The 70,869-nt window shown below is 49.7% G+C and overlaps 2 long non-coding RNA genes across 2 annotated transcripts; both read left to right on the top strand.

The window, feature by feature from the left end:
- Positions 1–12,104: 12,104 nt before the first annotated feature.
- LOC107399739 (uncharacterized) lies at positions 12,105–42,652 on the top strand. Its single transcript, XR_013047948.1, has 17 exons — positions 12,105–12,447; positions 15,247–15,305; positions 15,617–15,893; positions 18,712–18,770; positions 19,082–19,358; positions 22,179–22,237; positions 22,549–22,825; positions 25,625–25,683; positions 25,995–26,271; positions 29,077–29,135; positions 29,447–29,723; positions 32,548–32,606; positions 32,918–33,194; positions 36,027–36,085; positions 36,397–36,673; positions 39,496–39,554; positions 40,722–42,652. It is a non-coding gene; the product is annotated as an uncharacterized LOC107399739 (long non-coding RNA).
- Positions 42,653–50,907: 8,255 nt separating this feature from the next.
- Positions 50,908–59,461, top strand: LOC143270711 (uncharacterized). Its single transcript, XR_013047949.1, has 2 exons — positions 50,908–51,024; positions 59,314–59,461. It is a non-coding gene; the product is annotated as an uncharacterized LOC143270711 (long non-coding RNA).
- Positions 59,462–70,869: the final 11,408 nt, after the last annotated feature.

Genomic DNA, 70,869 nt, shown 5'->3' with positions numbered 1-70,869 from the left:
GCCCCCACCCATCATCATCCTCTGCAAGCTGGTTGTGTGTGTACCCAGTAAGGCAGTGTGTTGGCTCAAAGTGAATCCAAGTAGAAGCAGGTCGAGAAGGGTTTGGACTCAGGGGTGCTCACAAACAGGCCGTGTAGGACTTAGGTACCATGGAGGCCAGATTTCATGGCCCCTGCCTCCCCTGACAAGCCTCCCCTCTGGGATGCAGGACACACCTGCAGGCTGCATACTCCTGTCTTACCTGCCAAGCTCACCTTGCCTTAAACCAGGTTAGAGCCCCTAGGATCAAAGGTCCAAAAGCCCCTTGTCCTCCACTACCCTGTCCAGGCATCATCTCAGATGGAAGAATACTTAGAGAAGGCTCTGAAATTAACAGAAGCCTCCATCTAGAGATCTAGAACTGCTGAGCACACAGGAGTCCGTGTGTGTGTGTGTGTGTGTGTGTGTGTGTGTGTGTGTGTGTGTTGTGGTGTTGTGTGTGTGTGTACTCCGGGTATTACTGTGCCCCTGTACTGTGAGAAGACATAAACAGTGACTCAGAGGCACAGTATGTAAGAGTTATGGTAGTCAGCTCTGGGATGTAGGGGAAGCACGGGTTGGCATGTAGGGGAAGCCTTACAGGGCTCCATCGTTCAGCTCCAGCTCAGGTGAGCACAAGGTTTGGAGTGTTGCAACCTGTGTGTGTTTTGGGGCTCAGGGCCGAGCCGGGCCATGGTGGATGAGAGCATTGTGTAGGAACCATCGGGAAGGTGGCAGGACTGTCCTTTGAAGTGGCCTGCCAGGCAGGTCTAGGAGGTCAGGGCCTCCACCCCCAACCCAAGCACTAGGAAGCTCCCTTGTTAGCCTCAGCAAATGTCTCCAGGAAGCTTTGTAGAGAGGAAGATTTGGAAGAGCATAGACAGGCTTGTCTCCAGGTGGCAGGGAGAGTGATTTTCTTCTAGGCTCCATCATGGAAGATGTCAGGAGTGTGGAGGTGGGCCTCTGTAGGCTTTCAGTGCTCATTGAAGCAAGGCTTCCTGTTGGGGAGTGCAAAGCATTTCCCGACTGAACATGGCCTAGCTACCCTGGAGACCAGGATTAGAGTGTACATAGGAAGGAGGGATAGAGAAAGACAGAGATAGAGGTGGAATTGGAGGTAGAGGAGGATAGACAGATGGTTGGGGGGACAGGGAGTCAGAGGGTAGCAGAGAAATTGAGAATCTGCATGTGGGATGTGGGGTGTTTTCGAGTTTGTTAGTGTTTTTCTATGCAGGCTGGTGGGCAGACCCATTCTGTCTGTGGACACTTGTTTCTCTTCCATGGATCTGGGCCCCTGGAGGGAATTTACTGTGAGGACGCCTGGAATAGGGGTGGTTGTGTGCTGCAGGAATCCTGGTGTTTGTGTTAAGAGTCCCTCAGCTTCTATGTTGCCTGTCCTAGGTCCACTTGAATCTCTTGAAGAGCTGAGTGAGTCCTGTGTGTGCCTAGCCCTGCCACAGGTAGGTGGGTGTCCACAGAGCATACAGAGAGTTCCATGCCTTACAGGGTCTTGGGGATGTTAGAGAATGGAAAGAGACGTTTTCCGTGGTGCCTGGTAATTGGTATAGGGTAGGGTCGGGTAGGAGGAGATGAGGGGTGGGAGATGGAGGACTTTGCAGAGGAGAGGGATTGTGACAGAGCTGGAGGTAGGTCAGAATGGTTGCCTGGTGTTGCCTAGGAGACGGGTAAGGTGGGGTCTGCGGCCAGGTATTGGTAGACTAGAGGGCAGGAGGGTGCAATGATTCTTCTTTTGATGTGTGCTTGTCTCTAGCTCAGGGACCTGGACGGCCTGCCTGTTGAGGGGAAGTTGTGGATGTCCCCGGCCCCTAGTGATCCCTGCTTCGTGTGATGTGGGGCAGCATCCACCTGAATGCACTTCACCAAGGAGGCCAAGGTTTTGGAAGGAAGCCCTTCTCCTCTCCCATCTCAATATCAGACCATGGGACCATGGAACATGGGACTCAGGCCCCCGACCCTGCAGTCCTGACCAGTGCACACAGCTGCCTGCCCTTTTCCCTTGTGTCCATCCCAGAGCGGCCTTCTGCCAGGTGAGAAGCCCATGCTGGGCCTAGGGTGCCATTGAGTTGGGTGGAGTCTTGTAGACAGCTGCTGGATCTCTGAAAGCTGCAGTGTGTGTGTGTGTGTGTGTGTGTGTGTGTGTGTGTGTGTGTGTGTGTGTGTGTGTGTGTCAGGGGTGAGGGCCATTCTAGGGCAGGGATGTAGCTGTGAGAATACCCTGGGTTGGCTGCTAGGGGGCGACGCTCAGCCCCTGGTCCCCAAATCCTTGAGTATATTTCTGAGGCTCCTCCCCTAGAGTCCAGATTGGCATGTGGTTTGTGTAGGATTCCCTTAGGGTCTGGTGTGGTCTGTCCAGTGCTTCTGCGCCCACATGCACACACTCCGCACTTGGGCACCTCCATCACACCCTCCACCACCCGCCTTCATGGGCTGGCTTGCGCCCAAAGCCGAGTGTCTCAGGGCAGTGCAGGGCATGGAGGAACCTGTTAAGTTCGCTAACCAACATCTGTCCACCGCACCCCCACACGCCGCACACCCTGGGGTCCCTAGCAGCAGCCCTAGAGCCTCAGGTCTGTACAGTCCAGGGCTACATGGTTGGCCTCCATCTTGGAACTAGACAGGAGAATTCCGGCCTTTTTTTGAAAATTTTTTTTTGCTTTGCGAAGGGCGGAGGCAGAGCACCCTTCGCCATTGGCGGCTGACATTCGTGGTGAACTGCTGCCATCACGCGGAAGCAGTTTGCAGATTCCGCCAGCAAGTCACTGTGCTTCATCCGAAATGGAGGCGGGCCGGCTAGGAAGGACTTCCTCGTGAGTCCCCCAGGACCAAAGTGGTTCCATTGCCCGCTCTATGACCCAGGGGAGCTGGAGATGGAAGCAGGGTCCAGGTGACCAGCTCCGGGCAGGCGCCACGAGGCTTGGCTTGCGGGTCACGGAAGCACAGCCTCTGGGGTCCTCTGGGCGCCATGTCTGACAGGAGCAGAGGACTTCTCAGCAGAGGATTTTGCAGCCTGGTTTGCATCATGGTCGGTGTGGGGAGCTTTTCCTGCCAGGGTGCCAGCCTGCCTGCCCGTACCATGGTGCACAAGGCCACCCTGCCACCCCCTAGCTCTTGTCTGAGCATCCCCAGCAGTACCCACAGCTCACTTCCGGAGACCACACAAACTCTGCCCTGAATCTCTGGGAGGGTCTCAGGGTCTCAGGCCTGGTGGCTAGCCACTGTGGCCAAATGTCTGTCATCCATTTAACTCCTCCTGCCATCCCCTCTCTTCTCTGGCTGCCAGATATTCTCTCTGGCTTGCATTTTGTTCCTTTTACCGGGTTTTCCCTGGATCTGTGCTTCAAGTGGAATTCAGGGCCTGGGACCTGTCAGAAAAGGTTCCTGCTCCAGAAACACATATCTAGATCCCTACAAGGGGTCTGAAAGCCCCCACCCATCATCATCCTCTGCAAGCTGGTTGTGTGTGTACCCAGTAAGGCAGTGTGTTGGCTCAAAGTGAATCCAAGTAGAAGCAGGTCGAGAAGGGTTTGGACTCAGGGGTGCTCACAAACAGGCCGTGTAGGACTTAGGTACCATGGAGGCCAGATTTCATGGCCCCTGCCTCCCCTGACAAGCCTCCCCTCTGGGATGCAGGACACACCTGCAGGCTGCATACTCCTGTCTTACCTGCCAAGCTCACCTTGCCTTAAACCAGGTTAGAGCCCCTAGGATCAAAGGTCCAAAAGCCCCTTGTCCTCCACTACCCTGTCCAGGCATCATCTCAGATGGAAGAATACTTAGAGAAGGCTCTGAAATTAACAGAAGCCTCCATCTAGAGATCTAGAACTGCTGAGCACACAGGAGTCCGTGTGTGTGTGTGTGTGTGTGTGTGTGTGTGTGTGTGTGTGTGTGTGTGTTGTGGTGTTGTGTGTGTGTGTACTCCGGGTATTACTGTGCCCCTGTACTGTGAGAAGACATAAACAGTGACTCAGAGGCACAGTATGTAAGAGTTATGGTAGTCAGCTCTGGGATGTAGGGGAAGCACGGGTTGGCATGTAGGGGAAGCCTTACAGGGCTCCATCGTTCAGCTCCAGCTCAGGTGAGCACAAGGTTTGGAGTGTTGCAACCTGTGTGTGTTTTGGGGCTCAGGGCCGAGCCGGGCCATGGTGGATGAGAGCATTGTGTAGGAACCATCGGGAAGGTGGCAGGACTGTCCTTTGAAGTGGCCTGCCAGGCAGGTCTAGGAGGTCAGGGCCTCCCCCCCCAACCCAAGCACTAGGAAGCTCCCTTGTTAGCCTCAGCAAATGTCTCCAGGAAGCTTTGTAGAGAGGAAGATTTGGAAGAGCATAGACAGGCTTGTCTCCAGGTGGCAGGGAGAGTGATTTTCTTCTAGGCTCCATCATGGAAGATGTCAGGAGTGTGGAGGTGGGCCTCTGTAGGCTTTCAGTGCTCATTGAAGCAAGGCTTCCTGTTGGGGAGTGCAAAGCATTTCCCGACTGAACATGGCCTAGCTACCCTGGAGACCAGGATTAGAGTGTACATAGGAAGGAGGGATAGAGAAAGACAGAGATAGAGGTGGAATTGGAGGTAGAGGAGGATAGACAGATGGTTGGGGGGACAGGGAGTCAGAGGGTAGCAGAGAAATTGAGAATCTGCATGTGGGATGTGGGGTGTTTTCGAGTTTGTTAGTGTTTTTCTATGCAGGCTGGTGGGCAGACCCATTCTGTCTGTGGACACTTGTTTCTCTTCCATGGATCTGGGCCCCTGGAGGGAATTTACTGTGAGGACGCCTGGAATAGGGGTGGTTGTGTGCTGCAGGAATCCTGGTGTTTGTGTTAAGAGTCCCTCAGCTTCTATGTTGCCTGTCCTAGGTCCACTTGAATCTCTTGAAGAGCTGAGTGAGTCCTGTGTGTGCCTAGCCCTGCCACAGGTAGGTGGGTGTCCACAGAGCATACAGAGAGTTCCATGCCTTACAGGGTCTTGGGGATGTTAGAGAATGGAAAGAGACGTTTTCCGTGGTGCCTGGTAATTGGTATAGGGTAGGGTCGGGTAGGAGGAGATGAGGGGTGGGAGATGGAGGACTTTGCAGAGGAGAGGGATTGTGACAGAGCTGGAGGTAGGTCAGAATGGTTGCCTGGTGTTGCCTAGGAGACGGGTAAGGTGGGGTCTGCGGCCAGGTATTGGTAGACTAGAGGGCAGGAGGGTGCAATGATTCTTCTTTTGATGTGTGCTTGTCTCTAGCTCAGGGACCTGGACGGCCTGCCTGTTGAGGGGAAGTTGTGGATGTCCCCGGCCCCTAGTGATCCCTGCTTCGTGTGATGTGGGGCAGCATCCACCTGAATGCACTTCACCAAGGAGGCCAAGGTTTTGGAAGGAAGCCCTTCTCCTCTCCCATCTCAATATCAGACCATGGGACCATGGAACATGGGACTCAGGCCCCCGACCCTGCAGTCCTGACCAGTGCACACAGCTGCCTGCCCTTTTCCCTTGTGTCCATCCCAGAGCGGCCTTCTGCCAGGTGAGAAGCCCATGCTGGGCCTAGGGTGCCATTGAGTTGGGTGGAGTCTTGTAGACAGCTGCTGGATCTCTGAAAGCTGCAGTGTGTGTGTGTGTGTGTGTGTGTGTGTGTGTGTGTGTGTGTGTGTGTGTGTGTCAGGGGTGAGGGCCATTCTAGGGCAGGGATGTAGCTGTGAGAATACCCTGGGTTGGCTGCTAGGGGGCGACGCTCAGCCCCTGGTCCCCAAATCCTTGAGTATATTTCTGAGGCTCCTCCCCTAGAGTCCAGATTGGCATGTGGTTTGTGTAGGATTCCCTTAGGGTCTGGTGTGGTCTGTCCAGTGCTTCTGCGCCCACATGCACACACTCCGCACTTGGGCACCTCCATCACACCCTCCACCACCCGCCTTCATGGGCTGGCTTGCGCCCAAAGCCGAGTGTCTCAGGGCAGTGCAGGGCATGGAGGAACCTGTTAAGTTCGCTAACCAACATCTGTCCACCGCACCCCCACCCGCCGCACACCCTGGGGTCCCTAGCAGCAGCCCTAGAGCCTCAGGTCTGTACAGTCCAGGGCTACATGGTTGGCCTCCATCTTGGAACTAGACAGGAGAATTCCGGCCTTTTTTTGAAAATTTTTTTTTGCTTTGCGAAGGGCGGAGGCAGAGCACCCTTCGCCATTGGCGGCTGACATTCGTGGTGAACTGCTGCCATCACGCGGAAGCAGTTTGCAGATTCCGCCAGCAAGTCACTGTGCTTCATCCGAAATGGAGGCGGGCCGGCTAGGAAGGACTTCCTCGTGAGTCCCCCAGGACCAAAGTGGTTCCATTGCCCGCTCTATGACCCAGGGGAGCTGGAGATGGAAGCAGGGTCCAGGTGACCAGCTCCGGGCAGGCGCCACGAGGCTTGGCTTGCGGGTCACGGAAGCACAGCCTCTGGGGTCCTCTGGGCGCCATGTCTGACAGGAGCAGAGGACTTCTCAGCAGAGGATTTTGCAGCCTGGTTTGCATCATGGTCGGTGTGGGGAGCTTTTCCTGCCAGGGTGCCAGCCTGCCTGCCCGTACCATGGTGCACAAGGCCACCCTGCCACCCCCTAGCTCTTGTCTGAGCATCCCCAGCAGTACCCACAGCTCACTTCCGGAGACCACACAAACTCTGCCCTGAATCTCTGGGAGGGTCTCAGGGTCTCAGGCCTGGTGGCTAGCCACTGTGGCCAAATGTCTGTCATCCATTTAACTCCTCCTGCCATCCCCTCTCTTCTCTGGCTGCCAGATATTCTCTCTGGCTTGCATTTTGTTCCTTTTACCGGGTTTTCCCTGGATCTGTGCTTCAAGTGGAATTCAGGGCCTGGGACCTGTCAGAAAAGGTTCCTGCTCCAGAAACACATATCTAGATCCCTACAAGGGGTCTGAAAGCCCCCACCCATCATCATCCTCTGCAAGCTGGTTGTGTGTGTACCCAGTAAGGCAGTGTGTTGGCTCAAAGTGAATCCAAGTAGAAGCAGGTCGAGAAGGGTTTGGACTCAGGGGTGCTCACAAACAGGCCGTGTAGGACTTAGGTACCATGGAGGCCAGATTTCATGGCCCCTGCCTCCCCTGACAAGCCTCCCCTCTGGGATGCAGGACACACCTGCAGGCTGCATACTCCTGTCTTACCTGCCAAGCTCACCTTGCCTTAAACCAGGTTAGAGCCCCTAGGATCAAAGGTCCAAAAGCCCCTTGTCCTCCACTACCCTGTCCAGGCATCATCTCAGATGGAAGAATACTTAGAGAAGGCTCTGAAATTAACAGAAGCCTCCATCTAGAGATCTAGAACTGCTGAGCACACAGGAGTCCGTGTGTGTGTGTGTGTGTGTGTGTGTGTGTGTGTGTGTGTGTGTTGTGGTGTTGTGTGTGTGTGTACTCCGGGTATTACTGTGCCCCTGTACTGTGAGAAGACATAAACAGTGACTCAGAGGCACAGTATGTAAGAGTTATGGTAGTCAGCTCTGGGATGTAGGGGAAGCACGGGTTGGCATGTAGGGGAAGCCTTACAGGGCTCCATCGTTCAGCTCCAGCTCAGGTGAGCACAAGGTTTGGAGTGTTGCAACCTGTGTGTGTTTTGGGGCTCAGGGCCGAGCCGGGCCATGGTGGATGAGAGCATTGTGTAGGAACCATCGGGAAGGTGGCAGGACTGTCCTTTGAAGTGGCCTGCCAGGCAGGTCTAGGAGGTCAGGGCCTCCACCCCCAACCCAAGCACTAGGAAGCTCCCTTGTTAGCCTCAGCAAATGTCTCCAGGAAGCTTTGTAGAGAGGAAGATTTGGAAGAGCATAGACAGGCTTGTCTCCAGGTGGCAGGGAGAGTGATTTTCTTCTAGGCTCCATCATGGAAGATGTCAGGAGTGTGGAGGTGGGCCTCTGTAGGCTTTCAGTGCTCATTGAAGCAAGGCTTCCTGTTGGGGAGTGCAAAGCATTTCCCGACTGAACATGGCCTAGCTACCCTGGAGACCAGGATTAGAGTGTACATAGGAAGGAGGGATAGAGAAAGACAGAGATAGAGGTGGAATTGGAGGTAGAGGAGGATAGACAGATGGTTGGGGGGACAGGGAGTCAGAGGGTAGCAGAGAAATTGAGAATCTGCATGTGGGATGTGGGGTGTTTTCGAGTTTGTTAGTGTTTTTCTATGCAGGCTGGTGGGCAGACCCATTCTGTCTGTGGACACTTGTTTCTCTTCCATGGATCTGGGCCCCTGGAGGGAATTTACTGTGAGGACGCCTGGAATAGGGGTGGTTGTGTGCTGCAGGAATCCTGGTGTTTGTGTTAAGAGTCCCTCAGCTTCTATGTTGCCTGTCCTAGGTCCACTTGAATCTCTTGAAGAGCTGAGTGAGTCCTGTGTGTGCCTAGCCCTGCCACAGGTAGGTGGGTGTCCACAGAGCATACAGAGAGTTCCATGCCTTACAGGGTCTTGGGGATGTTAGAGAATGGAAAGAGACGTTTTCCGTGGTGCCTGGTAATTGGTATAGGGTAGGGTCGGGTAGGAGGAGATGAGGGGTGGGAGATGGAGGACTTTGCAGAGGAGAGGGATTGTGACAGAGCTGGAGGTAGGTCAGAATGGTTGCCTGGTGTTGCCTAGGAGACGGGTAAGGTGGGGTCTGCGGCCAGGTATTGGTAGACTAGAGGGCAGGAGGGTGCAATGATTCTTCTTTTGATGTGTGCTTGTCTCTAGCTCAGGGACCTGGACGGCCTGCCTGTTGAGGGGAAGTTGTGGATGTCCCCGGCCCCTAGTGATCCCTGCTTCGTGTGATGTGGGGCAGCATCCACCTGAATGCACTTCACCAAGGAGGCCAAGGTTTTGGAAGGAAGCCCTTCTCCTCTCCCATCTCAATATCAGACCATGGGACCATGGAACATGGGACTCAGGCCCCCGACCCTGCAGTCCTGACCAGTGCACACAGCTGCCTGCCCTTTTCCCTTGTGTCCATCCCAGAGCGGCCTTCTGCCAGGTGAGAAGCCCATGCTGGGCCTAGGGTGCCATTGAGTTGGGTGGAGTCTTGTAGACAGCTGCTGGATCTCTGAAAGCTGCAGTGTGTGTGTGTGTGTGTGTGTGTGTGTGTGTGTGTGTGTGTGTGTGTGTGTCAGGGGTGAGGGCCATTCTAGGGCAGGGATGTAGCTGTGAGAATACCCTGGGTTGGCTGCTAGGGGGCGACGCTCAGCCCCTGGTCCCCAAATCCTTGAGTATATTTCTGAGGCTCCTCCCCTAGAGTCCAGATTGGCATGTGGTTTGTGTAGGATTCCCTTAGGGTCTGGTGTGGTCTGTCCAGTGCTTCTGCGCCCACATGCACACACTCCGCACTTGGGCACCTCCATCACACCCTCCACCACCCGCCTTCATGGGCTGGCTTGCGCCCAAAGCCGAGTGTCTCAGGGCAGTGCAGGGCATGGAGGAACCTGTTAAGTTCGCTAACCAACATCTGTCCACCGCACCCCCACCCGCCGCACACCCTGGGGTCCCTAGCAGCAGCCCTAGAGCCTCAGGTCTGTACAGTCCAGGGCTACATGGTTGGCCTCCATCTTGGAACTAGACAGGAGAATTCCGGCCTTTTTTTGAAAATTTTTTTTTGCTTTGCGAAGGGCGGAGGCAGAGCACCCTTCGCCATTGGCGGCTGACATTCGTGGTGAACTGCTGCCATCACGCGGAAGCAGTTTGCAGATTCCGCCAGCAAGTCACTGTGCTTCATCCGAAATGGAGGCGGGCCGGCTAGGAAGGACTTCCTCGTGAGTCCCCCAGGACCAAAGTGGTTCCATTGCCCGCTCTATGACCCAGGGGAGCTTGAGATGGAAGCAGGGTCCAGGTGACCAGCTCCGGGCAGGCGCCACGAGGCTTGGCTTGCGGGTCACGGAAGCACAGCCTCTGGGGTCCTCTGGGCGCCATGTCTGACAGGAGCAGAGGACTTCTCAGCAGAGGATTTTGCAGCCTGGTTTGCATCATGGTCGGTGTGGGGAGCTTTTCCTGCCAGGGTGCCAGCCTGCCTGCCCGTACCATGGTGCACAAGGCCACCCTGCCACCCCCTAGCTCTTGTCTGAGCATCCCCAGCAGTACCCACAGCTCACTTCCGGAGACCACACAAACTCTGCCCTGAATCTCTGGGAGGGTCTCAGGGTCTCAGGCCTGGTGGCTAGCCACTGTGGCCAAATGTCTGTCATCCATTTAACTCCTCCTGCCATCCCCTCTCTTCTCTGGCTGCCAGATATTCTCTCTGGCTTGCATTTTGTTCCTTTTACCGGGTTTTCCCTGGATCTGTGCTTCAAGTGGAATTCAGGGCCTGGGACCTGTCAGAAAAGGTTCCTGCTCCAGAAACACATATCTAGATCCCTACAAGGGGTCTGAAAGCCCCCACCCATCATCATCCTCTGCAAGCTGGTTGTGTGTGTACCCAGTAAGGCAGTGTGTTGGCTCAAAGTGAATCCAAGTAGAAGCAGGTCGAGAAGGGTTTGGACTCAGGGGTGCTCACAAACAGGCCGTGTAGGACTTAGGTACCATGGAGGCCAGATTTCATGGCCCCTGCCTCCCCTGACAAGCCTCCCCTCTGGGATGCAGGACACACCTGCAGGCTGCATACTCCTGTCTTACCTGCCAAGCTCACCTTGCCTTAAACCAGGTTAGAGCCCCTAGGATCAAAGGTCCAAAAGCCCCTTGTCCTCCACTACCCTGTCCAGGCATCATCTCAGATGGAAGAATACTTAGAGAAGGCTCTGAAATTAACAGAAGCCTCCATCTAGAGATCTAGAACTGCTGAGCACACAGGAGTCCGTGTGTGTGTGTGTGTGTGTGTGTGTGTGTGTGTGTGTGTGTGTGTGTGTTGTGGTGTTGTGTGTGTGTGTACTCCGGGTATTACTGTGCCCCTGTACTGTGAGAAGACATAAACAGTGACTCAGAGGCACAGTATGTAAGAGTTATGGTAGTCAGCTCTGGGATGTAGGGGAAGCACGGGTTGGCATGTAGGGGAAGCCTTACAGGGCTCCATCGTTCAGCTCCAGCTCAGGTGAGCACAAGGTTTGGAGTGTTGCAACCTGTGTGTGTTTTGGGGCTCAGGGCCGAGCCGGGCCATGGTGGATGAGAGCATTGTGTAGGAACCATCGGGAAGGTGGCAGGACTGTCCTTTGAAGTGGCCTGCCAGGCAGGTCTAGGAGGTCAGGGCCTCCCCCCCCAACCCAAGCACTAGGAAGCTCCCTTGTTAGCCTCAGCAAATGTCTCCAGGAAGCTTTGTAGAGAGGAAGATTTGGAAGAGCATAGACAGGCTTGTCTCCAGGTGGCAGGGAGAGTGATTTTCTTCTAGGCTCCATCATGGAAGATGTCAGGAGTGTGGAGGTGGGCCTCTGTAGGCTTTCAGTGCTCATTGAAGCAAGGCTTCCTGTTGGGGAGTGCAAAGCATTTCCCGACTGAACATGGCCTAGCTACCCTGGAGACCAGGATTAGAGTGTACATAGGAAGGAGGGATAGAGAAAGACAGAGATAGAGGTGGAATTGGAGGTAGAGGAGGATAGACAGATGGTTGGGGGGACAGGGAGTCAGAGGGTAGCAGAGAAATTGAGAATCTGCATGTGGGATGTGGGGTGTTTTCGAGTTTGTTAGTGTTTTTCTATGCAGGCTGGTGGGCAGACCCATTCTGTCTGTGGACACTTGTTTCTCTTCCATGGATCTGGGCCCCTGGAGGGAATTTACTGTGAGGACGCCTGGAATAGGGGTGGTTGTGTGCTGCAGGAATCCTGGTGTTTGTGTTAAGAGTCCCTCAGCTTCTATGTTGCCTGTCCTAGGTCCACTTGAATCTCTTGAAGAGCTGAGTGAGTCCTGTGTGTGCCTAGCCCTGCCACAGGTAGGTGGGTGTCCACAGAGCATACAGAGAGTTCCATGCCTTACAGGGTCTTGGGGATGTTAGAGAATGGAAAGAGACGTTTTCCGTGGTGCCTGGTAATTGGTATAGGGTAGGGTCGGGTAGGAGGAGATGAGGGGTGGGAGATGGAGGACTTTGCAGAGGAGAGGGATTGTGACAGAGCTGGAGGTAGGTCAGAATGGTTGCCTGGTGTTGCCTAGGAGACGGGTAAGGTGGGGTCTGCGGCCAGGTATTGGTAGACTAGAGGGCAGGAGGGTGCAATGATTCTTCTTTTGATGTGTGCTTGTCTCTAGCTCAGGGACCTGGACGGCCTGCCTGTTGAGGGGAAGTTGTGGATGTCCCCGGCCCCTAGTGATCCCTGCTTCGTGTGATGTGGGGCAGCATCCACCTGAATGCACTTCACCAAGGAGGCCAAGGTTTTGGAAGGAAGCCCTTCTCCTCTCCCATCTCAATATCAGACCATGGGACCATGGAACATGGGACTCAGGCCCCCGACCCTGCAGTCCTGACCAGTGCACACAGCTGCCTGCCCTTTTCCCTTGTGTCCATCCCAGAGCGGCCTTCTGCCAGGTGAGAAGCCCATGCTGGGCCTAGGGTGCCATTGAGTTGGGTGGAGTCTTGTAGACAGCTGCTGGATCTCTGAAAGCTGCAGTGTGTGTGTGTGTGTGTGTGTGTGTGTGTGTGTGTGTGTGTGTGTGTGTCAGGGGTGAGGGCCATTCTAGGGCAGGGATGTAGCTGTGAGAATACCCTGGGTTGGCTGCTAGGGGGCGACGCTCAGCCCCTGGTCCCCAAATCCTTGAGTATATTTCTGAGGCTCCTCCCCTAGAGTCCAGATTGGCATGTGGTTTGTGTAGGATTCCCTTAGGGTCTGGTGTGGTCTGTCCAGTGCTTCTGCGCCCACATGCACACACTCCGCACTTGGGCACCTCCATCACACCCTCCACCACCCGCCTTCATGGGCTGGCTTGCGCCCAAAGCCGAGTGTCTCAGGGCAGTGCAGGGCATGGAGGAACCTGTTAAGTTCGCTAACCAACATCTGTCCACCGCACCCCCACCCGCCGCACACCCTGGGGTCCCTAGCAGCAGCCCTAGAGCCTCAGGTCTGTACAGTCCAGGGCTACATGGTTGGCCTCCATCTTGGAACTAGACAGGAGAATTCCGGCCTTTTTTTGAAAATTTTTTTTTGCTTTGCGAAGGGCGGAGGCAGAGCACCCTTCGCCATTGGCGGCTGACATTCGTGGTGAACTGCTGCCATCACGCGGAAGCAGTTTGCAGATTCCGCCAGCAAGTCACTGTGCTTCATCCGAAATGGAGGCGGGCCGGCTAGGAAGGACTTCCTCGTGAGTCCCCCAGGACCAAAGTGGTTCCATTGCCCGCTCTATGACCCAGGGGAGCTGGAGATGGAAGCAGGGTCCAGGTGACCAGCTCCGGGCAGGCGCCACGAGGCTTGGCTTGCGGGTCACGGAAGCACAGCCTCTGGGGTCCTCTGGGCGCCATGTCTGACAGGAGCAGAGGACTTCTCAGCAGAGGATTTTGCAGCCTGGTTTGCATCATGGTCGGTGTGGGGAGCTTTTCCTGCCAGGGTGCCAGCCTGCCTGCCCGTACCATGGTGCACAAGGCCACCCTGCCACCCCCTAGCTCTTGTCTGAGCATCCCCAGCAGTACCCACAGCTCACTTCCGGAGACCACACAAACTCTGCCCTGAATCTCTGGGAGGGTCTCAGGGTCTCAGGCCTGGTGGCTAGCCACTGTGGCCAAATGTCTGTCATCCATTTAACTCCTCCTGCCATCCCCTCTCTTCTCTGGCTGCCAGATATTCTCTCTGGCTTGCATTTTGTTCCTTTTACCGGGTTTTCCCTGGATCTGTGCTTCAAGTGGAATTCAGGGCCTGGGACCTGTCAGAAAAGGTTCCTGCTCCAGAAACACATATCTAGATCCCTACAAGGGGTCTGAAAGCCCCCACCCATCATCATCCTCTGCAAGCTGGTTGTGTGTGTACCCAGTAAGGCAGTGTGTTGGCTCAAAGTGAATCCAAGTAGAAGCAGGTCGAGAAGGGTTTGGACTCAGGGGTGCTCACAAACAGGCCGTGTAGGACTTAGGTACCATGGAGGCCAGATTTCATGGCCCCTGCCTCCCCTGACAAGCCTCCCCTCTGGGATGCAGGACACACCTGCAGGCTGCATACTCCTGTCTTACCTGCCAAGCTCACCTTGCCTTAAACCAGGTTAGAGCCCCTAGGATCAAAGGTCCAAAAGCCCCTTGTCCTCCACTACCCTGTCCAGGCATCATCTCAGATGGAAGAATACTTAGAGAAGGCTCTGAAATTAACAGAAGCCTCCATCTAGAGATCTAGAACTGCTGAGCACACAGGAGTCCGTGTGTGTGTGTGTGTGTGTGTGTGTGTGTGTGTGTGTGTGTGTTGTGTGTGTGTGTACTCCGGGTATTACTGTGCCCCTGTACTGTGAGAAGACATAAACAGTGACTCAGAGGCACAGTATGTAAGAGTTATGGTAGTCAGCTCTGGGATGTAGGGGAAGCACGGGTTGGCATGTAGGGGAAGCCTTACAGGGCTCCATCGTTCAGCTCCAGCTCAGGTGAGCACAAGGTTTGGAGTGTTGCAACCTGTGTGTGTTTTGGGGCTCAGGGCCGAGCCGGGCCATGGTGGATGAGAGCATTGTGTAGGAACCATCGGGAAGGTGGCAGGACTGTCCTTTGAAGTGGCCTGCCAGGCAGGTCTAGGAGGTCAGGGCCTCCACCCCCCACAACCGAAGCACTAGGAAGCTCCCTTGTTAGCCTCAGCAAATGTCTCCAGGAAGCTTTGTAGAGAGGAAGATTTGGAAGAGCATAGACAGGCTTGTCTCCAGGTGGCAGGGAGAGTGATTTTCTTCTAGGCTCCATCATGGAAGATGTCAGGAGTGTGGAGGTGGGCCTCTGTAGGCTTTCAGTGCTCATTGAAGCAAGGCTTCCTGTTGGGGAGTGCAAAGCATTTCCCGACTGAACATGGCCTAGCTACCCTGGAGACCAGGATTAGAGTGTACATAGGAAGGAGGGATAGAGAAAGACAGAGATAGAGGTGGAATTGGAGGTAGAGGAGGATAGACAGATGGTTGGGGGGACAGGGAGTCAGAGGGTAGCAGCGAAATTGAGAATCTGCATGTGGGATGTGGGGTGTTTTCGAGTTTGTTAGTGTTTTTCTATGCAGGCTGGTGGGCAGACCCATTCTGTCTGTGGACACTTGTTTCTCTTCCATGGATCTGGGCCCCTGGAGGGAATTTACTGTGAGGACGCCTGGAATAGGGGTGGTTGTGTGCTGCAGGAATCCTGGTGTTTGTGTTAAGAGTCCCTCAGCTTCTATGTTGCCTGTCCTAGGTCCACTTGAATCTCTTGAAGAGCTGAGTGAGTCCTGTGTGTGCCTAGCCCTGCCACAGGTAGGTGGGTGTCCACAGAGCATACAGAGAGTTCCATGCCTTACAGGGTCTTGGGGATGTTAGAGAATGGAAAGAGACGTTTTCCGTGGTGCCTGGTAATTGGTATAGGGTAGGGTCGGGTAGGAGGAGATGAGGGGTGGGAGATGGAGGACTTTGCAGAGGAGAGGGATTGTGACAGAGCTGGAGGTAGGTCAGAATGGTTGCCTGGTGTTGCCTAGGAGACGGGTAAGGTGGGGTCTGCGGCCAGGTATTGGTAGACTAGTGGGCAGGAGGGTGCAATGATTCTTCTTTTGATGTGTGCTTGTCTCTAGCTCAGGGACCTGGACGGCCTGCCTGTTGAGGGGAAGTTGTGGATGTCCCCGGCCCCTAGTGATCCCTGCTTCGTGTGATGTGGGGCAGCATCCACCTGAATGCACTTCACCAAGGAGGCCAAGGTTTTGGAAGGAAGCCCTTCTCCTCTCCCATCTCAATATCAGACCATGGGACCATGGAACATGGGACTCAGGCCCCCGACCCTGCAGTCCTGACCAGTGCACACAGCTGCCTGCCCTTTTCCCTTGTGTCCATCCCAGAGCGGCCTTCTGCCAGGTGAGAAGCCCATGCTGGGCCTAGGGTGCCATTGAGTTGGGTGGAGTCTTGTAGACAGCTGCTGGATCTCTGAAAGCTGCAGTGTGTGTGTGTGTGTGTGTGTGTGTGTGTGTGTGTGTGTGTGTGTGTGTGTGTGTCAGGGGTGAGGGCCATTCTAGGGCAGGGATGTAGCTGTGAGAATACCCTGGGTTGGCTGCTAGGGGGCGACGCTCAGCCCCTGGTCCCCAAATCCTTGAGTATATTTCTGAGGCTCCTCCCCTAGAGTCCAGATTGGCATGTGGTTTGTGTAGGATTCCCTTAGGGTCTGGTGTGGTCTGTCCAGTGCTTCTGCGCCCACATGCACACACTCCGCACTTGGGCACCTCCATCACACCCTCCACCACCCGCCTTCATGGGCTGGCTTGCGCCCAAAGCCGAGTGTCTCAGGGCAGTGCAGGGCATGGAGGAACCTGTTAAGTTCGCTAACCAACATCTGTCCACCGCACCCCCACACGCCGCACACCCTGGGGTCCCTAGCAGCAGCCCTAGAGCCTCAGGTCTGTACAGTCCAGGGCTACATGGTTGGCCTCCATCTTGGAACTAGACAGGAGAATTCCGGCCTTTTTTTGAAAATTTTTTTTTGCTTTGCGAAGGGCGGAGGCAGAGCACCCTTCGCCATTGGCGGCTGACATTCGTGGTGAACTGCTGCCATCACGCGGAAGCAGTTTGCAGATTCCGCCAGCAAGTCACTGTGCTTCATCCGAAATGGAGGCGGGCCGGCTAGGAAGGACTTCCTCGTGAGTCCCCCAGGACCAAAGTGGTTCCATTGCCCGCTCTATGACCCAGGGGAGCTGGAGATGGAAGCAGGGTCCAGGTGACCAGCTCCGGGCAGGCGCCACGAGGCTTGGCTTGCGGGTCACGGAAGCACAGCCTCTGGGGTCCTCTGGGCGCCATGTCTGACAGGAGCAGAGGACTTCTCAGCAGAGGATTTTGCAGCCTGGTTTGCATCATGGTCGGTGTGGGGAGCTTTTCCTGCCAGGGTGCCAGCCTGCCTGCCCGTACCATGGTGCACAAGGCCACCCTGCCACCCCCTAGCTCTTGTCTGAGCATCCCCAGCAGTACCCACAGCTCACTTCCGGAGACCACACAAACTCTGCCCTGAATCTCTGGGAGGGTCTCAGGGTCTCAGGCCTGGTGGCTAGCCACTGTGGCCAAATGTCTGTCATCCATTTAACTCCTCCTGCCATCCCCTCTCTTCTCTGGCTGCCAGATATTCTCTCTGGCTTGCATTTTGTTCCTTTTACCGGGTTTTCCCTGGATCTGTGCTTCAAGTGGAATTCAGGGCCTGGGACCTGTCAGAAAAGGTTCCTGCTCCAGAAACACATATCTAGATCCCTACAAGGGGTCTGAAAGCCCCCACCCATCATCATCCTCTGCAAGCTGGTTGTGTGTGTACCCAGTAAGGCAGTGTGTTGGCTCAAAGTGAATCCAAGTAGAAGCAGGTCGAGAAGGGTTTGGACTCAGGGGTGCTCACAAACAGGCCGTGTAGGACTTAGGTACCATGGAGGCCAGATTTCATGGCCCCTGCCTCCCCTGACAAGCCTCCCCTCTGGGATGCAGGACACACCTGCAGGCTGCATACTCCTGTCTTACCTGCCAAGCTCACCTTGCCTTAACCCAGGTTAGAGCCCTTAGGATCAAAGGTCCAAAAGCCCCTTGTCCTCCACTACCCTGTCCAGGCATCATCTCAGATGGAAGAATACTTAGAGAAGGCTCTGAAATTAACAGAAGCCTCCATCTAGAGATCTAGAACTGCTGAGCACACAGGAGTCCGTGTGTGTGTGTGTGTGTGTGTGTGTGTGTGTGTGTGTGTGTGTGTGTGTGTTGTGGTGTTGTGTGTGTGTGTACTCCGGGTATTACTGTGCCCCTGTACTGTGAGAAGACATAAACAGTGACTCAGAGGCACAGTATGTAAGAGTTATGGTAGTCAGCTCTGGGATGTAGGGGAAGCACGGGTTGGCATGTAGGGGAAGCCTTACAGGGCTCCATCGTTCAGCTCCAGCTCAGGTGAGCACAAGGTTTGGAGTGTTGCAACCTGTGTGTGTTTTGGGGCTCAGGGCCGAGCCGGGCCATGGTGGATGAGAGCATTGTGTAGGAACCATCGGGAAGGTGGCAGGACTGTCCTTTGAAGTGGCCTGCCAGGCAGGTCTAGGAGGTCAGGGCCTCCACCCCCAACCCAAGCACTAGGAAGCTCCCTTGTTAGCCTCAGCAAATGTCTCCAGGAAGCTTTGTAGAGAGGAAGATTTGGAAGAGCATAGACAGGCTTGTCTCCAGGTGGCAGGGAGAGTGATTTTCTTCTAGGCTCCATCATGGAAGATGTCAGGAGTGTGGAGGTGGGCCTCTGTAGGCTTTCAGTGCTCATTGAAGCAAGGCTTCCTGTTGGGGAGTGCAAAGCATTTCCCGACTGAACATGGCCTAGCTACCCTGGAGACCAGGATTAGAGTGTACATAGGAAGGAGGGATAGAGAAAGACAGAGATAGAGGTGGAATTGGAGGTAGAGGAGGATAGACAGATGGTTGGGGGGACAGGGAGTCAGAGGGTAGCAGAGAAATTGAGAATCTGCATGTGGGATGTGGGGTGTTTTCGAGTTTGTTAGTGTTTTTCTATGCAGGCTGGTGGGCAGACCCATTCTGTCTGTGGACACTTGTTTCTCTTCCATGGATCTGGGCCCCTGGAGGGAATTTACTGTGAGGACGCCTGGAATAGGGGTGGTTGTGTGCTGCAGGAATCCTGGTGTTTGTGTTAAGAGTCCCTCAGCTTCTATGTTGCCTGTCCTAGGTCCACTTGAATCTCTTGAAGAGCTGAGTGAGTCCTGTGTGTGCCTAGCCCTGCCACAGGTAGGTGGGTGTCCACAGAGCATACAGAGAGTTCCATGCCTTACAGGGTCTTGGGGATGTTAGAGAATGGAAAGAGACGTTTTCCGTGGTGCCTGGTAATTGGTATAGGGTAGGGTCGGGTAGGAGGAGATGAGGGGTGGGAGATGGAGGACTTTGCAGAGGAGAGGGATTGTGACAGAGCTGGAGGTAGGTCAGAATGGTTGCCTGGTGTTGCCTAGGAGACGGGTAAGGTGGGGTCTGCGGCCAGGTATTGGTAGACTAGTGGGCAGGAGGGTGCAATGATTCTTCTTTTGATGTGTGCTTGTCTCTAGCTCAGGGACCTGGACGGCCTGCCTGTTGAGGGGAAGTTGTGGATGTCCCCGGCCCCTAGTGATCCCTGCTTCGTGTGATGTGGGGCAGCATCCACCTGAATGCACTTCACCAAGGAGGCCAAGGTTTTGGAAGGAAGCCCTTCTCCTCTCCCATCTCAATATCAGACCATGGGACCATGGAACATGGGACTCAGGCCCCCGACCCTGCAGTCCTGACCAGTGCACACAGCTGCCTGCCCTTTTCCCTTGTGTCCATCCCAGAGCGGCCTTCTGCCAGGTGAGAAGCCCATGCTGGGCCTAGGGTGCCATTGAGTTGGGTGGAGTCTTGTAGACAGCTGCTGGATCTCTGAAAGCTGCAGTGTGTGTGTGTGTGTGTGTGTGTGTGTGTGTGTGTGTGTGTGTGTGTGTGTGTGTGTCAGGGGTGAGGGCCATTCTAGGGCAGGGATGTAGCTGTGAGAATACCCTGGGTTGGCTGCTAGGGGGCGACGCTCAGCCCCTGGTCCCCAAATCCTTGAGTATATTTCTGAGGCTCCTCCCCTAGAGTCCAGATTGGCATGTGGTTTGTGTAGGATTCCCTTAGGGTCTGGTGTGGTCTGTCCAGTGCTTCTGCGCCCACATGCACACACTCCGCACTTGGGCACCTCCATCACACCCTCCACCACCCGCCTTCATGGGCTGGCTTGCGCCCAAAGCCGAGTGTCTCAGGGCAGTGCAGGGCATGGAGGAACCTGTTAAGTTCGCTAACCAACATCTGTCCACCGCACCCCCACACGCCGCACACCCTGGGGTCCCTAGCAGCAGCCCTAGAGCCTCAGGTCTGTACAGTCCAGGGCTACATGGTTGGCCTCCATCTTGGAACTAGACAGGAGAATTCCGGCCTTTTTTTGAAAATTTTTTTTTGCTTTGCGAAGGGCGGAGGCAGAGCACCCTTCGCCATTGGCGGCTGACATTCGTGGTGAACTGCTGCCATCACGCGGAAGCAGTTTGCAGATTCCGCCAGCAAGTCACTGTGCTTCATCCGAAATGGAGGCGGGCCGGCTAGGAAGGACTTCCTCGTGAGTCCCCCAGGACCAAAGTGGTTCCATTGCCCGCTCTATGACCCAGGGGAGCTGGAGATGGAAGCAGGGTCCAGGTGACCAGCTCCGGGCAGGCGCCACGAGGCTTGGCTTGCGGGTCACGGAAGCACAGCCTCTGGGGTCCTCTGGGCGCCATGTCTGACAGGAGCAGAGGACTTCTCAGCAGAGGATTTTGCAGCCTGGTTTGCATCATGGTCGGTGTGGGGAGCTTTTCCTGCCAGGGTGCCAGCCTGCCTGCCCGTACCATGGTGCACAAGGCCACCCTGCCACCCCCTAGCTCTTGTCTGAGCATCCCCAGCAGTACCCACAGCTCACTTCCGGAGACCACACAAACTCTGCCCTGAATCTCTGGGAGGGTCTCAGGGTCTCAGGCCTGGTGGCTAGCCACTGTGGCCAAATGTCTGTCATCCATTTAACTCCTCCTGCCATCCCCTCTCTTCTCTGGCTGCCAGATATTCTCTCTGGCTTGCATTTTGTTCCTTTTACCGGGTTTTCCCTGGATCTGTGCTTCAAGTGGAATTCAGGGCCTGGGACCTGTCAGAAAAGGTTCCTGCTCCAGAAACACATATCTAGATCCCTACAAGGGGTCTGAAAGCCCCCACCCATCATCATCCTCTGCAAGCTGGTTGTGTGTGTACCCAGTAAGGCAGTGTGTTGGCTCAAAGTGAATCCAAGTAGAAGCAGGTCGAGAAGGGTTTGGACTCAGGGGTGCTCACAAACAGGCCGTGTAGGACTTAGGTACCATGGAGGCCAGATTTCATGGCCCCTGCCTCCCCTGACAAGCCTCCCCTCTGGGATGCAGGACACACCTGCAGGCTGCATACTCCTGTCTTACCTGCCAAGCTCACCTTGCCTTAACCCAGGTTAGAGCCCTTAGGATCAAAGGTCCAAAAGCCCCTTGTCCTCCACTACCCTGTCCAGGCATCATCTCAGATGGAAGAATACTTAGAGAAGGCTCTGAAATTAACAGAAGCCTCCATCTAGAGATCTAGAACTGCTGAGCACACAGGAGTCCGTGTGTGTGTGTGTGTGTGTGTGTGTGTGTGTGTGTGTGTGTGTGTGTGTGTTGTGGTGTTGTGTGTGTGTGTACTCCGGGTATTACTGTGCCCCTGTACTGTGAGAAGACATAAACAGTGACTCAGAGGCACAGTATGTAAGAGTTATGGTAGTCAGCTCTGGGATGTAGGGGAAGCACGGGTTGGCATGTAGGGGAAGCCTTACAGGGCTCCATCGTTCAGCTCCAGCTCAGGTGAGCACAAGGTTTGGAGTGTTGCAACCTGTGTGTGTTTTGGGGCTCAGGGCCGAGCCGGGCCATGGTGGATGAGAGCATTGTGTAGGAACCATCGGGAAGGTGGCAGGACTGTCCTTTGAAGTGGCCTGCCAGGCAGGTCTAGGAGGTCAGGGCCTCCACCCCCAACCCAAGCACTAGGAAGCTCCCTTGTTAGCCTCAGCAAATGTCTCCAGGAAGCTTTGTAGAGAGGAAGATTTGGAAGAGCATAGACAGGCTTGTCTCCAGGTGGCAGGGAGAGTGATTTTCTTCTAGGCTCCATCATGGAAGATGTCAGGAGTGTGGAGGTGGGCCTCTGTAGGCTTTCAGTGCTCATTGAAGCAAGGCTTCCTGTTGGGGAGTGCAAAGCATTTCCCGACTGAACATGGCCTAGCTACCCTGGAGACCAGGATTAGAGTGTACATAGGAAGGAGGGATAGAGAAAGACAGAGATAGAGGTGGAATTGGAGGTAGAGGAGGATAGACAGATGGTTGGGGGGACAGGGAGTCAGAGGGTAGCAGAGAAATTGAGAATCTGCATGTGGGATGTGGGGTGTTTTCGAGTTTGTTAGTGTTTTTCTATGCAGGCTGGTGGGCAGACCCATTCTGTCTGTGGACACTTGTTTCTCTTCCATGGATCTGGGCCCCTGGAGGGAATTTACTGTGAGGACGCCTGGAATAGGGGTGGTTGTGTGCTGCAGGAATCCTGGTGTTTGTGTTAAGAGTCCCTCAGCTTCTATGTTGCCTGTCCTAGGTCCACTTGAATCTCTTGAAGAGCTGAGTGAGTCCTGTGTGTGCCTAGCCCTGCCACAGGTAGGTGGGTGTCCACAGAGCATACAGAGAGTTCCATGCCTTACAGGGTCTTGGGGATGTTAGAGAATGGAAAGAGACGTTTTCCGTGGTGCCTGGTAATTGGTATAGGGTAGGGTCGGGTAGGAGGAGATGAGGGGTGGGAGATGGAGGACTTTGCAGAGGAGAGGGATTGTGACAGAGCTGGAGGTAGGTCAGAATGGTTGCCTGGTGTTGCCTAGGAGACGGGTAAGGTGGGGTCTGCGGCCAGGTATTGGTAGACTAGAGGGCAGGAGGGTGCAATGATTCTTCTTTTGATGTGTGCTTGTCTCTAGCTCAGGGACCTGGACGGCCTGCCTGTTGAGGGGAAGTTGTGGATGTCCCCGGCCCCTAGTGATCCCTGCTTCGTGTGATGTGGGGCAGCATCCACCTGAATGCACTTCACCAAGGAGGCCAAGGTTTTGGAAGGAAGCCCTTCTCCTCTCCCATCTCAATATCAGACCATGGGACCATGGAACATGGGACTCAGGCCCCCGACCCTGCAGTCCTGACCAGTGCACACAGCTGCCTGCCCTTTTCCCTTGTGTCCATCCCAGAGCGGCCTTCTGCCAGGTGAGAAGCCCATGCTGGGCCTAGGGTGCCATTGAGTTGGGTGGAGTCTTGTAGACAGCTGCTGGATCTCTGAAAGCTGCAGTGTGTGTGTGTGTGTGTGTGTGTGTGTGTGTGTGTGTGTGTGTGTGTGTCAGGGGTGAGGGCCATTCTAGGGCAGGGATGTAGCTGTGAGAATACCCTGGGTTGGCTGCTAGGGGGCGACGCTCAGCCCCTGGTCCCCAAATCCTTGAGTATATTTCTGAGGCTCCTCCCCTAGAGTCCAGATTGGCATGTGGTTTGTGTAGGATTCCCTTAGGGTCTGGTGTGGTCTGTCCAGTGCTTCTGCGCCCACATGCACACACTCCGCACTTGGGCACCTCCATCACACCCTCCACCACCCGCCTTCATGGGCTGGCTTGCGCCCAAAGCCGAGTGTCTCAGGGCAGTGCAGGGCATGGAGGAACCTGTTAAGTTCGCTAACCAACATCTGTCCACCGCACCCCCACCCGCCGCACACCCTGGGGTCCCTAGCAGCAGCCCTAGAGCCTCAGGTCTGTACAGTCCAGGGCTACATGGTTGGCCTCCATCTTGGAACTAGACAGGAGAATTCCGGCCTTTTTTTGAAAATTTTTTTTTGCTTTGCGAAGGGCGGAGGCAGAGCACCCTTCGCCATTGGCGGCTGACATTCGTGGTGAACTGCTGCCATCACGCGGAAGCAGTTTGCAGATTCCGCCAGCAAGTCACTGTGCTTCATCCGAAATGGAGGCGGGCCGGCTAGGAAGGACTTCCTCGTGAGTCCCCCAGGACCAAAGTGGTTCCATTGCCCGCTCTATGACCCAGGGGAGCTTGAGATGGAAGCAGGGTCCAGGTGACCAGCTCCGGGCAGGCGCCACGAGGCTTGGCTTGCGGGTCACGGAAGCACAGCCTCTGGGGTCCTCTGGGCGCCATGTCTGACAGGAGCAGAGGACTTCTCAGCAGAGGATTTTGCAGCCTGGTTTGCATCATGGTCGGTGTGGGGAGCTTTTCCTGCCAGGGTGCCAGCCTGCCTGCCCGTACCATGGTGCACAAGGCCACCCTGCCACCCCCTAGCTCTTGTCTGAGCATCCCCAGCAGTACCCACAGCTCACTTCCGGAGACCACACAAACTCTGCCCTGAATCTCTGGGAGGGTCTCAGGGTCTCAGGCCTGGTGGCTAGCCACTGTGGCCAAATGTCTGTCATCCATTTAACTCCTCCTGCCATCCCCTCTCTTCTCTGGCTGCCAGATATTCTCTCTGGCTTGCATTTTGTTCCTTTTACCGGGTTTTCCCTGGATCTGTGCTTCAAGTGGAATTCAGGGCCTGGGACCTGTCAGAAAAGGTTCCTGCTCCAGAAACACATATCTAGATCCCTACAAGGGGTCTGAAAGCCCCCACCCATCATCATCCTCTGCAAGCTGGTTGTGTGTGTACCCAGTAAGGCAGTGTGTTGGCTCAAAGTGAATCCAAGTAGAAGCAGGTCGAGAAGGGTTTGGACTCAGGGGTGCTCACAAACAGGCCGTGTAGGACTTAGGTACCATGGAGGCCAGATTTCATGGCCCCTGCCTCCCCTGACAAGCCTCCCCTCTGGGATGCAGGACACACCTGCAGGCTGCATACTCCTGTCTTACCTGCCAAGCTCACCTTGCCTTAAACCAGGTTAGAGCCCCTAGGATCAAAGGTCCAAAAGCCCCTTGTCCTCCACTACCCTGTCCAGGCATCATCTCAGATGGAAGAATACTTAGAGAAGGCTCTGAAATTAACAGAAGCCTCCATCTAGAGATCTAGAACTGCTGAGCACACAGGAGTCCGTGTGTGTGTGTGTGTGTGTGTGTGTGTGTGTGTGTGTGTGTGTTGTGTGTGTGTGTACTCCGGGTATTACTGTGCCCCTGTACTGTGAGAAGACATAAACAGTGACTCAGAGGCACAGTATGTAAGAGTTATGGTAGTCAGCTCTGGGATGTAGGGGAAGCACGGGTTGGCATGTAGGGGAAGCCTTACAGGGCTCCATCGTTCAGCTCCAGCTCAGGTGAGCACAAGGTTTGGAGTGTTGCAACCTGTGTGTGTTTTGGGGCTCAGGGCCGAGCCGGGCCATGGTGGATGAGAGCATTGTGTAGGAACCATCGGGAAGGTGGCAGGACTGTCCTTTGAAGTGGCCTGCCAGGCAGGTCTAGGAGGTCAGGGCCTCCACCCCCCACAACCGAAGCACTAGGAAGCTCCCTTGTTAGCCTCAGCAAATGTCTCCAGGAAGCTTTGTAGAGAGGAAGATTTGGAAGAGCATAGACAGGCTTGTCTCCAGGTGGCAGGGAGAGTGATTTTCTTCTAGGCTCCATCATGGAAGATGTCAGGAGTGTGGAGGTGGGCCTCTGTAGGCTTTCAGTGCTCATTGAAGCAAGGCTTCCTGTTGGGGAGTGCAAAGCATTTCCCGACTGAACATGGCCTAGCTACCCTGGAGACCAGGATTAGAGTGTACATAGGAAGGAGGGATAGAGAAAGACAGAGATAGAGGTGGAATTGGAGGTAGAGGAGGATAGACAGATGGTTGGGGGGACAGGGAGTCAGAGGGTAGCAGAGAAATTGAGAATCTGCATGTGGGATGTGGGGTGTTTTCGAGTTTGTTAGTGTTTTTCTATGCAGGCTGGTGGGCAGACCCATTCTGTCTGTGGACACTTGTTTCTCTTCCATGGATCTGGGCCCCTGGAGGGAATTTACTGTGAGGACGCCTGGAATAGGGGTGGTTGTGTGCTGCAGGAATCCTGGTGTTTGTGTTAAGAGTCCCTCAGCTTCTATGTTGCCTGTCCTAGGTCCACTTGAATCTCTTGAAGAGCTGAGTGAGTCCTGTGTGTGCCTAGCCCTGCCACAGGTAGGTGGGTGTCCACAGAGCATACAGAGAGTTCCATGCCTTACAGGGTCTTGGGGATGTTAGAGAATGGAAAGAGACGTTTTCCGTGGTGCCTGGTAATTGGTATAGGGTAGGGTCGGGTAGGAGGAGATGAGGGGTGGGAGATGGAGGACTTTGCAGAGGAGAGGGATTGTGACAGAGCTGGAGGTAGGTCAGAATGGTTGCCTGGTGTTGCCTAGGAGACGGGTAAGGTGGGGTCTGCGGCCAGGTATTGGTAGACTAGTGGGCAGGAGGGTGCAATGATTCTTCTTTTGATGTGTGCTTGTCTCTAGCTCAGGGACCTGGACGGCCTGCCTGTTGAGGGGAAGTTGTGGATGTCCCCGGCCCCTAGTGATCCCTGCTTCGTGTGATGTGGGGCAGCATCCACCTGAATGCACTTCACCAAGGAGGCCAAGGTTTTGGAAGGAAGCCCTTCTCCTCTCCCATCTCAATATCAGACCATGGGACCATGGAACATGGGACTCAGGCCCCCGACCCTGCAGTCCTGACCAGTGCACACAGCTGCCTGCCCTTTTCCCTTGTGTCCATCCCAGAGCGGCCTTCTGCCAGGTGAGAAGCCCATGCTGGGCCTAGGGTGCCATTGAGTTGGGTGGAGTCTTGTAGACAGCTGCTGGATCTCTGAAAGCTGCAGTGTGTGTGTGTGTGTGTGTGTGTGTGTGTGTGTGTGTGTGTGTGTGTGTGTGTGTGTGTGTCAGGGGTGAGGGCCATTCTAGGGCAGGGATGTAGCTGTGAGAATACCCTGGGTTGGCTGCTAGGGGGCGACGCTCAGCCCCTGGTCCCCAAATCCTTGAGTATATTTCTGAGGCTCCTCCCCTAGAGTCCAGATTGGCATGTGGTTTGTGTAGGATTCCCTTAGGGTCTGGTGTGGTCTGTCCAGTGCTTCTGCGCCCACATGCACACACTCCGCACTTGGGCACCTCCATCACACCCTCCACCACCCGCCTTCATGGGCTGGCTTGCGCCCAAAGCCGAGTGTCTCAGGGCAGTGCAGGGCATGGAGGAACCTGTTAAGTTCGCTAACCAACATCTGTCCACCGCACCCCCACACGCCGCACACCCTGGGGTCCCTAGCAGCAGCCCTAGAGCCTCAGGTCTGTACAGTCCAGGGCTACATGGTTGGCCTCCATCTTGGAACTAGACAGGAGAATTCCGGCCTTTTTTTGAAAATTTTTTTTTGCTTTGCGAAGGGCGGAGGCAGAGCACCCTTCGCCATTGGCGGCTGACATTCGTGGTGAACTGCTGCCATCACGCGGAAGCAGTTTGCAGATTCCGCCAGCAAGTCACTGTGCTTCATCCGAAATGGAGGCGGGCCGGCTAGGAAGGACTTCCTCGTGAGTCCCCCAGGACCAAAGTGGTTCCATTGCCCGCTCTATGACCCAGGGGAGCTTGAGATGGAAGCAGGGTCCAGGTGACCAGCTCCGGGCAGGCGCCACGAGGCTTGGCTTGCGGGTCACGGAAGCACAGCCTCTGGGGTCCTCTGGGCGCCATGTCTGACAGGAGCAGAGGACTTCTCAGCAGAGGATTTTGCAGCCTGGTTTGCATCATGGTCGGTGTGGGGAGCTTTTCCTGCCAGGGTGCCAGCCTGCCTGCCCGTACCATGGTGCACAAGGCCACCCTGCCACCCCCTAGCTCTTGTCTGAGCATCCCCAGCAGTACCCACAGCTCACTTCCGGAGACCACACAAACTCTGCCCTGAATCTCTGGGAGGGTCTCAGGGTCTCAGGCCTGGTGGCTAGCCACTGTGGCCAAATGTCTGTCATCCATTTAACTCCTCCTGCCATCCCCTCTCTTCTCTGGCTGCCAGATATTCTCTCTGGCTTGCATTTTGTTCCTTTTACCGGGTTTTCCCTGGATCTGTGCTTCAAGTGGAATTCAGGGCCTGGGACCTGTCAGAAAAGGTTCCTGCTCCAGAAACACATATCTAGATCCCTACAAGGGGTCTGAAAGCCCCCACCCATCATCATCCTCTGCAAGCTGGTTGTGTGTGTACCCAGTAAGGCAGTGTGTTGGCTCAAAGTGAATCCAAGTAGAAGCAGGTCGAGAAGGGTTTGGACTCAGGGGTGCTCACAAACAGGCCGTGTAGGACTTAGGTACCATGGAGGCCAGATTTCATGGCCCCTGCCTCCCCTGACAAGCCTCCCCTCTGGGATGCAGGACACACCTGCAGGCTGCATACTCCTGTCTTACCTGCCAAGCTCACCTTGCCTTAAACCAGGTTAGAGCCCCTAGGATCAAAGGTCCAAAAGCCCCTTGTCCTCCACTACCCTGTCCAGGCATCATCTCAGATGGAAGAATACTTAGAGAAGGCTCTGAAATTAACAGAAGCCTCCATCTAGAGATCTAGAACTGCTGAGCACACAGGAGTCCGTGTGTGTGTGTGTGTGTGTGTGTGTGTGTGTGTGTGTTGTGTGTGTGTGTACTCCGGGTATTACTGTGCCCCTGTACTGTGAGAAGACATAAACAGTGACTCAGAGGCACAGTATGTAAGAGTTATGGTAGTCAGCTCTGGGATGTAGGGGAAGCACGGGTTGGCATGTAGGGGAAGCCTTACAGGGCTCCATCGTTCAGCTCCAGCTCAGGTGAGCACAAGGTTTGGAGTGTTGCAACCTGTGTGTGTTTTGGGGCTCAGGGCCGAGCCGGGCCATGGTGGATGAGAGCATTGTGTAGGAACCATCGGGAAGGTGGCAGGACTGTCCTTTGAAGTGGCCTGCCAGGCAGGTCTAGGAGGTCAGGGCCTCCACCCCCCACAACCGAAGCACTAGGAAGCTCCCTTGTTAGCCTCAGCAAATGTCTCCAGGAAGCTTTGTAGAGAGGAAGATTTGGAAGAGCATAGACAGGCTTGTCTCCAGGTGGCAGGGAGAGTGATTTTCTTCTAGGCTCCATCATGGAAGATGTCAGGAGTGTGGAGGTGGGCCTCTGTAGGCTTTCAGTGCTCATTGAAGCAAGGCTTCCTGTTGGGGAGTGCAAAGCATTTCCCGACTGAACATGGCCTAGCTACCCTGGAGACCAGGATTAGAGTGTACATAGGAAGGAGGGATAGAGAAAGACAGAGATAGAGGTGGAATTGGAGGTAGAGGAGGATAGACAGATGGTTGGGGGGACAGGGAGTCAGAGGGTAGCAGAGAAATTGAGAATCTGCATGTGGGATGTGGGGTGTTTTCGAGTTTGTTAGTGTTTTTCTATGCAGGCTGGTGGGCAGACCCATTCTGTCTGTGGACACTTGTTTCTCTTCCATGGATCTGGGCCCCTGGAGGGAATTTACTGTGAGGACGCCTGGAATAGGGGTGGTTGTGTGCTGCAGGAATCCTGGTGTTTGTGTTAAGAGTCCCTCAGCTTCTATGTTGCCTGTCCTAGGTCCACTTGAATCTCTTGAAGAGCTGAGTGAGTCCTGTGTGTGCCTAGCCCTGCCACAGGTAGGTGGGTGTCCACAGAGCATACAGAGAGTTCCATGCCTTACAGGGTCTTGGGGATGTTAGAGAATGGAAAGAGACGTTTTCCGTGGTGCCTGGTAATTGGTATAGGGTAGGGTCGGGTAGGAGGAGATGAGGGGTGGGAGATGGAGGACTTTGCAGAGGAGAGGGATTGTGACAGAGCTGGAGGTAGGTCAGAATGGTTGCCTGGTGTTGCCTAGGAGACGGGTAAGGTGGGGTCTGCGGCCAGGTATTGGTAGACTAGTGGGCAGGAGGGTGCAATGATTCTTCTTTTGATGTGTGCTTGTCTCTAGCTCAGGGACCTGGACGGCCTGCCTGTTGAGGGGAAGTTGTGGATGTCCCCGGCCCCTAGTGATCCCTGCTTCGTGTGATGTGGGGCAGCATCCACCTGAATGCACTTCACCAAGGAGGCCAAGGTTTTGGAAGGAAGCCCTTCTCCTCTCCCATCTCAATATCAGACCATGGGACCATGGAACATGGGACTCAGGCCCCCGACCCTGCAGTCCTGACCAGTGCACACAGCTGCCTGCCCTTTTCCCTTGTGTCCATCCCAGAGCGGCCTTCTGCCAGGTGAGAAGCCCATGCTGGGCCTAGGGTGCCATTGAGTTGGGTGGAGTCTTGTAGACAGCTGCTGGATCTCTGAAAGCTGCAGTGTGTGTGTGTGTGTGTGTGTGTGTGTGTGTGTGTGTGTGTGTGTGTGTGTGTGTGTGTGTCAGGGGTGAGGGCCATTCTAGGGCAGGGATGTAGCTGTGAGAATACCCTGGGTTGGCTGCTAGGGGGCGACGCTCAGCCCCTGGTCCCCAAATCCTTGAGTATATTTCTGAGGCTCCTCCCCTAGAGTCCAGATTGGCATGTGGTTTGTGTAGGATTCCCTTAGGGTCTGGTGTGGTCTGTCCAGTGCTTCTGCGCCCACATGCACACACTCCGCACTTGGGCACCTCCATCACACCCTCCACCACCCGCCTTCATGGGCTGGCTTGCGCCCAAAGCCGAGTGTCTCAGGGCAGTGCAGGGCATGGAGGAACCTGTTAAGTTCGCTAACCAACATCTGTCCACCGCACCCCCACACGCCGCACACCCTGGGGTCCCTAGCAGCAGCCCTAGAGCCTCAGGTCTGTACAGTCCAGGGCTACATGGTTGGCCTCCATCTTGGAACTAGACAGGAGAATTCCGGCCTTTTTTTGAAAATTTTTTTTTGCTTTGCGAAGGGCGGAGGCAGAGCACCCTTCGCCATTGGCGGCTGACATTCGTGGTGAACTGCTGCCATCACGCGGAAGCAGTTTGCAGATTCCGCCAGCAAGTCACTGTGCTTCATCCGAAATGGAGGCGGGCCGGCTAGGAAGGACTTCCTCGTGAGTCCCCCAGGACCAAAGTGGTTCCATTGCCCGCTCTATGACCCAGGGGAGCTGGAGATGGAAGCAGGGTCCAGGTGACCAGCTCCGGGCAGGCGCCACGAGGCTTGGCTTGCGGGTCACGGAAGCACAGCCTCTGGGGTCCTCTGGGCGCCATGTCTGACAGGAGCAGAGGACTTCTCAGCAGAGGATTTTGCAGCCTGGTTTGCATCATGGTCGGTGTGGGGAGCTTTTCCTGCCAGGGTGCCAGCCTGCCTGCCCGTACCATGGTGCACAAGGCCACCCTGCCACCCCCTAGCTCTTGTCTGAGCATCCCCAGCAGTACCCACAGCTCACTTCCGGAGACCACACAAACTCTGCCCTGAATCTCTGGGAGGGTCTCAGGGTCTCAGGCCTGGTGGCTAGCCACTGTGGCCAAATGTCTGTCATCCATTTAACTCCTCCTGCCATCCCCTCTCTTCTCTGGCTGCCAGATATTCTCTCTGGCTTGCATTTTGTTCCTTTTACCGGGTTTTCCCTGGATCTGTGCTTCAAGTGGAATTCAGGGCCTGGGACCTGTCAGAAAAGGTTCCTGCTCCAGAAACACATATCTAGATCCCTACAAGGGGTCTGAAAGCCCCCACCCATCATCATCCTCTGCAAGCTGGTTGTGTGTGTACCCAGTAAGGCAGTGTGTTGGCTCAAAGTGAATCCAAGTAGAAGCAGGTCGAGAAGGGTTTGGACTCAGGGGTGCTCACAAACAGGCCGTGTAGGACTTAGGTACCATGGAGGCCAGATTTCATGGCCCCTGCCTCCCCTGACAAGCCTCCCCTCTGGGATGCAGGACACACCTGCAGGCTGCATACTCCTGTCTTACCTGCCAAGCTCACCTTGCCTTAACCCAGGTTAGAGCCCTTAGGATCAAAGGTCCAAAAGCCCCTTGTCCTCCACTACCCTGTCCAGGCATCATCTCAGATGGAAGAATACTTAGAGAAGGCTCTGAAATTAACAGAAGCCTCCATCTAGAGATCTAGAACTGCTGAGCACACAGGAGTCCGTGTGTGTGTGTGTGTGTGTGTGTGTGTGTGTGTGTGTGTGTGTGTGTGTGTTGTGGTGTTGTGTGTGTGTGTACTCCGGGTATTACTGTGCCCCTGTACTGTGAGAAGACATAAACAGTGACTCAGAGGCACAGTATGTAAGAGTTATGGTAGTCAGCTCTGGGATGTAGGGGAAGCACGGGTTGGCATGTAGGGGAAGCCTTACAGGGCTCCATCGTTCAGCTCCAGCTCAGGTGAGCACAAGGTTTGGAGTGTTGCAACCTGTGTGTGTTTTGGGGCTCAGGGCCGAGCCGGGCCATGGTGGATGAGAGCATTGTGTAGGAACCATCGGGAAGGTGGCAGGACTGTCCTTTGAAGTGGCCTGCCAGGCAGGTCTAGGAGGTCAGGGCCTCCACCCCCAACCCAAGCACTAGGAAGCTCCCTTGTTAGCCTCAGCAAATGTCTCCAGGAAGCTTTGTAGAGAGGAAGATTTGGAAGAGCATAGACAGGCTTGTCTCCAGGTGGCAGGGAGAGTGATTTTCTTCTAGGCTCCATCATGGAAGATGTCAGGAGTGTGGAGGTGGGCCTCTGTAGGCTTTCAGTGCTCATTGAAGCAAGGCTTCCTGTTGGGGAGTGCAAAGCATTTCCCGACTGAACATGGCCTAGCTACCCTGGAGACCAGGATTAGAGTGTACATAGGAAGGAGGGATAGAGAAAGACAGAGATAGAGGTGGAATTGGAGGTAGAGGAGGATAGACAGATGGTTGGGGGGACAGGGAGTCAGAGGGTAGCAGAGAAATTGAGAATCTGCATGTGGGATGTGGGGTGTTTTCGAGTTTGTTAGTGTTTTTCTATGCAGGCTGGTGGGCAGACCCATTCTGTCTGTGGACACTTGTTTCTCTTCCATGGATCTGGGCCCCTGGAGGGAATTTACTGTGAGGACGCCTGGAATAGGGGTGGTTGTGTGCTGCAGGAATCCTGGTGTTTGTGTTAAGAGTCCCTCAGCTTCTATGTTGCCTGTCCTAGGTCCACTTGAATCTCTTGAAGAGCTGAGTGAGTCCTGTGTGTGCCTAGCCCTGCCACAGGTAGGTGGGTGTCCACAGAGCATACAGAGAGTTCCATGCCTTACAGGGTCTTGGGGATGTTAGAGAATGGAAAGAGACGTTTTCCGTGGTGCCTGGTAATTGGTATAGGGTAGGGTCGGGTAGGAGGAGATGAGGGGTGGGAGATGGAGGACTTTGCAGAGGAGAGGGATTGTGACAGAGCTGGAGGTAGGTCAGAATGGTTGCCTGGTGTTGCCTAGGAGACGGGTAAGGTGGGGTCTGCGGCCAGGTATTGGTAGACTAGTGGGCAGGAGGGTGCAATGATTCTTCTTTTGATGTGTGCTTGTCTCTAGCTCAGGGACCTGGACGGCCTGCCTGTTGAGGGGAAGTTGTGGATGTCCCCGGCCCCTAGTGATCCCTGCTTCGTGTGATGTGGGGCAGCATCCACCTGAATGCACTTCACCAAGGAGGCCAAGGTTTTGGAAGGAAGCCCTTCTCCTCTCCCATCTCAATATCAGACCATGGGACCATGGAACATGGGACTCAGGCCCCCGACCCTGCAGTCCTGACCAGTGCACACAGCTGCCTGCCCTTTTCCCTTGTGTCCATCCCAGAGCGGCCTTCTGCCAGGTGAGAAGCCCATGCTGGGCCTAGGGTGCCATTGAGTTGGGTGGAGTCTTGTAGACAGCTGCTGGATCTCTGAAAGCTGCAGTGTGTGTGTGTGTGTGTGTGTGTGTGTGTGTGTGTGTGTGTGTCAGGGGTGAGGGCCATTCTAGGGCAGGGATGTAGCTGTGAGAATACCCTGGGTTGGCTGCTAGGGGGCGACGCTCAGCCCCTGGTCCCCAAATCCTTGAGTATATTTCTGAGGCTCCTCCCCTAGAGTCCAGATTGGCATGTGGTTTGTGTAGGATTCCCTTAGGGTCTGGTGTGGTCTGTCCAGTGCTTCTGCGCCCACATGCACACACTCCGCACTTGGGCACCTCCATCACACCCTCCACCACCCGCCTTCATGGGCTGGCTTGCGCCCAAAGCCGAGTGTCTCAGGGCAGTGCAGGGCATGGAGGAACCTGTTAAGTTCGCTAACCAACATCTGTCCACCGCACCCCCACCCGCCGCACACCCTGGGGTCCCTAGCAGCAGCCCTAGAGCCTCAGGTCTGTACAGTCCAGGGCTACATGGTTGGCCTCCATCTTGGAACTAGACAGGAGAATTCCGGCCTTTTTTTGAAAATTTTTTTTTGCTTTGCGAAGGGCGGAGGCAGAGCACCCTTCACCATTGGCGGCTGACATTCGTGGTGAACTGCTGCCATCACGCGGAAGCAGTTTGCAGATTCCGCCAGCAAGTCACTGTGCTTCATCCGAAATGGAGGCGGGCCGGCTAGGAAGGACTTCCTCGTGAGTCCCCCAGGACCAAAGTGGTTCCATTGCCCGCTCTATGACCCAGGGGAGCTTGAGATGGAAGCAGGGTCCAGGTGACCAGCTCCGGGCAGGCGCCACGAGGCTTGGCTTGCGGGTCACGGAAGCACAGCCTCTGGGGTCCTCTGGGCGCCATGTCTGACAGGAGCAGAGGACTTCTCAGCAGAGGATTTTGCAGCCTGGTTTGCATCATGGTCGGTGTGGGGAGCTTTTCCTGCCAGGGTGCCAGCCTGCCTGCCCGTACCATGGTGCACAAGGCCACCCTGCCACCCCCTAGCTCTTGTCTGAGCATCCCCAGCAGTACCCACAGCTCACTTCCGGAGACCACACAAACTCTGCCCTGAATCTCTGGGAGGGTCTCAGGGTCTCAGGCCTGGTGGCTAGCCACTGTGGCCAAATGTCTGTCATCCATTTAACTCCTTCTGCCATCCCCTCTCTTCTCTGGCTGCCAGATATTCTCTCTGGCTTGCATTTTGATCCTTTTACCGGGTTTTCCTGGATCTGTGCTTCAAGTGGAATTCAGGGCCTGGGACCTGTCAGAAAAGGTTCCTGCTCCAGAAACACATCCCCACATCCCTACAAGGGGTCTGAAAGCCCCCACCCATCATCATCCTCTGCAAGCTGGTTGTGTGTGTACCCAGTAAGGCAGTGTGTTGGCTCAAAGTGAATCCAAGTAGAAGCAGGTCGAGAAGGGTTTGGACTCAGGGGTGCTCACAAACAGGCCGTGTAGGACTTAGGTACCATGGAGGCCAGATTTCATGGCCCCTGCCTCCCCTGACAAGCCTCCCCTCTGGGATGCAGGACACACCTGCAGGCTGCATACTCCTGTCTTACCTGCCAAGCTCACCTTGCCTTAAACCAGGTTAGAGCCCCTAGGATCAAAGGTCCAAATGCCCCTTGTCCTTCACTACCCTGTCCAGGCATCATCTCAGATGGAAGAATACTTAGAGAAGGCTCTGAAATTAACAGAGGCCTCCATCTAGAGATCTAGAACTGCTGAGCACACAGGAGTCCGTGTGTGTGTGTGTGTGTGTGTGTGTGTGTGTGTGTGTGTGTGTGTGTGTGTGTTTGTGTGTGTGTGTGTGTGTGTGTTGTGTGTGTGTGTGTGTGTGTACTCCGGGTATTACTGTGCCCCTGTACTGTGAGAAGACATAAACAGTGACTCAGAGGCACAGTATGTAAGAGTTATGGTAGTCAGCTCTGGGATGTAGGGGAAGCACGGGTTGGCATGTAGGGGAAGCCTTACAGGGCTCCATCGTTCAGCTCCAGCTCAGGTGAGCATAAGTTTTGGAGTGTTGCAACCTGTGTGTGTTTTGGGGCTCGGGGCCGAGCCGGGGCATGGTGGATGAGAGCAATGTGTAGGAACCATCGGGAAGGTGGCAGGACTGTCCTTTGAAGTGGCCTGCCAGGCAGGTCTAGGAGGTCAGGACCTCCACCCCCAACCCAAGCACTAGGAAGCTCCCTTGTTAGCCTCAGCAAATGTCTCCAGGAAGCTTTGTAGAGAGGAAGATTTGGAAGAGCATAGACAGGCTTGTCTCCAGGTGGCAGGGAGAGTGATTTTCTTCTAGGCTCCATCATGGTAGATATCAGGAGTGTGGAGGTGGGCCTCTGTAGGCTTTCAGTGCTCATTGAAGCAAGGCTTCCTGTTGGGGAGTGCAAAGCATTTCCCGACTGAACAAGGCCTGGCTACCCTGGAGACCAGGATTAGAGTGTACATAGGAAGGAGGGATAGAGAAAGACAGAGATAGAGGTGGAATTGGAGGTATAGGACGATACAGAAATGGTTGGGGGGGACAGGGAGCCAGAGGGTAGCTGAGAAATTGAGAATCTGCATGTGGGATGTGGGGTGTTTTCGAGTTTGTTAGTGTTTTTCTATGCAGGCTGGTGGGCAGACCCATTCTGTCTATGGACACTTGTTTCTCTTCCATGGATCTGGGCCCCTGGAGAGAATTTTGTGTGAGGATGCCTGGAATAGGGGTGGTTGTGTGCTGCAGGAATCCTGGTGTTTGTGTTAAGAGTCCCTCAGCTTCTATGTTGCCTGTCCTAGGTCCACTTGAATCTCTTGAAGAGCTGAGTGAGTCCTGTGTGTGCCTAGCCCTGCCACAGGTAGGTGGGTGTCCACAGAGGATACAGAGAGTTCCATGCCTTACAGGGTCTTGGGGATGTTAGAGAATGGAAAGAGACGTTTCCCGTGGTGCCTGGTAATTGGTATAGGGTAGGGTCGGGTAGGAGGAGATGAGGGGTGGGAGATGGAGGACTTTGCAGAGGAGAGGGATTGTGACAGAGCTGGAGGTAGGTCAGAATGGTTGCCTGGTGTTGCCTAGGAGACGGGTAAGGTGAGGTCTGCGGCCAGGTGTTAGTAGACTAGAGGGCAGGTGGGTGCCATGATTCTTCTTTTGATGTGTGCTTGTCTCTAGCTCAGGGACCTGGACGGCCTGCCTGTTGAGGGGAGGTTGTGGATGTCCCCGGCCCCTAGTGATTCCTGCTTCGGGTGATGTGGTGCAGCATCCACCTTAATGCACTTCACCAAGGAGGCCAAGGTTTTGGAAGGAAGCCCTTCTCCTCTCCCATCTCAATACCAGACAATGGGACCATGGAACATGGGACTCAGGCCCCCGACCCTGCAGTCCTGACCAGTGCACACAGCTGCCTGCCCTTTTCCCTTGTGTCCATCCCAGAGCGCCCTTCTGCCAGGTGGGAAGCCCGTGCTGGGCCTAGGGTGCCATTGAGTTGGGTGGAGTCTTGTAGACAGCTGCTGGATCTCTGAAAGCTGCGGTGTGTGTGCGTGTGCGTGTGCGTGTGCGTGTGCGTGTGCGTGTGCGTGTGTGTGTGTGTGTGTGTGTGTGTGTGTGTGTGTTAGGGGTTAGGGCCATTCTAGGGCAGGGATGTAGCTGTGAGAATACCCTGGGTTGGCTGCTAGGGGGCAACGCTCAGCTCCTGGTCCCCAAATCCTTGAGTATGTTTCTGAGGCTCCTCCCCTGGAGTCCAGATTGGCATGTGGTTTGTGTAGGATTCCCTTAGGGTCTGGTGTGGGCTGTCCAGTGCTTCTGCGCCCACATGCACACACTCCGCACTTGGGCCCGTCCATCACACCCTCCGCCACCCGCCTTCATGGGCTGGCTTGCGCCCAAAGCCGAATGTCTCAGGGCAGTACAGGGCATGGAGGAACCTGTTTAGGTCGCTAACCAACATCTGTCCACCGCACCCCCACCTGCCGCACACCCTGCGATCCCTAGCAGCAGCCCTAGAGCCTCAGGTCTGTACAGTCCAGGGCTATATGGTTGGCCTCCATCTTGGAACTAGACAGGAGAATTCCGGCCTTGTTTTGAAAATTTTTTTTTGCTTTGCGAAGGGCGGAGGCAGAGCACCCTTCGCCATTGGCGGTTGACATTCGCGGTGCTCTGCTGCCATCACCCGGAAGCAGTTTGCAGATTCAGCCAGCAAGTCACTGTGCTTCATCGGAAATGGAGGCGGGCCGTCTAGGGACCGGCTTCCTCATGAGTCCCCCAGGACTAAAGTGGTTCCATTGCCCGCTCTATGACCCAGGGGAGCTGGAGGTAGAAGCAGCGTCCAAGTGACCAGCTCTGAGCGGGCGCCACGAGGCTTGGCTTGCGGGTCACGGAAGCACAGCCTCCCGGGTCCTCTGGGCGCCATGTCTGGCAGGAGCAGAGGACTTCTCAGCAGAGGATTGGGCAGCCTGGGCTGCATCATGGTCGGTGTGGGGAGCTTTTCCTGCCAGGGTGCCAGCCTGCCTGCCAGTACCCGATGCACAAGGCCACCCTGCCACCCCCTAGCTTTTGTCTGAGCATCCCCAGCAGTACCCACAGCTCACTTCCGGAGACCCCACAGACTCTGCACTGAATCTCTGGGTGGGTGTCAGGGTCTCAGGCCTGGTGGCTAGCCACTGTGGCCAAATGTCTATCATCCATTTAACTCCTCCTGACATCCCCTCTCTTCTCTGGCTGCCAGATATTCTCTCTGGCTTGCATTTTGTTCCTTTTACCGGGTTTTCCCTGGATCTGTGCTTCAAGTGGAATCAGGGGCTGGGACCTGTCAGAAAAGGTTCCTGCTCCAGAAACACATCCCTACATCCCTAAAAGGGGTCTGAAAGCCCTCACCCATCATCATCCTCTGCAAGCTGGTTGTGTGTACCCAGTAAGGCAGTGTGTTGGCTCAAAGTGAATCCAAGTAGAAGCAGGTCGAGAAGGGTTTGGACTCAGGGGTGCTCACAAACAGGCCGTGTAGGACTTAGGTACCATGGAGGCCAGATTTCATGGCCCCTGCCTCCCCTGACAAGCCTCCCCTCTGGGATGCAGGACACACCTGCAGGCTGCATACTCCTGTCTTACCTGCCAAGCTCACCTTGCCTTAACCCAGGTTAGAGCCCTTAGGATCAAAGGTCCAAAAGCCCCTTGTCCTCCACTACCCTGTCCAGGCATCATCTCAGATGGAAGAATACTTAGAGAAGGCTCTGAAATTAACAGAGGCCTACATCTAGAGATCTAGAACTGCTGAGCTCACAGGAGTCCTTGTGTGTGTGTGTGTGTGTGTGTGTGTGTGTGTGTGTGTGTGTGTGTGTGTGTACTCTGGGTATTACTGTGCCCCAGTACTGTGAGAAGACATAAACAGTGACTCAGATGCACAGTATGTAACAGTTATGGTGTTCAGCTGTGGGATGTAGGGGAAGCACGGGTTGGCATGTAGGGGAAGCCTTAAAGGGCTCCATCGTTCAGCTCCAGCTCAGGTGAGCACAAGTTTTGGAGTGTTGCAACCTGTGTGTGTTTTGGGGCTCAGGGCCTTGCCGGGGCATGGTGGATGAGAGCATTGTGTAGGAACCATCGGGAAGGTGGCAGGACTGTCCTTTGAAGTGGCCTGCCAGGCAGGTCTAGGAGGTCAGGACCTCCAGCCCCAACCCAAGCACTTGGAAGCTCCCTTTTTAGCCTCAGCAAATGTCTCCAGGAAGCTATGTAGAGAGGAAGATTTTGAAGAGCATAGACAGGCTTGTCTCCAGGTGGCAGGGAGAGTGATTTTCTTCTAGGCTCCATCATGGAAGATGTCAGGAGTGTGGAGGTGGGCCTTTGTAGGCTTTCAGTGCTCATTGAAGCAAGGCTTTCTGTTGGGGAGTGCAAAGCATTTCCCGACTGAACATGGCCTAGCTACCCTGGAGACCAGGATTAGAGTGTACATAGGAAGGAGGGATAGAGAAAGACAGAGATAGAGGTGGAATTGGAGGTAGAGGAGGATAGAGAAATGGTTGGGGGGACAGGGAGCCCGAGGGTAGCTGAGAAATTGAGAATCTGCATGTGGGATGTGGGGTGTTTTCGAGTTTGTTAGTGTTTTTCTATGCAGGCTGGTGGGCAGACCCATTCTGTCTATGGACACTTGTTTCTCTTCCATGGATCTGGGCCCCTGGAGGGAATTTAGTGTGAGGATGCCTGGAATAGGGGTGGTTGTGTGCTGCAGGAATCCTGGTGTTTGTGTTAAGAGTCCCTCAGCTTCTATGTTGCCTGTCCTAGGTCCACTTGAATCTCTTGAAGAGCTGAGTGAGTCCTGTGTGTGCCTAGCCCTGCCACAGGTAGGTGGGTGTCCACAGAGGATACAGAGAGTTCCATGCCTTACAGGGTCTTGGGGATGTTAGAGAATGGAAAGAGACGTTTCCCGTGGTGTCTGATAATTGGTATAGGGTAGGGTCGGGTGGGAGGAGATGAGGGGTGGGAGATGGAGGACTTTACAGAGGAGAGGGATTGTGACAGAGCTGGACGAAGGTCAGATTGGTTGCCAGGTGTTGCCTAGGAGACGGGTAAGGTGGGGTCTGCGCCCAGGTGTTGGTAGACTAGAGAGCAGGTGGGTGCAATATTTTTTCTTTTGATGTGTGCTTGTCTCTAGCTCAGGGACCTGGACAGCCTGCCTGTTGAGGGGAGGTTGTGGATGTCCTGGTCCCTAGTGATCCCTGCTTCAGGTGATGTGGGGCAGCATCCACCTTAATGCACTTCACCAAGGAGGCCAAAGTTTTGGAAGGAAGCCCTTCTCCTCTACCATCTCAATATCGGACCATCGGTCCATGGAACATGGGACTCAGGCCCCCGACCCTGGGGTCCTGACCAGTGCACACAGCTGCCTGCCATCCCGAGGAAGGGTATTTGGTCTTTCAATGGGTTTTGAATAATTGTCATTATTTAGGATGGTTGGTTACAAGTTGTTAATTGCTAGTGGTCAGGAAAAAAGTTAAACAAAGGAAATTAGATTTATGGTTCTTGTTTGAAAGAAAAAGAAAGAAAAAGATAAATCTGATATAGATAAGAGGTAGATTATTGAATATACTCTGAAAAGAAAAAGAGGATATAGGTAAAAGGTAGATTATTGAATCTACTTTTAAAAGGCATCTACTAGTTTTAAACAATTTACATTGGATTGGATTCTTATATATCATATACAAAGTATGTATGTTGATACCAATTTGAGACTGTTCAAGATATTGTACCTATACAGTTCATTTTAAATGTAATGCAATTTGCTAATCCTTGAAAGTTATTATTACCAAATATTAGGACATGAAGAAATGAAAGTTAGTAGTTAGTCCTTACAATTGAACTTGTAGTCATATTAGGTATGTTTTCAAGATCAAGCAGAGATATATTGCAGATATACAGGTCATTTTCAAACCTTTCAGCGATCTACAGTATATGGCATTTAAGATGTTTTAATAACAAAGTTTGTTTTTCTTTTTTTTTCTGACTATGAGACATGTCTACTCCTGGCAGCACCAATGTACTTTAGATAAGATATGGGCATTGAAGAATCTCCACATGGAATTTACTTTCACTGTGGCAAAAGTTAGCCACTGGGCAAGAAAATGCCCTTGAATTGACTGCTGGCAGTATGTTGTCCAAAATGGAAAAGCAGGACATAAAACAAAGGACTACCAATCCTTGTCAAGAAAAGTGTGGTTGCAGTTGTGGCAACAGGAGTCCTCTGAGGCCAAGGCAATATGGCACCATCACTGAAGTGGCTTTGCAATCTGGAAAAGGTACAGTGCCCCTTCCTACAAAGGCAGCTGAACAGGTAGTGGACTGATAGCTTTGGGTGTGCAGTGGAACAGTAGATGAAACAGTTATTCTTGGAGGAGTAACTAGGCTGACAGAGTCTGACCTCTCAATAGTAGACTGGCATTTAATAAAGGAGGTGAAACCACCCTTAAACTAAGAAGAATGGGAAGCTGAATTATTGGTGAAATTAAGCCTTTGGAATTTGCCCCACATTGGGCGCCAGATATTGGTGAAATTATTATGGCCACTCCACGTAGTTAAAAGAAAGATTTATTTAGTGGGTTACTTCCCAAAAAGAGAAAAGTAGGTCGGTGGGTCTGGGGAAGGTGTATGGAAGTCCAGTGGTGTTCTCTGGAGCTCTGCTTGGTCAACCTCCACTGTCTAGGGTCCAGGAACAGAGAGAGTGCTGGCCCATTCAGAACTCGGGTATCTCTGCGCCTCCCTTGGCCCCGCCTTGTAGACATGACAGTTGCCGAAGCCTCAATAGGGGTTGGAATTTCCAGATCAAAGCTGGAATGGCTACCCACTACACTGAATTCCAAAAATACCAGCCATTTCCAGAATTGAAAATCCTGAATCATGACATGACACTGGCAGCATCCAAGTTTATCTGGTACATGAAATATTGCACTAAATGTGTGGTTGAGCTGTAGGCCTTGCATATATCCTGCTTCACAAATGAGTCTGTCAGATCTACTAAGCCTATAGGTCGAAGATGATGCCCCAACATTGCAGAGAAACTCTGGTGACTGTCCAGGAAGCTGGCTGCTTCTGTCAACTCACATTCTTTGGAAGTCACTTGTTTGTACTTTCTGTTTTGCTAGGTAATATTATTTCCTTCTCTGGTGTCTGAGGGAGTTGAAGATTAGATAGTTGTAGTTACAGTTTTCTTTTTAAGAAATTCAGAAAAGCAACTCACTAATAGGTGTTAAGTGTGTAAGATTGAAAGGCATCATAAGATAGTTTTCTGTTGGTAATATAGGTTAGGAGAGAAAGTGAATTAGGTAAAACATTTTGGACTCACCATAATAGGATAGATAATGGAATATTTTCTCTAAATTTGTCAAATGCAAATAGAGTAGACATTGTTGATATATATTTTGCATATATATTGTATATAGTTAATGTACTTATTGTATATAGCTTTTCTTCTATTAGTTATAACTTTATTTTATTAGACAAAAAAGGGGAAATGTGAAATTTTATTTGTGCTCTAATAAATAAAGCTTGCATAGAGATCAGAGGAAAAAGCCAGCCATTATAAGGAAACACAAAAGTTGGCAATATTAGAACATGCCTTTAATCCTATCTCTTGGGAAGCAGGGATCTGTCTCGATCTCAGTGATTTCAAGGCAATAACTGGGAACAGAGTCAGGTGTGGTGGCACATGCCTTAAATTCCAACACTAGGTAACCACAGAGGTCTTGAGGTATATAAAGACAGAAAGTGATGGGCAGGAAGAGGAAGTGATGTAGCTGGACAGAGAGAGCAAATCAGATGGCAGAACAGCAAGGCATAGAGGCATGGGTACACAGGAAGTCTCCTTTTGGAAGCTTTGGAGTAGGCAAGGTGAGGTTAGTGTGTGGCTGCTCCTATTCCTCTGATCTCTCTCAGGTTTTTACCCCTATATCTGGCTCCATGTTTTCTATTAATAAGACCATTTAGAAATACAAACACAGCTGGGCGGTGGTGGCACACGCCTTTAATCCCAGCACTTGGGAGGCAGAGGCAGGTAGATCTCTGTGACTTCGAGGCCAGCCTGGACTACCAAGTGAGTTCCAGGAAAATGCGCAAAGCTACAAAGAGAAACCCTTTCTCGAAAAACCAAAAAAAAAAAAAAGAAAGAAAAAAAGAAATAAATACAAACACATGAACACGCATATATACATAAAGAAAAAGTAATGGAAAAAAATTGGACGAATTATTAATCCTAACCCCCCCAAAAATTCTAAGAGCAGGGAAAACCTAGGGTATCTGTCAGGAAGAGGGGTACTGACCGTTCCCCACTCTTGATGGTGGTTAAATCAGGCACATATTATTTTTTTCAGAAAAGGTGTCATATGCCTTATAATGTATTTTGTGTGTTTATAAAAGTTGACTACTTGGCTGTCCATGGGATTTTCAATGTAAATAAAGAGACAGAAACCCCGAGTCTGCAGCATGCTAATGCAGGAAGCTGGGGTCTTTATGGTGATGTGGAGCCATGGAAAGGCACTTGACATTTGTACTTGGGCCTCAGAGGACAGATTTCCCTCTCACTGACTACCACACAATTTCTAGGAGACCTCTGCATTATAACTTCAGAGGAGGAAGAGAGCAGAAGGCAAAGAAAGAAGCAGATAAGAAAAAAGAAAATGGGATGGACAGTGTCAGCTCTATTTAGCTAAATCCTGAAGCCTGAGTTCCATATATCTTGGGACTCTGAATGAAATGCCTTGTTCACAGCTTCCTTAACCATGAAATTGGGAAAACACCAATGGCACAGGACAGGGATACCATCAGGGTTCATTGAGTTACTTGCAGAGTTTGACATCCTTTTATTTCAACTTCACAAACCAGTGTACCGGTAACTACAGTTTACTTCCCCTGAAAAGCATAATCTCAGCACTAGGACAGAGCTTCCAGAGCCTATGTCAGCATGGACGCCTCTGACTTCTGAATTACTGTAAATAGCCCAATCAAGCTGCCTATAACAATCCAGTGCATCTCATCCTCAGCTCTAAACAGGATGTCTCCATCACATTCCTCCTTCAGGGCTCAGGGAACCCCAGAGAAGAGGCAGGAAGAGTGTAAGAGCCAGGGGGGATGGAGGACACCAGGAGACCCTCTAAATCAACTGAGCAAAGCTCCTCTGAACTTTCAGAGACTGAGGCAGCAAGCACAGGGCCTGCATGGGTCTGCACCAGGTCTTCTGCATATATATTATTGCTTCCAGTTTAGTGTTTTCTATGGGATTCCTGAGTGTGTGAACAAATGGGTCTCTGATTCTTGAGTCTTCTCTTGGGCTCTTTTCTTCCTGTTTATTTTTGTGAAAGATAACATTACATTTAAAGTTTAGATTTATTATGCTTGAGAGACCAAAGACCAAGAAAATGCTTGGAACATGCAAGCCCCTAGCTTGTACAAGCTGTGTGTGCCCTAGGAGCTCACCCTCCCCCCATTTTTCTAAGACATTGAAGACTGTCCTTCAATTGACTGATCCTGTAAAATCTGCTGTTCTAGCAAGATAATAGGTCATAGGACTAAATACTATTTCTGTTTTTGTAATCAAACTTGCTTACTATGCTCCATGACTGGGACAATTGCAAGACATATATGTTAAAATTAGACCATGCTTTCATGTAGATAGAATACATGTAATCTTGTGGTTTTGGCTTTATAAGCCTTGGATTAATATGACCAGGGGCTGCAATTGGGAGCGATCTCAGTTGCAGTCTTGGTGTCATGAGCAGCTGGCACCAGTATTTATTTAATAAAACCTCTTCTTATTAAAATTTATTCATGGTGACAGTGAATTTCTGAATGACCCCAGACTCTCCAAATTTTGTTCAGTTCTAACATGTTAGTTTTTGTTTTACTTATTATGTTATTTATTTATTTATTTATTTATTTATTTATTTATTTATTTATTTTTGTTCGTTTGCTTGTTTAATTAATTATTTTGGGTTTTTCAAGACAAGGTTTCTCTGTGTATCCCTCACAGTCTTGGAACTCACTATGTAGACCAGGCTGGCCTCGAAGTCACAGAGATCGATCGGCCTGCCTCTGCCTCTCAGGTGCTGGGATTAAAGGTGTGTACCATAACAGCTCGGCTATAGTTTATTTCATTATTACCCTTTAGAAACCTGTATGTTTTCACACACACACACACCTTTATTATTTCTTTGGGAATTTCACATCATGCACTCCAATTCTGCTCATTTCCCAGTCCCTTCATATCCTCCCTCCACTCTTGCAGTGTCCCTCCCCCCAAAAAAATAAAAGAAAGACCAAACTAAACTAACCAAACAACCAAACAAAAGACCCACATCTCTCCTCTGTCTTTCCTGCCTCTTCAACATCTCTTCATTCATTTGAGTGGCACTGGGATCCTTGGTTTTTCCTGCAGTATACCCTTTTGTTCAATCAGCCCCACCTGAAAATGAAAATTGCAATGAGTCATTGGTCTGGTTTAAGGCCTCTGGTTTCTGGTCCACCATCATCACTGGATCCTCACTGAAACTCCTCTCTGACATCCCACGGCTGTCCCTAGTCATGGAGATCTGCAGAACCAGTCCCTACACATGCTCCAGCAGGTCCTAGATGGGGTAGATGGTGGGCCAATCCAAGGACCTGGATATGAACCTGGGTGGTAGTTGAGCTTGCCAGTCCTTGACAGAAGAGCTGCCCCCCTCGGGTGAGGGGTGAAATCAGCTCTCTTATGCTCATGGCATCAGGACCATCTCTCTCATGCCTGTGTTGAGGGGTGGGGCCAACTCTCATAAGTACAGGGGGCCAGCTCTCCATGCCCAAGCCATTGGGACCAGCTCTCCTGTGAGGGTCAGGATCAGCACTCTTGCTGAATTGTCTAGTGAGGAGCAGGGCCAGCTTTCCTAGGGCCAACACATGGCAGGGCTGGCTTAGCACTGCCCTTGGATTTCATCATGCATGGCCCCCTATGGTAATAAGGGCCACAGAAATCAACACAGACCCCAGTTACAGCAGGACTACAGATCCAGAGGTGGCCCTGCAGAGCATCTCAGGCCCAGATGTTACCATGTCCCCTGTGGCAGCTCAGGTCACTCAAAGCAGTTCAGCCCCAGCAGCAAGCAGCATGGCTCTCAGACACCAACATGGTCTGAAGTGACTAACCAGACCCTGGGCATATACATGGCCCATGGTGACAAAAGATGACCCTAGACCGCAGCATGGCCTCTGAGGTGCCATGGCCCCAGGTGATAACACAGGCCAAACAGAGCAGCTTGGCCATGGGACAGCAACATGGTCTCAGGTGGCAGACCAGACCTCAGGCATCTTCATGCCCCTTTGTGGTAACAGGAGCCATAGACATAAACTCAGACCCTGGCTGCTGTAGGGACATGAACCCAGACATGGCCCTCAGAAGCTACTTAGGCCCGAATGACACCTAGGGCCTGGGTGGTAGCATAGGCTACTCAGATCAGCATGGCTCTGGAGGCTTGGACAACAAGTCCACAGGTTGTGTCACAGACCCTGGGCATCCATGTGGTTTTGGTGGCAAAACACAGGACATGGACTTTAACACAGACCCTGGCTGTAGTAGGACATGGACCCAGGCACAGTCCCCTGCAGCAACATATCCTGGATGTCCCAAGGCCACAAGTGGCAGCACATGACACTTATATTGGCATGGCACCAGAGGCAGCATTGTCCAGGGACACCAACACGATCCCAGGTGACAGCTCAGACCCTAGACACATGCATGGCTTTCAATGGTAGCAGGAGCCATGGACTCCAACATATAGACCCCAACTGCAGTAAGGCCATGGACCCAGACATGGCTCTCAGGTGCAGCTCACTCCCTGATGTCACCATGGCACAGGGTAGCAGTATAGGCCACTTATATCAGTATAGCCCCTGAGGTGGAATGGTCCTTCGACACCTACCTGTCCACAGGTGGCAACCCAGACACTGGATATCCTGTGGCCTTTGTGGCAACATTGCCCATGGATGTCAACACAGACCCTGGCTACAGTAGGACCACGGACCCAAACGTGGCCCTTTGCAGCAGCCTGGGCCCAGGTGTCATCACTTCCCTGGGTGACAATCAGGGCACCCACCTAAGCTGGCTCCTCACCACCTTTCCTTCTTCTGTTCCACCTCTTTCCACAGCACATGAGCCATTCTGCCCCACCTTTTCTCCCATTTTTCCACCATACATTTGCTCATCATAATGGCACCCTCCTGCCTGTCAATGTCTTTAGTCAGCCCAGGCTTTCCTTGAGGACCCAGGCTGGCCTTTGGGTGGCTTCCACCCACCTGAGCTGTTTTCTAGTGACAAACAGAAAGGTAGATATGTCCAGATGGACGGGTAAGTGTCGAGGAACTGGGAGGAGTAGGGGCAAGGGAAACCATAATCAGGATATATTATGTGACAAAAATGTCTATTTTCATTGAAAGAAAAAAGAAAGAATTGTTGTGACCCCTCCCCAAATAAAAAGTAATCATCACCATCAATACTTTCTGTGCCCACCTTCTCCGTAGATTCTACATTTGCAGGGTTACTACTGAATCTCTTGCTCAAAGGATCAACTAAGCCTGAATCAAGAAGGCTTAAGAGATCCACTGTTTCACAAATAACATGTGTAGGGAATAGTCATCTGTGCAAGTAATAATCATGCCTTAGAAATGTCACCCCCCAAAAAACAGAACTTGTCATTTTGTTTAAATGGCATTTCCTGAAGAGTGTACATCTATATGCTACAAAACCCCAGAAAGCATATGAAATTAAATAACTTGGAAATTCATGATTTTATTGTTAACATGAGTGCTGAATTTTAGTTAAGCTGTTCATTGAGTACAGGTGCCACCAAATTTCCATCTTGCCCCTGAACATAGATTACACTCTGGGGATTGCCATCCCTTTCCTTAAGGAGAATGACTTTTTCAATACGAGGAGGTATGCTCTGTAATACGACAGACCTCTCTCTCTTCCTCTCTTCTGCTCTCCGATGGACAAACCATGTCTGAAATCAGAGGAAGACAGGATTGGATTTAGCATTGGCTTCCACCCCAGAGCCAAGAGATAAAAACCACTTTAAGACACATAACGCTTGCTTTCTATTCAGCTCATAAAAGCAAATATCAGCTGTGTGTCAACTTCTGCGATAGGCCATGATTCTGTCTTTTTCCACCAGTATAAACACTTCAGTGGTTTCTTTTTTATTGGATGGAACGCTTAGCTTACGACTTGTTCCATGATGTTACTTCAATATATGGTAACTGGGTAAAGGAAAGTCTTGGTTCTGACATTTGACCATCAGCTGTAGAATACCCTCCTCACTAGTGATACATTCCTCTTGTATGGGCGGAGATTGTAGATCACCAAATGTTAGCACATTTTAAAGGCCTATGGAGGGGAACAGCTTTCTGTTTGTAAAAGCAGTCTTCAGTATGAAGTAGTTAATCAACAGAAACAAGCATGGGAGATTTTCAGAAACAAAATAGCCTTCAAGGGTGCCAATGGGATTGTGGTGCTTGAAATTTCTGGAGAGCGAACAGGTGGTAGGCAGAGATGGCCTGGACAACGGTTTGGCATCACAGCCTCCAGGGTTTGTGAAAGTTGACTAACTTAACCTAAATGACATACAGGACACTGAAACCTTTGCCATCTCCAGGAGTTCAGCAGAAAGGGTAACTTCCACCCACGGTAAATCTGAACAGTATATTCTTTCATGATATACAAAGTTCTTCAGTATCAGGATGAAGAATACTATCTCTGCTTCAGCTACATTTCCAGAATCCTGTCCAGCACAGAGGGCACACTAGGTCCTGCTGTGTCACCAGGACATCTAAAGCCCATCTTTCTTCAAAAGGTAAAGAGTAAGATGGTCCACAACAGTGTGGGGAAAATATTCATAAATCAGCTCTTCCTAAATATGGCCTACCTATGGAAATACAGTCACAGTTATCTGTTAGATTTCACCATCCTCTCAGGCTCCTAGTGAATGAGAGTCCATTGTATTGGGAAGTTGTCAAACTGCACATTTGTGACTCCATGTACTTTCCCTCCCTGCCTATTATGTGGATGTATAGTCTAAAGAAGACCAACCAAAGGACCAGAAGCCCTACTACCATCATGATACCTCCAATATATCCCAGTGGTTGACTCATGTGGGCTCACATTAAGTCAGAGTTCCCTGTGTTTGATCCCTAAAGCCTATCTATTACATTTGTAAGAGGAAAGGGGAAATCAGAAATGAGGCTTTGGGAAAGTCACACTGAAGAGTGTGCAAACAGGAGACCATGGGTGTTGTCTCTTGTGTCCTGTTTCCACCTTCTCTCTGCAGCTGCAATGCGTCAGCCTCGCTAGAGGTGTAGTGTATCATCCTCTCTAGAGCTGCAATGCATCAGCCTCTCTAGAGATGCAATGCATCAGCCTCTAGAGCTGCACTGCATCAACCTCTCTTGAGCTGTAGTAAATCATTCTATAGAGCTGCAGTGGATCAGCCTCTCTAGAGCTGCAGTGCATCAACCTCTCTAGAGCTGCAGTACAACATCCTCTCTAGAGCTGTAGTGCATCAACCTCTCTTGAGCTGCAGTAAATCATTCTATAGAGCTGCAGTGGATCAGCCTCTCTAGAGCTGCAGTGCATCAACCTCTCTAGAGCTGCAGTGCAACATCCTCTTTAGAGCTGCAGTGCATCAACCTCTCTGGAGCTACAGTGCATCAGCCTCTCTGGAAGTGCAGCGCATCAGGGGAGGGGCTTGGTCCTGCCCCAACTGAATGTACCAGGCTTTGTTGACTCACAGTGGAGCCCTTACCCCCTATGAGGAGTGGATGTGGAAGTGGATGGGGGAGGTGAGGGCTGAGAGCAGGAGATGGGGAGGGAGAGGAAACTGTGGTTGGTATGTAAAATGAAAATATCTTAAATAAAAAAGTGCCTAGGACAAGGCTTCCCAAGACCTGAGGAAGGCTGTAGATTGACTGTTCAATGGCTTTGCTTGGATTTACTGACCTTCACTTTGACTTCAGGAATATTCAAAGCTTGTGCAAGTTCCTTCCTGTGGAAAGAAAACCACCAATGTTTAGTGTGCGTGTTTTACATGAAATGCAGAGTCATATATGATTACTACACTTTTTTAATATTGCTATCCTCCCTCACACCCACATTTAACTTTCATACTCAGAACTAGTCTCGCTTTTGAAATACTTTTACCTCTTAAAAAGTTTTTAAACAATACAGATGAATAATTTTAACACACTATTAAAAATTAAAAATAAATGTCAAAGTGTATGCTGAGCAATTATACTCATTTAAAAAATAGCACCAGGGGAAGGGAAATGGAAACCAAAACGAGTTGATGGATAGGTACACAGTCCCTGAAAAGATGACGAGGTTACTGGTGAGGAGGTCACCCAACAAAGTGTAAATCCTTAACACTGGTGAGCTTTACACTAGTGAGTATTTTGGCACACTATACTCATGTTTCTATATTTTACAGAAATTACAATATGACTCTAAATGAGTGTTGTTGACTATGTACACTTGTTTCAGGTCAACACTACACGCTAATACTGACTTTTACCCCTACACAAGGCACCCTCCTGTACCCACCACTGAGGGAGAAGACAGCAGTGGCTTAAGGAGGGATGATAGGAAACCAGGGCCTGGAAGAACAAAAGGACATCTCAACCTGAGACAACAGGAAGGTTGGGGATAGCTCCTGGTGCCAGACACATACCTTGCCAGCGCATCTGGGTACTGGGTTTCTTTGAACAATTTTTCCATTTCCTCCACCTGCCACAGTGTGAACTGCAATGTGGTTCGCCGTCGCCTTTGTGATGAACGGCGCCTCGGAATCCTAATCACAGCCTCAGCTGAGTTGTTCTGGCCCCCACGGAACTGGCGACCCTCGTTATTTAGTGCCGTTACGCAGCCCGCGTCACCTCCACTAGGGTTGCCACCCACCATCGCCAAGGCAGCCTCTAAGGTGGGGACCTGAGCTATCTCCTCACCATTCTCATTTCTCACAATGTATATATATCGCCAATAGAGCTTGCGGGCTATGACTAGTAGAGGGCCGAAGCCACAGAGAGAAGTGGGGCCCCAGGAATGCCCACACTCGAGGCCTATTGTTCGGTCAGTCTCTACTACTGACGGGGTGTCAAGGAATGGGTGACGTCAATGTGTCCTTCTGCGCATGCTCCACACTTCTCCACATTCCTCATGGTTGACATCCACATGCTCCTCTCCAGATGGGCGCCATAGGCTTTTCTTTCCCTGACTGACTTCCCTGGGCTTTATGAACTCCTGCTGAGGTAGGTGGAATTTGCTTTGGTGCACAAATGGTGGGTGTGGCACAAAGATGAGGCACTGAGGGAGCCACTGTGAACAGGCATTGTAGCAGTAGCGCCTGCGTTACCGCTAACCGTTCACCATGTCTGAGCGAAGGGCTGCGGATTAAAAAATAGAGACAAGAGACAGCGAGTCATTCGTACGTTTGGATGTCGAATGCCATTTATTGCAAGAGGGAAGAAACCTTAAATACAGGCTTACAACACAAATGGAGGATCCCCTGAGGGCAGAAGTTCGCTACCAATGATCTACATTCTAGACCCAAAGTTCTGCATTCTTGCATCTAAGTTGTTTACACCAAATACAGGATGCACCTAAGTTGTTTACATCACAAGCAGGATGTAGGAACAAAGAACCTCCGGTAAGCTCTCCGATGATCCTAAGGTGAGAAGGACACCGGCAGGGAATCTGAATAGGAAGGACACCTGGTCAGGCAAGCAAGGCTGCAGCCACTCACAGTCGGGGGTCAGGGCCCATGGCGCCCACAGGTCCCCCCTTTTTATTAAATGAGCTTCTGACTTAGGTTGCGTGGGACCAGCAGACCACCTTACCCGTCATAGAGACACTTGCCCAGGCCACACAAGTGCTCTGTCTTAGGTTGGAGGCAGCGGCCCAAGCATTACCCGTCTCTGAATACTCATTATCATACAGACTCAACCATGTGAGCTGTAGAGTGACTGCCGCCAAAGATCTCAAAGTGGCACTGGGCTTGCAATCTGTGCGACACAGAAAAGACCAGCAGAAGTCCTAACCCACCCATAGCCAGAGGGCTACAGGCAATTGAACCATTCCCTATTTAAACGAGCCTTACCGCAAATAGGAGTCCTGTAAGGTGGTATCCCGAGCAAATGGAACTTGAGTTTAAATAATTTATAACTTACAAAGCCAATTATAATGTATAAAAGTGGAATTAAATTTATCATGCCCAATAAGAAGAAAGATTAACTAACTGTGGTAGCTACTTTTGCTGCCAGGGTCTCCATTGTGCTAGCTGTAGTAACCAATTATGAAATAGCAATCCCAGAAACAATAGCAGCAGTGGCCACCACTGCTATAACAGCAGCAACGGCAACAGCGATGTCAGAGTCTCTTCTGGAGCGTGTGAGCATCATCTGTGTCTAGCTGCCACAGTCCACTGGCATGGACACGGCTCCAGGAACACGAACCACCAAGGCCCATTTTTCTTGATCCCAGCACTACTTAGGCTGGCAGGTCTGCAAGAGAACAACTGAGAAACATAAAGAAAACAGAAAACAAAAACAGCAAACAAGGAGCAGAACTAATGGCCTCAGTAATGGCTACATTCAGGCTCACAAATTTTGAGGTATCTTCAGAAAGGCTAGATGAATTTCAGGAGGCAAATAAATGTTGCACAGAGCCATTCCTGAAAAGTAGGTACTACACCAGCTTGAGGGGGGTTGCAAAATGCGAAAAGCTTAGCTGGCATGCTACTGTTAGCAAATGAAGTTCATTGACCTTCAGAGTTATCCTTGATCTCCAAGGTGTGATACATTCTCAATGTTTTTTGAAAAAAGTTACCATACATTACCTTCTGAAGAATCCAACCACATGGCTACAGTTCCTAGGCTTACAATAATGTTTGCCAAGGCTGGCCATATTGGGCTCTCAATCCCCATTGGCATCAGAAGGGGAGAGTTTTTTACGAAGGCCCAATAGGTCTCTGCCATGTTGGGATTCAGCAGCAGCCACAGAGCGTACACAGCGTTCAGGAACCCACAGAGGAATTTCATTGTCCTGTGGAAAGACACAAACAGATCCCCGGGCCCACACCAACACTGGATCGGGTCCCCTCCAAGTGCCAGTAGAAAGATCTTTCCATCGCACCAGAGGATGATTTGCAACAGGAGCCCTCCAGTGCTTATCTGCAGCAGATACTCCAGCAGAATCCACCGATAAAAAATTTAAAATATATAAAACAAGGGAAAGAATAGAATGTGGAGAGGAGAGATGAGCCCCTAACTCCCCCCTTTTCACTTTAGCAATATAAGTTTTTAAGGTACGATGGCAGCGTTCTACTATAGCCTGCCCTTGAGGATTATAAGGAATACCAGTCTTATTAACAATAGAAAAATCTTGGCAGAATTTTGAAAATCCCGTACTACTGTAGGCAGGACCATTATCAGTCTTTATGCATTTTGGCACTCCCATGTAAGCAAAAGCATGAAGACAATGATTCTTTACATCCTTAACCTTTTCCCCTGAATGGACAGAAGCAAAAATTAGAGAAGAATATGTATCAATAGACACATGGACATGTTGTAATTTTCCAAAGGAAGGCACGTGCGTGACGTCCATCTGCCACACATGATTAGGTAAAAGTCCTCGAGGATTAACTCCCAAATGAGGAACAGGTAAAAATTCCATACAAATAGGGCATGATTTAACTATCTGGATGGCTTGTTCCCGGGTTATGCCTGTATGATAACAGAGAGATCCAGCATTAAGATGATAATGCTGATGCAACTGAGTAGCCTTATCAAAGGCAGAACAGACTAATGTGACAGCCATACGAGTAATGGCGTCAGCCCTCTGATTACCTTCACTTAGAGGTCCAGGCAATTGAGTATGAGCTCTGATGTGGCCCACATAAAGGTTATGAGAGCGAGACCATATAAGTCCTTGCACTTGCAATAAGTATTCATGAATGGAAGAAATGGATGGTATGTAGGCTGTTGTTTCCAAAGGCATAATGGCATGTGCCACATATTGACTATCGGTATAAATATTTACACTCTCATCAGAAAACATCTGTAAAGCAAGCAACAGCGCCTGTACCTCTGCCACCTGGGCAGAAGTGCCCTGGACTTTTATTCTCTTTACTATGTTACCAGAAACCACCACAGCAAAACCACGTGAAGTGCCATCAGTAAATACCACACGGGCCTGAGGAATAGGAGTCATTTGTACTATCTTGGGAAATATAACAGGATGCAATTTAAAAAATTGACACACATCATTGGAGGGGTAGTGAGTATCAAACTGACCCTGCATGGAGCATGTCAATATGGCCCAATCATTATCATTAGCTTGCAACCATGCTACTTGAGACTGGGTGTATGGGGTCACCACAATATCTGGCTCCTTACCAAAAGTTTGAACACTGATCTTGATTCCCTTAAATATAATCTGAGCGACAGCTTGTGGATAAGGAGTGATGATTTTTGCTGGAGAAGCTGGGGAATGTACCCATAAAATAGGACCTGTTTGCCAAAACACTCCAGTAGGTGAATGAGTAAAACAGAATATCAAATACAATAAGGGAGAATTAAGATCTATATACTGTACGTGAGCCTGTTCCAGGGCCTCTTGCACACGTTGTAGGGCTACACGTCCTTCAGCTGTTAATTTACGGGGAGATGAAGGGTCAGGGTCGCCCTTTAAGACATCATACAAGGGGCGAAGCTGACCTGTTGGAATTTTTAAAGTGGGCCGAAGCCATTGAATATCTCCCAGAAAGGTTTGGAAATCATTAAGTGTGCGTAGCTGATCCATACGCAGAGTAATCTTTTGTGGGCGTATGCCCGTGCGTAACAATTCATGACCTAAATAATGATAGGGAAAAGATACCTGTACCTTTTCTGGGGCTATCTGTAAATTAGCCAAGCTAAGAACCTCTTGTAAATAAGAAAAGGCATCAAAAACAAGTTTTTTATCTTTAGCAGCCATTAATATATCATCCATATAGTGAATTATATAAGCACCTGGAAAGGCTTTTTGAACTGGAGCTAGGGCCAAAGACACATAAATTTGACATATAGTAGGGCTATTGGCCATTCCTTGAGGCAATACCACCCACTGATATCTCTGATAAGGTTCCTTAAGATTTTCTGAAGGAACACTGAAAGCAAAGCGAGGACTGTCCTCGGGATGCAAAGGAATGGTGAAGAAACAATCCCTCAAGTCAACCACAATTAAGTGCCAATGCTTAGGAATTGCCACAGGGGCAGGCAAGCCAGGCTTGCTCCCATGAGAAGCATGGTTTTATTTACAGCTCTAAGATCCTGTAACAGCCTCCATTTTCCTGATTTCTTTTTAATAACAAATATAGGTGAGTTCCAAGGTGAAGTGGAAGGAATGATATGTCCAGCATCTAACTGCTCCTTAACCAATGCATACGCAGCCTCCAATTTTTCCTTAGCAAGGGGCCACTGCTCCACCCATACAGGGTCATCACTCTTCCAAGTGATTTTTATCGGTTGTATTATTGAAGGCTGCTGTGCAGTGACCTCTATGGAAAAGACCCTAATCCTCTAGTATCACCAGGACCCCTAGTGACACAGTTTTTGTCTGCGGGTCTCCTTGCAACATTTTCCCTAAGCCTTTGCCCGGGCAGTAGCCCTGACTCTTTAGCATCTGTTGTACAGGCTGTGTAGCAAGCACTATTCTCATACCATTTAACACATCCTGTCCCCACAAGTTCACTGGAATGTCAGGTAGCACAAAGGGTTGAAAAGTTCCTGCATGACCTTTCTCATCCTTCCAATTTAAAAGTAGCCTGCTCTGTAATGGCGTCTGAGCTGTGCCAATACCTTGTAGGTTAGAGGTAGAATTTTTAAGGGGCCAATTGGGATCTCAGGATTCTTGTGAAATTATAGATATATCTAGCACCCGAATCCAATAATCTTTTAATATCAATCCCATATAATTTCATTTTTAATTTATGTTGTTTATCATTGATAACTGTTTGTTAAAACACCTTTTTTCCTGTACTCCCAAAGCCTCCAGTTCTATATATCGGCACCATTTTGAATTTAAAATATGAAAGCAATAATAACTGAGCAATTCTATCACCAGCTTTTGTTTCCATGGTCCTTATTACATATGTCAATTATAAAAGCATTAAATACAATCTCTATAGGATTTGAAAAGGTAAAACTTTAGGTAATACTCTTGAGTATTTTTATAAAATCTTTAAAAGAGGATCCTTTCTTATAAATTTCAAGTAACACATTAGCACAAATAGCCAATTATTAACAATGTGGACCAAACAATATACCTGTATTTTATTTACTGGAAAAATAATTTTGTAACCTCTTTATCAGTAAGAGATTATTATTTATGGGTTTATCTTAGCAACATTATTTAATAAGCTAATAACCCAAACCATTTCAGGTGTTATATTTTTTATAGAATTAAACCAAGAATTTCTAGAAAGCAACTTAAATTGCAGAACCAAATTTTCAGTAATGATCAACAGTCAAGAGCATACCAAATATATATAGTTCAAAATTATGAATCCTGTTCCTTTAGTTTTTCAACCATGAGGATCAAACATTCATCCAAACATTTATCAAGACAATCAAAAGAACAGAACATCCTTTATTCAAAAAGCATTGACTTAGCATTTAATGTCCTGACCAAAACCATTTTTCACCAGAAGTTAGGCCTGGTTTAAACTTTTAGTGATAGTCCCTTTCCAGCCCCAGCTCGCTGGCTCTGCCCAGTGCTCAGGCTCTATCGCCAGCGCCTACCTGGGCCGCACTCGCACTCCATCACGGCTCTGCCTCCCACCGGCGTGTACCTGTCCGCCCGCTGCTTCGGGCTATCTCGTGCACGCCTTTGTCCGCCACAGCCGCTGGGCGCGCCCCGCACACACAAATTTAGGTTTAAACTTCCTACTCCCATGAAGGGACAACCTAATGATGAGTTATTCCCACCATAAGGGAAAAAACAGAAAAACATTTCCCACAAAGGGATCCTAAATATTGAATTATTCCCACTCTGAGGGAAAAATAAAAAACATTTGAACCCAAATTAAGCAAACAGACAGCAAAACTTCTAACCTCTAAGCTTTCTTGCTCTCCAGTCAGCAGCAATGAGGCCTACCTGCCGATTCTTTGTAATTCAGATGCTGCCGCTCTGCACCGGTGGGAAGAAAGAGCTCAGAGTTTCAGCTATCCTGAAAACTCTACAACTGGAAAAAGTCTTTACATTCTCCATTACCACTGGAAGAGGCTTCTCTCTTTCCTTCATCTTTTCTCTACAGGGCCCCAATCTTTAGGCCTAGTTTCAAAATTTTTTTCCCCTTTTTACCGGGAAAATTCTTTTCTTTCTTAATTAAAACTTTTTCTCCCTTTTCTAACGGGAAATTTCATTTCCTTCCCTCTTCTCTATTGGGAAGATTTCCTTCTTTTTATTTAAAATCTTTAGCTGTCTTGCCCTTTCTTAACTTTGGTACCTTCCTGCTTCAACAGTCCAATTAACTGACTGTGAGCTACGTGTACCCATTTCAATCCACTCTCACCTGTAAAATGCCGGCCGGCCTTCCAAGAGCGTCCGTCAGCTGTTCCTTCTTACTCAAATCTCGGTGGGACCTCCATCTGTAGCAGTAGCGCCTGCGTTACCGCTAACCGTTCACCATGTCTGAGCGAAGGGCTGCGGATTAAAAAATAGAGACAAGAGACAGCGAGTCATTCGTACGTTTGGATGTCGAATGCCATTTATTGCAAGAGGGAAGAAACCTTAAATACAGGCTTACAACACAAATGGAGGATCCCCTGAGGGCAGAAGTTCGCTACCAATGATCTACATTCTAGACCCAAAGTTCTGCATTCTTGCATCTAAGTTGTTTACACCAAATACAGGATGCACCTAAGTTGTTTACATCACAAGCAGGATGTAGGAACAAAGAACCTCCGGTAAGCTCTCCGATGATCCTAAGGTGAGAAGGACACCGGCAGGGAATCTGAATAGGAAGGACACCTGGTCAGGCAAGCAAGGCTGCAGCCACTCACAGTCGGGGGTCAGGGCCCATGGCGCCCACAAGGCATGTGAAAGGTCCTGGGAAGTTAAACCTTACTTCTAGGGCATGTGTGCAGAATGAGTTTTAGCTTGTGTCTGTGCGCATGCGCATGCTGCCTGTTCCTCCTAGGTTGTAGAGATGACACTGAAGGGTGAATTGTGTAGCATTGCAAGATAATTGGGGAAGAGAGATGGGAGAAAGGTGGGAACACACACTGACCACAGGATCCTTGCGTGAACATGTAGAAAATTTCTGTGGACCTCACCCTCCACCTACTACTGCTGCTCAGAGAATGGGCTTAGAACTAACTGGACATGATCAGCTTAGTGGCTGCTAATACAGGAGTCCCTGGTAGTACATTGAAGGCTAGTTAGCCATTCTTCTTCAAGCTCAGCATCAAGGTCTTGGGACTGAGTTTGAATATAATTCTAGTTAATGGCACTGTCGAAAACCAAACAAAAGACACTCCCTCCCCTCAAAAGAAAAAAATGATCTGCTTAAGAAATAATTACCTCAGATTATAATAATTTTATAATCTCTTAAATTCCACATATAATATTTGCCTCAGTTCTTATCACTGAGGATGTCGATGCAGTCCCTTATTCTGTTGGATGGAAGGTAAATACATAAATATTCAGGCAGTGTTTAAAACAATATTTGGCATGTGACATAGGGCATATGACAGCTTTTCAGAGAAATAATAAGTGCCTGAGTTAGCCACTGTCAGAATTGGGGAGGGACAGTACCACCACTCTTCTGACAGATTCCCAAAATTAATGAAAATTTTGCCTTATTCAGGTTTACAAATTGTTCCCGAAAAGATACAAAGAGAAGATACTATTAATTATTTAGGATATAAAATAGGTGGACAAAAAATAGACCGCAACAAGTGCAAATGAGGAGAGATCAATTATGGACCCTTAATGACTTTCAAAGATTATTTGGAGACATTTCCTATCTACGAACTGTTGCTGGGGTAAAATATGATGAAATGAGTAATTTGTTCAAAACCTTAGAAGGTGACAAGGATTTAAATAGTCCAAGAGAATTATCACCTCAGGCTGAGAGAGAATTGGCCTTGGTGGAAAAGAAAGTACGGGAAGGACATGTGGATTGTGTGGATCCAAAGCTTGATTGATTTTTTTTTTTATTCTCTAAGAATTCTGCTATAGGAATTTTAATGTAGAGGGAAGAAATTATATTGGAATAGATATTTCTACCAAATAAGCAGAGTAAAAAATTGAAAACTTATGTGGAAAAAATCTCTGACTTGATCTTAAAAGGAAAATTGAGGCTTCGTCAATTAGCAGGAATAGACCCAGCAGAAATTGTTGTACCTTTAACTAAGGAGGACATTGACTAGCATAATCATCCAATTAAAATTAACTTATACCACTAACAAATTCTTTTCATGTAATCAGATGTAACTTGCCAAAGGGGAATCTCCCAAAGTTAGGCTTGGGGAAAGGTTTTTGTTTTTGTCTTTCAGGAGAATGAAGGCTATGGAATCTGAAGAACACTGGACAAATGAGACATATGATGAAAAAGGACAAATCATCCAGAAAATAATGTTCCAAGAAAAAGAGTAAATTGGCCTACTGGTATATCACATATAAAATTTCATAAGTCTTCCTAAATGTTTGTTTCTCCTCTTCTCTCCAGACACTTAGCATAACCCTAGGGTTTTCCCTGCTCTTGGAAGTTTGGGGGAGTGTCAGGATTAAAAATCCAGTTCAATTTTTTTAGATTTATTTTTCTTTTCTTTATGTGTATGTATGTGTTCACGTGTTTGTATTTGCACATGTGTATGGGTGTAGACACATTATAAGGCATATGATACATTTTCAGAAAAAATAATAGGTGCCTGAGTTAACCACCGTAGAAACTGGGCAAGGGTCAGTACCCCTCTTCCTGACAGATTCCCATATTCCCTTACAGTGTATTTTGTGTGTTTATAAAAGTTGACTATGTATATAAATTGACTATATATAAAAGTTGTCCATGAATTTGTCAGTGTAGATAAAGAGACAGAGCCCCCGAGTCTGCAGCATGCTAATGCAGGAAGCTGGGATCTTTATGCTAATGTGGAGCCATGGAAAGGCACTTGACATTTGTACTTGGGCCTCAGAGGACAGTTTTTCCTCTCGCTGACTGCCACACAATTTCTAGGATATCTCAGCATTATAACTTCAGAGGGGGAAGAGAACATAAGGCAAAGAAAGAAGCAGCTAATTAAAAAGAAAATGGGATGGGCAGTGTCAGCTCTATTTAGCTAAATCCTGAAGCCTGAGTTCCATATATCTTGGAACTCTGAATGAAATGCCTTGTTCACAGCTTCCTTAACCATGAAATGGGGTAACACCAATGGCACAGGACAGGGATACCATCAGGGTTCATTGAGTTACTTGCAGAGTTTGATATTCTTTTATTTCAACTTCACAAACCAGTGTGCCGGTAACTACAGTTTACTTCCCCTGAAAAGCATAATCTCAGCACTAGGACAGAGCTTCCAGAGCCTATGTCAGCATGGACGCCTCTGACTTCTGAATTACTGTAAATAGCCCAATCAAGCTGCCTGTAACAATCCAGTGCATCTCATCCTCAGCTCTAAACAGGATGTCTCCATCACATTCCTTTCCTCATGGCTCAGGGAACCCCAGAGAAGAGGAGGCAGGAAGAGTGTAAGAGCCAGAGGGGATGGAGGACACCAGGAGAACAAGTCCCTCCAAATCAACTGAGCAAAGCTCCTCTGAACTCTCAGAGACTGTAGCAGCAAACACAGGGCCTGCATTGGTCTACACCAATCCTTTGAATTCAGTTTAGTGTTTTATGGGACTCCTGAGTGTGTTGACAAAGGGTCTCTGATTCTTGGGGCCAGTCCAGAAGCCCTGGCTGGGACTTCCATGCTTTCACCTTGTGTTTCCAGAGCTGAGAGAATATTTCCCTATGTATTCCTAGTCCCTATGTGATTGTGGGTTAAGCGCCATGCTTAATGGCCTGAGCAAGGGCTGTGCTCAGGCCTCATTCCCCACTCCTTGGCTCATTTCATGCTGCAGACACCATGCTCTGAGTCTTGTTATTTGCCTCCCTGCCTGCCTTGTGCCCTTTTCCGTGCCTTCCTTCACACCTTCCAGGGTGCAGACCTTTCTTCAACTTACTCCTTTACATTCTCAGCTTCTCCTCTCCCTTCACAAAGGGTCGTGGTCCCTCGGCTTTCCCTTATGCCTCCTGTCTCAAGTAGACAGGGCTGGTACCTCAGACTCAAGGAATTTTCCTCTATTTTCAATGAGTAGTATGCTTTTGTTCCCCTGCTATCTACCCTGAGGTCATGGAGGGGAGGAGCCTGACATCCAGTCTCTCCTGAGCTCTGAGCCTGGACTCTGAACTTAGGACATTGTGTCTGCCTGGTCTGCATTTAGCAAAGCTCCCGCACAATCAGTTGAGCTGTCCTGCATAGCCTAGCATTCTGGATGTCTGCTCTGCATCCCCATCCTTGCACACACCCAGCAGAAGTATGGGCACCCTGGCCTGACTTACACAAAGTCTTATTATCTTTATTCAGCCAGAATTATACCTTACTACAAAGGATTTATGTGAGTAGGCTTCTGTCCACCACTATACCCCCTTCTTTGAAACTGAGAATTTTCACATTCCCAGGCTGCCACTTATTTTTTTTTTTAGATTTATTTATTTTAGTTTAGTGTATGACTCTTTTGCCTGAATGTATTTATGCACATTATGTACCTTTCTGATGTCTGTGGAAGTCAAAGAGGGAATCAGATACCCTGGAAATGGGGTAATGGACAGTTGTGAGCCACCATGTGAATAATGACATCTGAACCCAGTTCCTCTGCAAGAGCACCAAGTGGTCTTAACTACTGAGCCATCTCTTTGGCCCCAACCAGGATTCATTTTAGTAACAGTGACCTCAGTTTTGGTCCTAAATGCATGACATCACTGAAGAAGTAGCTAAACTTATCTTCCTCCTCCATAGTCGGGGCCTCAGACCTGGTAGCTCAGTGTTTAGGCCAAAGAGGAGACTGGGCTACAAGCTGTCTTGACTTTGACCCACACCTGAATCTTAGCTTAGCTCCTGTTCTATACCTGTCTAGAAGCTCCCCTGGAACAGCCTCCCTTTGTACTGTTGAAGAGTTCAGTAAACATTTTCCTTTCATCATTGTGATGCTGTAACATTGACATCCCTGAGCTCCTGAACCTCTCATGTCAGACCCCAGGTATTCATACTTCAACGCTTAGCCTTCACTCCTGACCTATATACTTGACATCTACTTATGAATCATATTGCAGAAGCATTGCTTCAGGCAGCTTCTATGAAAGCTGGTTAGGATGGACTTAACTCCTGAGGTTTGAAGTTTGAAGCTGGAAGAAAATGATGTCAAGGTGAGCCTTGATGCTGAACAAGAGGCTGCTGCAGCAGCAGGAATGGCAACTTTGAAGGTTCTCTGAACTGTCCAGACAAATTAAAGAACCAGGGTATCCCAGAACATAAGGATGGTGTGATCCACTACATGTGGGTGCTAGGAACCAACCCTTCACCTGCTGGAAAAGAATTGGGTGCCCTGAGCCAATGAGCCATCTCTCCAGCTCCCACATTTGTCTTAATTTTAGTTTTAATTTTCACCACTAAAATAACAAATTACTGTGTCAAAGAATTTTCCCTGAGCAGGCAGTGGTGGTGCATGCCTTTAATCCCAGTACTCAGGAGGCAAAGGTAGGTGGGTTTCTATGAGTTTGAGGACAACATGATTGACAGGGTGAGTCTGTCAATCAGGGATACAAACAGCCAGGGATACAAAAAGAAACCCTGTCTCAAAAGGCCAGAAGAAAAAAGAAGAAAGAAAGAATAAAGGGGAAAAAAGAATTATTCTCTCTTTTCCAATTAATTATTTTTTTCCAGCCTGATTACATCTTTCCTTCCCTCCTTCCTCTCCTCCCAGACCCTCGGCCCCCTCCCCTCTTCACCATCCCCTCCATCTACTCCTTCTTTCTCTTCAGAAAAGGACAGTCCTCCCTTGTGTATCAGCCAGCCATATCAAGTTGCAGTATGATTAGACACCTCCTCTCCTATTGAGGATGGAAGAGGCAACCCAGTAGGAGGAAAGGGTCCCCAATGCAGGTAACAGTCAGAGACAACCCCTGCTCCCACTGTTAGGAGAACCATAACAACACCAACTTACACAATCACTGTACATATGCAGTTGGCCTAGGTCAGTCCCATGCAGGCTCCCTGGTTGTCGGTTCAATTTCTGTAAGCCCTTATGAGCCCCGCTTATTTGATTCTGTGAGTTTCTTGTGGTTTCCTTGGCCCCTTTGGCTCTCACAATCCTTCCTTTTCTTCTTCTGCAGGATTCCCCTGGTTCTGTCTAATGTTTGGCTGTGGGTCTCTGCATCATTTTCCATCAGTTTCTGGATGAAGCCTCTCTGATGACAACTGGGCTAGGCATCAACCTATGAGTAGAGCAGAATTTCATTAGGAATCATTTCATTGACTTTTTTTTCCAGTCATGTTTGGTTCTATCCTAGGCCTCTGAAGTATGTAGCTTCTGGGTCCTTGCCCTCCAGACAATGTTAGATGTGGGTTCCCTCTCATAATATGGGTCTCAAAATGGACCAGTCATTGGTTGGCCGTTCTCATCATTTCTGCACCTTTGCCCCAGTATACCTTGTAGACAGGGCAAATTGTAAGTTAAAGGTTATGTGGCTGGGTTGCAGAAGTCTTACCTGGTTAAAGGAGATGACTGGTTCAGGCTTGTATCTCCTATTGCTAGGAGTCTTATCTAGAGTCAGCCTCATAGATTCCTGAGAGTTTCCATTGTTCTAGGTTTCTAGCTCATCCCAGAGATGCCCCCCCATTCCAGTTGTCTTCCTAGTACTTGCTCTATCCATCCTCCCCCAACCTGATCCTTCTTGTTCCCATGCCAACTACATCCAGCCCTGCACATCCACCTCTGATGTCTATTCTATCTCCCCTTCACAGTGTGATTCTTGTTTCTCATAATTTATTTCATTCATTCCATTATTATGGTACATTATTTTGACTGATATAGTACCTATAGTTTCCTGGATAAATTGTACTTGCCCATTATTTAAAAAAAATAACGTTTAAATGTAAGTTAGATGTGGCAATATTTTGCTTAGCATTTTGCACATTGGATTATGATATTCTTCTCTTGTGATGCCTTTATCTAACTTTTTTTTTATAGGGTAATGCTCATCATGGGGTGAGCTAGTAACTGTTCCTTCTTCCTTAACATCTCGGAAGAATTGTAAAAGGGTTGGTTAGCTGATCCCATCTGATTCTCTGCTGATCTATCTAACTCAATTCTAAGGTGATATTTTCCATTTCTACTTTGAATCTCTAGCAACTTCAAGAACAGTCAAAGTTATTCGATTTTTTCATCATTTCTTATAACAGTGCAAGCTAATACTTCCAAAGTCATTACATGTGGGTGTTTTTACTTTTTTTTAAATTGAATTCTTTTTGATTGATTACTTTTAAATTGAATTCAGAGAATTCTCTGCATATATTTTTGCCTGTTCATAATGAAATACTTTATTGAATAGCAATAAATTCACAAGCTACATCAATTTTGTTGGCTGTAATTTGTCAATTAGTCCTTTTCTTGATAGCTTGCTTTTGGCAACCACAAATGCTTCTATGTCAATTCTAATTGCTAATAATAATTTTCAGGTAACATAGTGCTTATCACACAGTAAACATATCTGTAAATGTGTAGGTTACAGAATAGCTGCAATACGATTAAAGAGGCTACAGCAGAGTTCAAGGATTTCCAAGAGGCCTTCCTGGAGGCAGAAGCAGAGTGCAGATACAAAAGCTAAGAGCCAAAGCAGCTGCTTGGTAAGACATTAAGGAACTCAATTGGAGAGTTGCTGGAGGTGTGTTTGTTAAGGTTGCAGGTTCCAAGACCAAATAAGACTCTCAGAGTTGACTCAGTCTACAAAGGTAAATTATAGAGGCATGGAAAGTATAGCCTTGAGGTGTGGAATCATGGACAAGTGGATGGATAGTCAAATGCACAGACAGACAGATGGATAGCAATTAGAGTAGGCTCTGTCAGCAGTAAGAACTGAGCTGAGCCCTGTGAAATACTTGGGAATTTTCTGTCTTTTGGTGCCTTGATTCACATACAAATTTATCAGATGACAGGTTTGTAGAGATTTTGCCATCACAATATTAGGTATTCTCATCCACGTGGGGGTTCAGGAGAAGCTGTTGCACCCTTTGCTGCTCTGGTTATACAAGGATAATTTCTCTGGCGTAAGATTTTTGTTATCATTAGAAAATGCTTCATGGGCTTTCTGATGTCTATATGCAGAGCAACATGCAGAGTCATCTTGCCACAGTGTATACAATCAAAATGAAGCCCAATGTTGTTCATAAAATGTAGTCTCTCTGGCTAAGGGACAGTATGAAAGGCAGTGATTTATGGAATATAGGGTAGCTCACAGCCTGATCTCCATAGTGAACTCTTCAGGAGCCTCCTGGCCTACATACAACTCATAGGCAAGTAGCTCGCCCCGGTACTAAGATTTTTAATTAACAACCACGTGGTTTCTGGTAGTAGCTTTTCATAACCATGAAGTATGCCTTTTTCCAAATTCCTTAACTGATTTTTAATGGTTTTAGATGGTTTTTCCAAATCTGGAAAACATTCAGAGTCTTGAACTGTATCACTGGTGTAATGAAACCTTTTTATAACGGTTGGGCAAGCTCCCAGAAGGGCCATTTACATCCTTTCCAAGCAAGTGCTAATTGTTTTCAAGAATCAGTAGCTAAGGGTTTAGTAATGAAAAGTGTTGGAGATGGAAGCAGGAAGGCTAAGAGTTCAAGTTTACCTTGGGCTATATTGACAGTTTGAGGTTGATTTGTGACACAACCCCCTGCTTCCTGCCTCCCCTTGAAGAACATGTTTTCTAAAACAACACAGTATTTAAATTATATTCTCCCAGCATATGTTCATTGACACACTTCTCTCCTTATTAAAAAAAATAACTCCTTGGTGAAATTCTTCTCTCCCAGCTGCTGTTTACAAATCCATTTGCTAAAGAGGTTCATAAACTTCACATGTATTATCAGATATTAATAACCATATAAATTTGTTTCTGTCTTCCTTGAATGACATTTATTATGTAATTCTGCTGGCAGACCATAAAAGAAAACAACTTCTTTGAGACATGGTGGATTGGGCAAACCTTGCATGATCCTTTGAAAACTTTGAAGAGTCCAGAGTGATGGTGAGACCTAGAGATCTCATCTACCAAATTGAGTTATAGTGTTAATTCTGTAAATCTGTCACCAAGTTGATGACTCAACTTGACTCTTTTGAGGTTTGCTCACTGACTAGGGCATGAACATTTTTCTTCAGTGATGCTCACCACAAATTTGGGTGGTATATTCAGCTTCCTGTGCTTGCTAATTCCTTCTGTCTAAATAGTTTCCATTTCTCTGTCTTATGTTATCTATTCCTATCACTGTTTGCTTTCAGCTAGCCATTTTCCCCAATATCCAGTGCATTCCTTCTAGGTTAAAACATTTTATAATTCAATGGGCAGTAATAAGTAGCTATATTAACCCCAAGTGATATTCAATATCATACTTAATGATGAAACGGAATCTCTCTCAGGTCTACATAATTGCATTATAAGTATTTTACTGACTGAGTTATCGTCCCAACCCTGGGATCCTTTTTTACTGGACTTAACAACCTCCCATCAAACATGCATTTGGCTTTGGGATCCACAACAAAAATAAACTTGTTTTCTTTCTCCTAGTATCTCAAATAAAGCCACAGTGTCAGGGACAGAGTCTATCATACTTGGGAAGTCTCAGTAGCAAGAGTTCCTTAGAGCTGTGGCAGTAGGAATTCTGTCACATTTGGCCATATCACACAGCCTATTGGGGCACATAGACTCACAGATACACACACACTGAAAACGTTTTAACATTTCTCTTTTAGTGTGTGTGTGTGTGTGTGTGTGTGTGTGTGTGTGTGTGTGTACATGTGTACCATAGCATATACATGGAGCACCATGTTAAATCTGGGATTTGGATTCACATTGTCAGACTTAGTGGCAAGCGCCTTTACCTGATGAGTCCTCTCACCTGCACAGTGCTTCTATATTTTAAATTCAAATTATTTTTCAGAAATATAATTTTTCAAGTATTTTATCCCCATGACAATTTGTCTCACACTTACAACAATGTCTTTTGTGAAACAGTTTTTAATTGTCAGGTTAATTTCATCAGTACTTCATATTATGGATCAGGTTTTTATTTAAATTCAAACAATTATTTGCCTAGTATTAGTTTATACATTTTATTAAGAGATTTTCTACTCATTTTACATTCCAACCACAGAATCCCCTGTCCTCCCTCCTCCCGCACCCCAGCCTTCCCCTGCACCCCACCTCCCATTCCCACCTCCACCAAGGCAAGGTCTCCCATAGGGCATAAGCAGAACCTGATACATTTAGTTGAGGCAGGCCCAAGCCCCTCCTCCCTGCACCAAGGCTTTGCAAAGTGTCTCACCATAGGCACTAGGAGCCAAAAAGCTGCCTCATCCACTAGGGATGGGTCCTGATCCCACTGGCTGGGGGCCCCTTAAACAGTTTAAGCTAAACAATTGTCTTGCCTATCCAGAGGACCTAGCTCAATACCTTGAGGCCTCTCAGCTATTGGTTCACACACACAGTTCATTCATTTCCAGTAGTTTGGCCAATTGTCTCTATGTTTTCCCATCATGGTCTTGATGTCCCTTGCTCATTGAATCCCTCCTCTATCTCATTGATTGGACTCCTGGAGTTCGGCCTGGCACCTTGCCATGGATCTCTGCATCTGCTTCTATCAATCACTGGATGAGGGCTCTATGATGACAGGTTATTCAGCCATCTGATCACCAGATTAGGCCAGTTCATGCACCCTCTCCACTGTTGCCAATAGTCTATGGTGGAGTCATCTTGTAGATTCCTGGAAACTTCCCTAGCACTCTGTTTCTCCCTATTCCCATGATGTCTTCATTTATCATGGGGATCTCTTTCCTTGCTCTCCCACTCTGTCCCTGTTCTAGCTTGAACCTCCTGTTCCCGTATGTTCTCATCCCCCATCACTTGCCCTCCATTTCCCCCCTTACCCCCAGTTTGCTCATGTAGATCTCATCTATTTCTCATTCACTAGACAATCCATGCATCCTTCATAGGTTCCTCCTTACTAGCTAGCCTCCCTGGAGCTGTGGGTTGCAGTCTGGTTACCCTTTGCTTTTCATCTAGTATCCACTTATGACAGAGCACATACCATGTTTGTCCTTCTGAGTCTGGGTTACTTCACTCAGTATGATATTTTCTAGTTCCATCCATTTGCCAGCAAATTTCATGATGTATTGTTTTTCCATGTGGAGTAGAACTCCATTGTGTATATGTATCACATTTTCTTAATCCAGTTTTCAGTTGAGGGGCATCTAGGTTGTTTCCAGGTTCTGACTATTAATAATAATGCTACTATGAACATAGTTGAGAATGTGTCCTTGTGGTATGATTGAGCATTCCTTGGGTATATACCCAAGAGGGGTATAGCTTAGTCTTGAGGAAGATTGATTCCCAATTTTCTGAGAAACTGCCATACTGATTTCCAAAGTGGCTATACAAATTTGCATACCCACCAAGAGTGGAGGAGTGTTCCCCTTGCTCTACATCCTCTCCTACATAAGCTGTTTTAAGTGTTTTTGACCTTAGCCATTCTGACAGTTGTAAGATGGTATCTCAGAGTAGTTTTGATTTGCATTTCCCTGATGACTAAGGATTTTGAGCAATTCCTTAAATGTCTTTTGGCCATTTGAGATTCTTCTGTTGAGAATTCTCTGTTCAGCTCTATATCCCATTATTTTTTAAATTCTTTTATTTTTATTTTTTTAAGTAAATTTGTTTTACAACATCATTTAGTTCAACATAATAGCCACAGATTCCCCTGTTCTCCCACTCTCACCCCCTACCCCTCCACCCACCCCACCCCCCATTCCCACCTCCTCCAGATCAAGGTCTCCCCCGAGGACCGGGATAGACCTGGTAGACTCAGTCCAGCCAGGTCCAGTCCCCCCCTCCCAGACCGAGCCAAGCGTCCCTGCATAGGTCCCAGGATTCAAACAGCCAACTCATGCAACTAGCCCAGGACCCGGCACCAACACAGCTGCCTCCCAAACAGATCAAGCCAAATGACTGTCTCAACCATTCAGGGGGCCTGATCAAGTTGGGGGCCCCTCAGCCTTTGGTTCATAGATCCTGTGCTTCCATTCATTTCGTTATTTGTCCCTGTGCTTTATCCAACCTTGGTTTCAACAATTCTCGCTCATATAAACCCTCTTCTTTCTCACTAATTAGACTCCCAGTGCTCCGCCAGGGGCCCAGCCGTGGATGTCTGCATCCAGATTCCTCAGACCTTCCTTGGATGGGGTTTATGGCACAACTAACGGGGTGTCTGGCCATCCCATCACCAGAGTAGGTCAGTTCCTGCTGTCTCTCGACCATTGCCAGCAGTCTTTTGTGGGGGTATCTTTGTGGATCTCCGTGGGCCTCCCTAGCTCTCTGCTTCCTCCCCTTCTCATGTGGTTTTTATTTACCATGGTCTCCTATTCCTTGTTCTCCCTCTCTTTTCTTGATCCAGCTAGGATCTCCCACTCTCTTTCCCTCGACCGTTGCCCTTCATTGTTCCCACTCATGACCAGGCTGTTCATGTAGATATCATCCATTTCTCGGTGTCTTTTTTGGGGTCTCATTTTCCAGGTAGCCTCACTGGTGATGTGAGTAGCAGTCCAGTCATCCTTGTTCCACATCTAGCATCTTCCTATGAGTGAGTACATACCATATTTGTCTTTCTGAGCCTGGGTAACCTCACTCAGGATGATTTTTTCTAGATCGATCCATTTGTCTGCAAACCATATGATGTCATTGTTTTTCTCTGCTGAGTAGTATTCCATTGTGTATATGTGCCACAATTTATTTATCCATTCTTCAGTTGAAGGGCATCTGGGTTGTTTCCAGGTTTTCGCTATTACAAACAATGCTGATATGAACATAGCTGAGCAAGTGCTCTTGTGGTATGATTGAGCATTCCTTGGGTATATGCCCAAAAGTGGTATAGCTGGATCTTGGGGGAGATTGATTCCCAATTTTTTAAGAAAGCGCCATATTGATTTCCAAAGTGGTTGTACAAGCTTGCATTCCCACCAGCAGTGGAGGAGAGTTCCCCTAGTTCTATATCCCATTTTTTAAATTGGACTGTAGGTATTTTGATGTCTAATTTCGTGAGTTCTTTATATATTCTGGATATCAGCCCTCTGTCAGATGTGGGCTTGGTGAAGATCTTTTCCCCTTCTGTAGGCTATCGTTTTGTCTTATTGACCATGTACTTTGCCCTACAAAAGCGTCTCAGTTTCAAGAGGTCCCATTAATTAATTGTTGCTCTCAGTGTCTGTGCTACTGGTGTTATATTTAGGAAGTGATCTCCAGTTCCAATGCATTCAAGAATACTTTCTACTTTTCCTTCTATCAGGTTAAGTGTAACTGGATTTATGTTGAGGTCTTTGATCCACTTGGATTTGAGTTTTGTGCATGGTGAAAGATATGGATATATTTGCAATCTTCTACATGTTGACATCCAGTTACACCAGCACTATTTGTTGAGGACGCTTTCCCTTTTCCATTGTAAAGTTTTGGTTTCTTTGTCAAAAATCAGGTGCTCATACATGTGCAGATTAATGTCAGGGTCTTCAATTGCATTGGTCTACATGTAGGTTTTTATGCCAGTACCAAGCTGTATTTATTGCTGTAGCTCATTAGTAGAGCTTGACGTCAGGGATCATGATACCTCCAGAGGTTGTTTTATTGTGCAGGATTCTTTTAGCTATCCTGGGCTTTCTGTTTTTCCATATGAAGTTAAGTATTGTTCTTTCCAAGTCTGTGAAGAATTGTGTTGGGATTTTGATGGAGATTGCATTGAATCTGTAAATTGCTT

The sequence above is a fragment of the Peromyscus maniculatus genome, chromosome X, assembly GCF_049852395.1.
Source record: "Peromyscus maniculatus bairdii isolate BWxNUB_F1_BW_parent chromosome X, HU_Pman_BW_mat_3.1, whole genome shotgun sequence".
Lineage (NCBI taxonomy): Eukaryota > Metazoa > Chordata > Mammalia > Rodentia > Cricetidae > Peromyscus > Peromyscus maniculatus.
The sequence above is the reverse complement of the archived record's forward strand: the minus strand, read 5'-3'. Positions and strand labels throughout refer to the sequence as shown.